Below are 65,084 nucleotides of genomic sequence, written 5' to 3' on the forward strand. Positions count from 1 at the left end.
TTTTGGATTAGGATAAGATTCCGGGGAACACAAGTTTTAAAACATCCATCCATAAGCAAGTTCTATTGATATGTGAAAGATCAAACTATTGAGATGTGTCAACAAATTGACACATCAGGAACATATCATTCCAGAAAAAAACTATCAAAGCCATAAAAGATATTTCAGCTTGATATGTTTAACTCATCTGTACTTCGAGACTCTTGGTATCAAGCACGCAGAGACCCAGCTCGTGCTTGTTTTTGCTGTGCTTAAGTACATTATAAGTGTTACAACTCCCAAGGCCCAAGGTTTACAAATCGAAAATCGGAAATGACCTGATAGCCAATTGGTAGGTTTAGGACCCGGTTTGAATCCCGATTGAAAGAGAGTTCAATTGGGGGTTTAAAGTTGTATACATCTGTATTGAGTTGTAATGTTTCAACTATATCTGTCGTAATAGCAAATATAATTCAAAATACTTTTTGATAACTAAGTAGTCTATTGCCAACATTATAAAACTGGACTAGGTAAACTAGATTATTAAATTAATGTATTTTAGATGGTTACTCGTGGTACATAGACAAAATAATTACAATAAAAAGTTAAATCAGTTAAATAAAAGTTCCCTTGGTACATTGATCAACGTAAGTTCTTCTGGTACTCATCTTGTGTAGCTTTCCTGCATTTGACAAACATCGCAATATACTCGTTTTTAAAAGTGGTTTACAAAATCGCACGCCAAAGATAAAAAGCTCCATAACGTGGACAATTTCAACGAATTTGTTGTATATCGCTCGGTCGAAAATTAAAGAGTGGTAATTTAATAAGAATATTGTCCATATAAATCTGAAATTTCACATTCAACACTATACACGAGTACCACCTTGCATACAAATTTGGTCTTAATTGGATCACATGTTTTGGAACTACGAGTTTTCAAAATTGAAATTGGTTGAAAAGAAGCCGGTACCTTTTTTTCTTATCATCATAAAACTGGAAGTTAGGTTCATGTTTTTGAAACATATGCTTTATGTGGCTAAACGCAAAGATGACCAAGCTAAACTTTAATATGGCTTCCGTTATTGTAGCTCTGCTAGTTAATTTGTAGTTGTATGTTTCAAAGTATCTAAACACTTTAACCCAAGAATAATACGAGAACAGGTACTAAGAAATAGCGAAATATTTTATTTTTTACTATCAAAAATTAATATTTATACAAACAAATTTGTTCGTTGACCCACATAAAGAAACTGTTACGAATTCAGAAATAACACCTGCACTATTACTATGCGATATATTATTATTATTTGAAAATCTTTTTAACGATCTTTTCTGACTATAAAGATGTATTTTTGTAGGTGGATAAACAACCGTTTGTGCAAAGTTGTTTTTTACCTTTTTCCTTTTCACATGCCTTTTATTGACGCAATCAGGTACACTATTCTTTTGAAACTGAAAAGAAAGTACTGAAAAGTTACAGCAATTCCAAATCAAGAAACAATTTAATAATAAAAATAATAATAAATTCAGCACACTAGGTAAGTGTGTAAGTCATTTTAGTTTTATCCTGAAATTGCAAAGTACATAGAGTTCAGAACGTATATTTGATTATACTGGCCTTAGTGGGGTTACAGACATTTGTAGCAGAAATACTTAGGTATGTTTTATCTCTTATCTTCTGTACTCGTAAACGTACAAACATAAGACTTTATACAGTGACATAGGGCTTGAAATAGAACGTTTTAATGCAATCAGCAGCTCTTCATCGCCTCAGGGGAATGGCCCGTAAGGATAGGTTTAATGAAGGAAACAGGATTTTTCCGGACATTTGCCATCGTTCAGTGAAACAACAAATCAGTAACACTACGTTTCGAGATCTGCAATCTGATCTCTTCTTCAGGTAAAGAACTAACCTAATACATAATTACAAACTAGGTTAAAATAAACAAATCTTACCAAAGCGTTGTGGCATGCCTAGGTCAGGAATCACAACCGCCATGTTGTTAGTCAACTTCACTAACTAACCATGCACTTAATAAAAAACTATACAAAACACTAATAACGTTTCACTGAACTATGGCAAATGTCCGGAAAAATCCTGTTTCCTTCACAATCCTTCCATCGTCAAAAATAACCTTCAAACAAAGAATTGGTTTAATGTAAGCATAGGTCTATGTGTACATCATTTAAAGGGTGCTTACATTATCGACCTACATGTTTTACATCATCGTACAAAGTTTTATGTTTGTTCATTTGCGAGTACAGAAAATATTAGACTGTTTCAAGACTTTTCATCATCACTTTATATTAACCGGACCAGTTTCCAACAATACTGTAGATAAGAAAGATAAAATAATGATAAGACACTTGCCTGTCGTGTTTACTTACAAATACTGATAACGAAATTAGTAATTATGTTATATTAATATTATACACAAAACCTTTTGCTTTTTGGCAATACCATTGCACTCAGTAAGTAATGGTGTATTAGCAGTAAGTAGTACAGTAGTTTGTAGAGTAATAATTGTAATGTAAGAAATTACGTTATTGGCTACTGATACTAAACGGCTTGGCCGATTTCAATTTTTTTTACCAAAATACAGAATTTTTTATGAGCTTCAATTTGAGGTGTCACAAGGTATTAGTTGTCATTTAAAAATTTTGGTTTTGGGTACGGGGTGGCATGGGGGTGAGCACCCCCATTTTGAAAATATTTTTTTTGTTCCCCAAATTAGTACTATACACTACCGTTTACAGAATTTGGATACTTGGGCTATAAGTCTGTTAATACGAGTTTGAAGTTTTCAAATGAACACTCTGAATAGTAAACTGTATTTGTATATTGTCCTCCTTACGATTCACCTGAGGCGTATAAGATGTATGTATGTAGTATGTAGAGCTATTAGTATACATTGCGAGGTAATAAATTATAATAACATTAAAACAGTTTGTCATGATTTATACCAAAGCAGCTCCATGTTTGCCATTCAGTTCGTTTATGTTAATCTAAAACTAGACACTAGTGTGGGTAGGTAACAAAAATAGTGACACAACAGGTTTAGATGATTATGTTTTCTATTATATTATGTTATGTGACAATATATTAAATGAACGGAAATTGCCATTGACTAAATTACAATTTGTCTTACATGTTTAGTTGCAGTTTCAAAAAAGTTACTATATTTTTATATGTACATAAGATTTGTATTAAAAATTTTGTTGGTTATCACTCTTCGGTTGCATTTTTTAAAATTTTGATTATGTATTTAACAGTACTTGCGTTAGATATGATATAATCAATATACCAAAACGCATTGTTTTGTTTACGTAAAAGAACATGTAATAATATAGAACCTTCAATGAGCTCGTCCACTAATGTGTAATGTGTCCGTAAGCGAAACACCTGGAACATGTGAAAGACAAGATTAATAACTTAACTTGCCCAGACTGTAAACGACGTTATAAGACGTTTTATAGAACTACTGATCGTAAAACTAAAACTTGTGGCTTTATATAATTAGCTCTTATCGAAGATTTTCGTTCATTATAACTGGCCCGAACTAGAACTTATTTTTGTGCTGGAGTAAACTTATGGGATAAATATAATGGATAAATATAAATATATATGGGATGAATATAAATACAATTCTACCAAACTGAAGTAAAACTTCAAGTTATAAACCTGGAGGTTGATAAAAGTCCCCACCCTAACCCAGTTGACAATTGAACTAGAGGAAAAGCCCCTAGAGAAAAAATGTGTTACCAATTTTGTTACCTACATTAAACTTTCCAGAAATATTTATTATTATACCTCAGATCTTAAGTGTTTAAAACATTGTTTAGTAATACTATAAATTTCGATTTACTTAGAAGTATAATTATAACAGTAAAATACATTGTGTACAATGAAAATTAAAAGTTTGCAGTATATCACATGCACGCTTTTATTTATAAACATAATAAATTGGGTTCAATATTTAAAAAATAGTGAATAAAAAATGTTTTACAAACAATGATAGAGAATTTATATCTCTTTTATGAGAAGTTAAATTACATATTTCAATAAAATTATGTTTAAAGTTTGTTATTGGCGGTGGAAGGTTTGAAAGTATAACAGGATTTCGGACATTTGCCGTCGTTATATGTTACAAAATGTACAACACAACGTTTCGAGGATTGAAATCTATCCCTCTTCGTCAGGTGAGGAGACAATTAGTACATAGGAGTTAGCTTTCGGGCATTTTTTAATTTTCTTTTTGGTTTTATAGTGGCAGTCCATCACTGCAAGTTCAAACTTTTTTATCCTTTCAAATAAAATATGTTATCATTATCTCCTCGGCAACCAACACCTGGATAACTTCAACATGGGAACCAACCACACATCAAATATTTCTGGCTTGACAACGATGTGATTTAAGTGTAAATGAATTTTCATCAATTGTATCTAGTTGTTTCTGTGTGTCTAATAGCTTCAGATCGGTAACCATACCGATTCCTTTATAAAGCTGAACCTAAGTGTAAAGAACTGAATTTCCTTACTGCCATAATGTTTTGGATTTTGTTATACAACCAAAATATGTACAAATTAATAGTCAGCTGTACTGACGGTCATCTTTGTATAGCTCCACCTGAACAACGTTCATCCTCTAACACTTTTACATTATTTTAGTTGTACAATAAAGTTATGAGAGATGATTCATTGTAAAAGTATAATTAACACGCATCAAAGCGCGTATGTGTTTTTAGATAATTTTATTCTTTATTCATAAAATCTTAAACATTTATACTTTATTGTTCATTAATTTCAATATGCGTTTTATAATATAGTATAAAATTGTTTCGATGCTTACTAATCATAAAAGGGCACTCAGACCTTCCATAACCTACGACCAAAATAAGGGCGACCAGTTTTTTTAAGTTAAACATTGTTGTATGGGATAAAGCACTGGATCGTTTCGTTAAAGCCGGCACTTGCCACAATTTTAAATTTGTACCAGGTACCCCAAAATATTCACACACACCCCTCCGCCCCATTTTATTTTTGAACAGAAATATGTCAAAGAATATCCATGGGGGTCCTTATAAGGCTAAAAATTATGGTACCGTATTTTTATATATTACACGTTAACTCCATTAATCTGCGGAAATTGAGGGGGCAAGTCAGAATGGTTAAATGTAAAGCCCAATTTCATTTTTAATGATTTGTAAAAGAAGAGCAATGCCGCAATCCAGAGGGTTCTATCTCAGTCCAATACAAAATTGAGGCATGTTAATTTTCTAATTAAAAATACACCGAACATCAATATTATTGTTAACAACTGTGAGATTTATTTGGCAATGTCACATAGCATTAAAAAATGAACTAAATAACATTAAAATCTTGCGTTAACCTTTTGTAAATTCAAAAACAAAAGTATTTAACGTATATTTTAATCCAAATAAATATAATTTTTTTAGTATAAAAATATCTGCATTATAAAACACTGCTAGTCCATGGTAGGAAAGCCTTCTACTATGGCGCCTACCAATTCTAAATGCAACAAATCGCAAATAAAATCGACTTTTGTCGCTAAGTTTCTAGGAGTGACATAATCATAGACAACAACGTGATGAAATTAATTAGTAAATAATTGTAAACACATAGACGTTACTTATTTTACCTTCATTCTAATCTGAATCAAACCACATACTCGCGTACCACCCTGTAGGGCTACGATTTTAGTCTGCCTCTACTACTAAACTGATAAATACTTTATTTATACATTGTAAGTTTCCACCCACCCACTATTCGGCAGACTGACGTTTTTCACGCGCGAAAGCACTTTAAGGTCAGATTCCGTTATATGCCCCCAACGCTTGAACTTTTTTCAATGAACTTAGAAAATTATAAAACGATTTAGTTGAGTAACATAACTAACATTATGCCCCCAACGCTAATTTTTCATTTACGGATGATTATAATGAATTACCATTGGTTACTAGCTAAGAAACAAAGGGTACTTACGTATTATATCGACCACACCCCTACATTTCTCCAAACACAAAATTCATCAAAAACAAACATTACCAAACAAAAACTAAACTATTTATTGAAAAAAAAACACACAAAACTTGTTTTTATTCTTGATCACACTCCGCCACCCAAAATGCGAGTGCCTCCGGCCATCAGCTGGCGAGGCCCACGCTGATGTCAACGAAAGAAAAACATCCCTCGAGATAGTACCTATCAGTAAAATATCAAATTCTAGAGGGGCTGATCAGAAATATAAACTGAATTGTAATGGAAAGGTAATTATGTACCGCGCAGAAAACTTAAATAATCATGTGATGCCGCGCGGCCTGCCGTAATCGGGATTTTTGAGAAAGATAAGATAACAGCGACAACAATACCGATCGCAATACCTGGAAATGCTTGTTGATTGATGCAATGTTAGTTCTGTTACTCAACTACATCGTTTTATAACGTTCTAAATTCAATGAAAAAAGTTTAAGCGTTGGGGGCATATAACGGAATCTGACCCACTTTAATATAAAAGTATGCAGGGGTTTGTTGTGAGCAATATTTCAAATTACTGCGACACCGGTAATGAAGTAGTCACCAGATGGTCTGAATTGTCACTAGAGTAATATAAAATTTAGGAATCCACAAAAAATATTATTGATTATGAATGTTTATGTTTGTCTGACTTACTACCAATATTACGATACACAAATATTATTGAAAGTCTGAATTCATTATTAATACACAAGGATCTTTGTTCTAAGGATTTGACTTAATAAATCCCTTTAGTTTGATTTGCAATTAAATCTTTGTAATACAAATTTTAAACTAGGCAACAGCTGCTAAAATTATTTGCCAGAATTTTCAGAGTCAGTTCAACTGTATATCAATTCATCAATAGAACGAAATGTAATTGTCTACAGTATTACGAGTCTCGTAAAACTAAACGTTAAAGGTGGAGGGTCGCTAAGATTTACTTAATGCTTTAAACCTTTGCTTAAATTTATCTTTGCTTAAACATTAGGCCTACAATGTGATAAAAAATTAACACATTACTGGGTATTACGTATTTATAATAGTATTTAAATATATAAATGAAAACCTTAGTTACATCGTAAAACTTAAAGAATCAGTATGTGAACTTGAAAATATGGAGCATTTTTTATCATTTAAAACTGTTGAATTGTCATTACTTAATTTTTATTCATATGTATGGGTATCTATCTATATGTACATGTGTATGCTGTATGTGTGAGTGAGTTTACGTGTATATTCGTGTGTATGTGTGTAATTAATGTGTAAGTTGCTTTGTATGCTATCAAATAAAATATTTATTTTGAACGTGTTAAATTTAGTACATTTATATATTATCATCCATTTTTTAAGCTGTGGTTCGGAACCGTTTATCATATTACTCAGGATTGAGGTTACCGTACTGACATTTACCTTGAACCGAAATTCATATTTGAATCCCAAGACTTGATTCCGATTCGGGGAAATGCTCATTTGAGTCTAGTTATCAGCAATCAAAGCTAATACCCAAGTCTCTTGGATTGAAGTTATGGTAATCCAACACTCGGTTTACCAGTTGCCGACAGAGGAAGCTGTCAAGGAAATGGCGCCCAAGTGAACGCGAGCGCTTACAGTCCAGGTAATTACTCAAGATGGTGAACCAGCCAGGGGCGAGATAGTAAGCAGACGTGTTCGCAGTTGACAGCTGCTTTCTTTCTGGGATTGCGACATAAAATTTGGACCGAGAATTGTAAATTCCGTGGAACAAAGTGTGGGATGAATGGCATGGAAGGTAAAAGGAAACAATGATGGCCGGTGGAGAAGGTGGGGTGATCGGGGAGGGGAGGGACATCTGAAGCGGGGACATCTGCGCAAGTGTCACATAAAGTTCGGTTTCCTTTATACAGGCGACTGCGCCACACCAGTCACCTAGGAGACCTGGCGGTCATTTATAATGCAACAATGTTTGTGCAGGATTACACTTGCACGTACACACGGCTTATCTGCTTCGGAATCGTTTGCTTCAATTTCAAGTCATTTTTAACATTTACATCTAAGACGTTTTGACTTTGTATAAATGATTGTATAGCCAGTATACATTATTATACGTATTACTTGCACTATAACACTCGTTAAAATATAAATACATACGATTTATCATGTAACGTTATAAGTGGGATCTCATATTAAAATAATCGCTATCAAATTACCTACCTATATTTATTTTACTGTGAAACAGGTCCATCAATAGTTTTACTATGTGTGCTTTTAAAGTCAATGTAATTTACAAAATTTACATGAATTTGAAATTCGGAATCCTAGATTTGTGCGTAAGTGGAAAAGCAGAAATCAAATAAGTAGCTTCTTATTTTGATTGAAGACGAGATTTTTAGTGTCAAAATAACCGAAATTCCGCTAGCTATGTTCGATATCCGGAAATATGAACACAATTATCAGACAACTGTATACAGAATTTTTCCGAACATTAAGTGATCGTTAAGTGATCCTGTCTCCTTCACATCCTTCCATCGTCAAAAAACTTTAAACAAAGAACTGTATACAATTTGACATACGCATTGGTTTAAATGCATGACATGCTATAAAACAATTCAAAAATGAAAACATTTTTACTTTATTTACCCTTGTACACAATAAAATATCGGATCATAAAAATTCGGAATGTAGTTTATACTTGAAGCCCAATAATTGAGGGCAAAACATTTGTATTAGTAATTTTATGCGAATGTTGAGTTTAGCTCCGTTTAATCCCCCTCTTAGTGCAGCGTCCGAAATCTGACACTGTCACAGATTTGACTCCTGGAATCCTGGACTACACTTCCGTCTGAAGAGATCCAAAAACAGTCAAGGATGGAGACGTTCAGACTGAACCGTTAGCATCGTGCCGACATCAGAGACACCTAGACTACAAAAGAGATCTGTCTGATTTACCCAACACCCAGAGCTTCCTACCACAATTAGGCTATGTGTAGAGAGAGGACTCGGTCGGTTGTGAAATAATGAAAACACATCTTTATCTGGATTACACTATATCAACATTCCATTGAACCAACCTTACCCACCATAGCTACGATATGTGTAGGGAAAATTTATTATTTACAATAAAGTCTCAGTAAATATTGCTATATTGTCTCGTCGTTACAACAAGGCCACAAATAAACATGTATGTGCTTGGCGGTTAGTGTTAGGTTCAGTGTATCAAGGAACGCAAAATATAGTCTGGGAGAAAATATCGTTTCATGCTTTAATACTCTCCCATTTCGATCACCGAAAAAGCTAGCATGGCTGACGGTCAATTTCTTTCTTAGAGGAAACTCGCTATTGGTATCAAGTTCAATAAAGGTTATCCAAATCGATGAAACAGTTATACCATATTGATCGAAAAGATAATATTTAAGAATCAATTGCTTGAGGTTTTGGGATTTAAATAAAGAAAATACAAGTAGGGCTAATAAAAAAGTCGGTAACTTGGGCGTTTTTGAGATGACGTGGGTTTGCAAAGATATTTTCACCGATGGTCAAATGTTTTGTTCCTAATCAAAATGATACTGCTCAATAATGTACAAAGATTACTAAAAAGGCTTTCACCTAATATTTGGTACTACCCTAAGTCTGGTACGCCAAAAATGACGTATATTAGTTATATATGTGAAGAAACGTTTGCCAAAAATGTCTTACATTTGGATAAAAATGACTTTGCTCAAATAAACACTAAAACAAAACAAAAATATTATTGAATCTGTTGTTAAAATAGTCTTCCCGTTTCGTTCGGAAGAAGTAGGTACTATATATATATATATATATATATATATATATATATATATATATATATATATATATATAGATGATTTGTATCTATATATGAATTCACATGTAGATCAATATATCGTTCTAAATTTAAAACATTTTTGGATTTTAAACATTTATAAAATTATATTATTGTCCAGAAGTCGAGAGCCAATATGCACTGTATAAGCATACAACCTGAATTTTCTTGAACTCCATAAAGTAATTTCATCTAAGAATGCAACCGATCATCTGTCGCGCTAGTTTAGGTGGAAGTCGAATAGAAGGATGTCAAAAGCGTAAACGTATGAAACTTAATTCATTTCTCAGATCGTAAATTTCTTAGCCTTCACACTTAAATCCAACTGTCAGATAAGTTAACAATAACTCTTAAACCAGCATCAGCTAACCATAAACAGACTCAAAGTGCAGACTTACAGTTTATTTATCTACTTAACTAACAATGGTATAACTATTATTTATGTCTGTCGGTCTGTTTTAGATGAGTCTGGATAGGAAAATTATTAAAATATAAAATATATGGTGTCATATTTTTTACCCATTCGATATCGTCTCATTACTAACTTGTTTGGGCTTTTTGAGCCATTGTGGCAGTTATAACTTGCACAAACCACGTTATATAACTGGTTTTGGGCTTTGGGAGTCATGTTCGGTGAAGTTATGTGGACATTTTCTTTATCCTCGAATGTTGCCACGAGGATAATTTGCAATAGGCTGATGTTTTAACATAACCTACTTGAAATGGCTAAAATTCTAAGTTTTGAACCATTACCAACTTTAGTGGGCCAACAGTTGGGCCACGCGATTTACGCACGCGGGCCTGCCACCTTATGGGTGGGAGAGGGAGAGGGGCTTCTTTTCCAAAAACGTAGGTCCTTCCTTTAGAGTTCATCCTTCGGCATTTCTCGTGACCCAAGAGTCGAGAACTGGAATATTTACTGATATATTCAGTTATCTGGAGGTTATATTCAAATGAAAGGTGTTCCGATAATGCAGTTCTTTTAAATCAATGGCTGAGAGCGCGTTGGTGAGGTCAATGTTTCGTGGATGGCTAGTACAACCTCTGCCGCGCGCTCAGATAGATCTCTTGGCCCATCTGTATCATTGTGAACTCCTTTGGAATTAGGTCCATAGTTTTAAAAGTTGCAAGCCTTGCAACACTCGAAGAAATGGGTGAAAACAAACAATACATGTCTTCTTGTACATTAAAGATTTACATAACAAATATCGGAAGTTTGGAACAATGTCTCTTTGATGTCAACTTTGCATTTAGCGCCAGTTTACATATCACTGTAATATAGGATTGGTCATATACACATTTCTGACATAAGAATTACAGATTTAGATTAAGAACGTTATAGATCTTACCGTCAGTCTAAAACGTAGAAATAATAATGTTTTCAGTCTGTTCTGTTGAGTTCAGCCTAGGTCGGAAAACTCGTGATACGCACGATTGCAAACAAACTGTCAACATGTTTATTTTTGCCAATAAAAGTCTTAATTGAATAATAATTGAGTGTATTAAACTAGCTAGCACAATTACAGCTGATCAACCATTTACATGGAATGTGTCTATTTATCATCTTGACCCTGTCCATTTTCAGTTACGTGCCATACTCATTATTTACTGCCATGTATAGAGTCTGAACACTTTGCTATGGCCTTCTTTATATTCTGCAACCATTGGTTGAGGTTTATCATTATTTTCATAATTCTGCATAAAAACTTTTTATCTTACAAAAAGAGCCATTAGTAAAGTACGAAGTATAACATTGTAAACCATGGTTTGTAGACTCTATTTTTGTCTTTGCCCTCCTTATATGTTTTTAAACTTCCATATTTACATAAAAAAAACAAAATAAAGGCTGGTAAATCACCCTTTTTGATGTTCATGATCACAATAATAACGGCAAAATGTGTTATTGTGTCAAATTTTAGGTACATAATTTGTCCATGTCTATTATGTGGATTATGTATATGTTCTGTATATATATAAACATTGAATCACAAAAAGTACTTGTTCCGCCGGGACTCGAACCCGGATCTCTCACTTGCCGGGTGAATGTGCTACCATTACACCACAGAGCCCTTACTTTTTACGATTCAATTATTTTGTATTTGACCGTATCTGTCACATAACTTATGTGTTTAAATAACCAAACTAACATATGATCGATAGACCAAATACCTTTCAAACTATCTTAGTTTACATTAATCAAATTTGTATAAATGCCAATAGCCTAATTGAGTTAAATATTTTATTTTATAATATAAATTATATCATTTATATTATAATAACATTATACAATAATAGTATATAATTTATAATATACATATGAATTTTGTGTGTGTGTGTGTGTGTGTGTGTGTGTGTGTGTGTGTGTGTGTGTGTGTGTGTGTGTGTGTGTGTGTGTGTGTGTGTGTGTGTGTGTGTGTGTGTGTGTGTGTGTGTGTGTGTGTGTGTGTGTGTGTGTGTGTGTGTGTGTGTGTGTGTGTGTGTGTGTGTGTGTGTGTGTGTGTGTGTGTGTGTGTGTGTGTGTGTGTGTGTGTGTGTGTGTGTGTGTGTGACAAAACTTAATTTTAATTCTATGCCAACATATATAAGTTGAATACATTCTTTATTCTAAGATGCGTTGAAAGGAAATCAAATACACCGTTAGAATATTTATATCACAGAAATATCAACTGATAATTTTCTATCATGGACATTATAGTACACGTGCAGTATATGGAGGCGACGTAAATGGGAAGTGATAATAAGACGATAAGAGTAATCCGTGTATTTTTGTTTCTAAATAATAGAGATCACAGCTGTCTTGATTCCTGGAATAAGTTGATATTGTTGCGCGTTGTTCATTGTTGTTCTAGTTCTTACAAATCACCGATATTTGTATGTATCACATCAAATAGTAATATTTCAGGAAACGAGAACCAATTACATTACATAAACCCACAACTTGAGGTTTCTTGGAAACGATAGAGAAGTTCACCCTGAGAGATTTGATCGTCAGGCGTGCTGGTTTCAGTGGAGGTTAAAAATGGGTGGGTATACTTCTGATATCCTTGGTTATAAATATGGAAACGAAATTGTTCCCTCAGGTCATATTTTAGTTTGGTACACTTAAAAACAACTGTAATACACTTAAATAAATGTTATATCAGTGTCAACCAATCATTTTCAGACCCTTAAATAAAGTGACTTTCAGTATCATCATCTATTTTCCTGATAGTATTTACGTTATTACGAAACTATTATTTACGTGTCAGACTGTTTAAGTAACTTATATCGATTTATTTTTTAATAAAAAAATCTCTATCGATTTTAAGAAACCTCTCGCTGAGTATAATTTTTATAAATAAAAGTTAAATAAATTAGTTTTTCATATAAATGAGTCTAAACGTTGATACAAACTCTAAGTGCTCATAACTTTAAAATTAGTATTTAATACAGAGCAACAGACTCTGAAATTTAACTTTTCACCCCACTTTTTTCCGTGTAAGAATTATTGATATTTTTGTTAAAAGTCATGAACGAATAATATTGGTTTATATAAGTTGCTAACAAAATGTGTTTGCTATAAGGCACAAGCTGTAGCTTATATGATAGAATGTTGTATATTGTATAGTTTACTAAAAAATTATTTTTTATTAATTTTATTTCACATATCATATTTACACGTTTATTGTTGAACACTTCAATGTTGCTAGTACACCTTTTCTTCATACCCGTCACAATATTTCATTGTTTACTTACAACATTCAAAATACTGCTATCCAAAATACTGCTTACAAATACATTCTATTTGTAGCCTCTATTATTGAATATTGATTTTATATAATTAATAAGTGTATACAGTATAGGTTAGTGGAAAAATTAAATACAATAAAACAGTCTCTATTCTCTAGCCACCATAACCTAGTTGCTTCGTCTGCCAGTAGAGGCAGCACTATGCAAGTAGATGATTGTTTAGTTGTGTGTTTGTCTACTAGGTGCCGCAACAATATTTACAAATGACATTTGAAATCGTCAAAGTAAAAACTACTATAATATGTATACGTTTTGACTCGGTAACGAAGAAAAGGATTTAATCTCTTTTAATCAGGCTGGTTTAAATTTTATTCTCTATGTTTGAATAAGGATTCGAAAGAGAAAATGTGGTGCAAAATTTGGCAATGAAAACTTACTTTGTTATTTTTCAAGTGAAATACTTCGAAGTTCAATGTAAAAATACAGAAATATCTGAGGAAAAATCCGATTTTATACTTTTTTTATAGCTGTACTTAATATCGGCTTTGCGTTCGGAGGGTTACAATGAGTATTGTAGACAAATTTAACATGGTTTTGTAGTAAGTATATTAGAAAATCATTGTTTGTTAGAAGAAGACAATTATTTTTAAACTGGAGAATTTCATTATTGTTCAAAGTATACTTTGTCACACTATTTCTAGAATAGCTGTTTTGTAAGTACAAATCGATGTTAACAAAACCAAAACTGTGCAGCAGGCTAAACGTGCTGCTGAATGAAGAAAATACAAAATTGAAGTGTATAAACTTAAAAATGAATGAATAACTATACTGAAGCAAATTTAAATAGATTACATTGAGCAAGCTCATCTATTCATTCTTAAATCAGATTCAGAGTTATTCAGAGGTCTTAATTCTACACGCGCACACACGCACGCACATTATATCTTTTAAATTTCGTTCCAAACATGTATATGTTTGAGTTCCGTTAATTTTTTCCGCGATGTCCCTCTTTTTTGTAGGGAATTGCGTGCGAATCCGTAATTGCTAGTTACCAATAAAAAAAGGAGAATATAGAAGCTAATGATTTTTTTCTTTCTTAATTTCAAATGAGTGAAATATATAAGTTTTGTAAGTATAAAACACTATTTATAGAACCATAAATTCACAGCAGGTAGTGCGTACTGAAAGTGTAGCAATATTATTCAAAATATTTATATCAATTATATAATTATATAAATATAAGAGAAAATTGTTTTCACACGAATATATTGCCATCTCGTGATCAGAGTGTGCTTTAATATATAATTGATGACGTCACTTTCTAGTGTTAGATGTTCACTTGCGAAATTCTCATTAACCATACACTTTTAGAACTTGAGATTTTTCCTGATTATAGATTTCTATTTGTTCAAATTTAAGATCATGATTGTTATATTTGAACATTTTTTCCACTGCGAAAGTTTTAGCAAATATTGTTTCGACATAAGAGGCAATGTTAAACAATTTGAAAGTTGATTGCCATCCAAATTTTAACCGACAGATACATTCAGTTTAAGGCAACTTTCATAAAGACATCCGCACCCAGATACGTGGATACGACAATTATTTGTAAAAGTAAGTTATTCTCAATATAATACCATTATTCTACTCATACATACCAACATGAATTGAAGTAGGATAAAATAACACGTAAAACACGTTCATGTCATGTAACATGTCATTTTTACAGGGGGTTTAAATAAGGCATTTTTTATTTTTTTGAGAGGAGAATATGTTTTTTAGGTTAATGACATGTTATGATTTTTATTTCTTCCCCCCTACAATCATTCTCCAGTAGCCCAACATGAACGTAGGAGACGTCAGCTGGCGGGTCCGGCTCGACCGGGTAAAGCGGAGTTTCAGGATACATCCGCCGGAGTTCGCTTCAAGGGCTGAAGCGCCTTACAGCGGACGACTCCAGTACTACAGTACGTAAGTACGCTGTGCCTGGCTTCCTCGCTCTCTCGGGTCGCTGGCTCTCGGTCGCTGTCTCTCGGTCGCTGTCTTTCGGTCGGTGTCTAGCAGTCGGAGTCGTCGAGTCGGAGTCGCCGCCCCCAACACACGCCACGATAAGGTGCAAGTAAGTAAGGTACTTATTTTACCTGTCAAAACACGCTTTTACCTGAACTTGCCTAGTCACTAACGATAGGATAAGTACATGACATTACGTACTTAAGCTGCTAACAGAATATAATTATAGATATAAAGTGTAGCAAGAAAATAGAACAGTACGAATAGGATTAGATTCTATTACTAGTAAAGAAGAGTTTGAATTAAGTTTTACTTAATTTATCGTTTCTTTTCAAGGCCGCTGGTCGCTTGACGTACGTAACGTTGGCACCAGCGTTCCTGAATTTTGGACTAGGATTGAACGTAGTTTAGTGTTTATATTTAATTTAATTTAGTTTTATCGTTTCTTTTCGAGGCCGCTGGGTCGCTTGACGTACGTTGGCACCAGCGTTCCTGAGCTTCGGGCTAGGCGTAATTTAATTTTAGTTTTTACTTAGTTTATCGTTTCTTTTCGAGGCCGCTGGGTCGCTTGACGTACGTTGGCACCAGCGTTCCTGAGCTTCGGGCTAGGCGTAAATTTAATTTAATTTTACTTAGTTTTATCGTTTCTTTTCGAGGCCGCTGGGTTGCTTGACGAACGTTGGCACCAGTGTTTCCTGAACTTCGGGCTAGGCGTAATTTAATTTAGTTTTTACTTAGTTTATCGTTTCTTTTTCGAGGCCACTGGGTTGCTTGACGTACGTTGGCACCAGCGTTCCTGAGCTTCGGGCTAGGTTAAATTTAGTTTAATTTTATTTAGTTTATCGTTTTCTTTTCGAGGCCGCTGGGTCGCTTGACGTACGTTGGCACCAGCGTTCCTGAGCTTCGGGCTAGGCGTAATTTAATTTAGTTTTACTTAGTGTATCGTTTCTTTTCGAGGCCGCTGGGTCGCTTGACGTACGTTGGCACCGGCGTTTCCTTAGCTTCGAGCTCTAGGTGAGCTAGGCGCGATTCCGAGCGAGCTCGTGTTTACATTTAGTTTTTATTTAGTTTATCGTATCTTTTCGAGGCCGCTGGGTCGCTTGACGTACGTTGGCAACCGGCGTTCCTTAGCATCGGGCAGGACGTAATTTAGTTAAGCTTTGATTTAGTTGAGCTTTTATTTAGTTTATCGTACCTTTTCGAGGCCGCTGGTCGCTTGACGTACGTTGGCACCAGCGTTCCTTAGTTTCGAGCTCTAGGCGAGCTAGGCGCGATTTCGAGCGAGCTAGTGTTTACATTTAGCTTTTATTTAGTTTATCGTTTCTCTGGTCGAGGCCGCTGGGTCGCTTGACGTACGTTGGCACCAGCGTTCCTTAGTTTCGAGCTCTAGGCGAGCTAGGCGCGATTTCGAGCGAGCTAGTGTTTACATTTTAGTTTTTTATTTAGTTTATCGTTTCTTTTTCGAGGCCGCTGGGTCGCTTGACGTACGTTGGCACCAGCGTTCCTTAGCTTCGAGCTCGAGTCGAGCTAGGCGCGAATTTGAGTGAAACTAGTGTTCGCATTTAGATTTATTTAGTTTATCATTTCTTTTTTTGGCCGCTGGGGTCGCTTGTCGTAAGTCGGCTCCAGCGTTCCTCGTATTCGAGCTTCAGTTGAACTAACAACTGTCGTTATTAGGAGACGTTTAGGTAGTGGAACAGTCATCCTAAAGCAAATGCTGACGCCTTCCCTTTATTTCCCTTTCGTTTCCGAGTCTGCGATGATGAAAGCATGTTGATCCGTTGATCATCGGTGCTGTATTTGCTTCGGCTTTTGGTTTCACATTAATTCGGTTCTGAGCTGAACTTGGAAACTACCTCTCCCTTTCGAACCCTGGATTTTACCCCTCACGACTGTTCTATCCGGTGTCTTAGGGTTATATATTTTTATAAACTATCCCTGACCCGAATTAAACGTTATAAATTTGGCGCCCGAACAATTGGACGAAATTAAACGATAGTTTTCTGAAAATTTAATTTAGTTTTCTGATTATTTAAGGAAATTAGTTTAAAATGTTTGAAAACGTTATATTTTTGCAAGTTCTTTGCAGTTTTACGCTGGCTGTTGGGAGTATTTTATATCTTGCCAACCTCAAACAAAAGGGTCGATTTAGATAAGGCTAACGATACTAAGGGTGATAAAGATACCCCTGTACCATTTTCAACAGAAACTCGACCTTCGGCCACACTTAATGTCCCCACTAGGCAACCGGAAACAATAAAAGATAAATCCCCAACGGAAAATGACCCATATGTTGGATGGGTCTATCGCTTAGTCAAAACCCAACTACGTAACGAATTATTAAAATACAATCTTGATAGTGAGGGAAAGTCGACGAATTAAGGAAAACGATACGTAGCATATTTACGGTCGGATAAATTAACGACTTCAGAGCGTGAGGTCGAGAACGAAAATAATAGGATGGACTATGGCGGGCGTATTAGGAGGCAATTCCGTATCTCACACCCACAGGATACTGAGCAGCAACGAGCAAAAACGAAAGCATGGCTCTTCGTGAAATTCTTGGACTCCCTCCTAACGCTGACAGCAAAACTCTAAGAGAAATGATTTTATCGTTAAAAACCCACTAGAGAATCCCAGCCTTCAGCTAATGGCACGATGGGAACTCCGCACACAAACGTAGTACATAGCCACCAATCGATGTTACCGGACTATTCACTTCCGACGTACACACAAACGAATCCGGTCGGACTACAAAAACGACCAGGTTGTTTCGATCTGCAGAATGACTCGCCTAACTTATGCAACCTAGTAAGGAAATGGAATCTTCGTTTTGATGGAGTGAAAAGACCGATCTCGTTCCTAGAGAGATTGGATGAGCTACTCGACGCGTACGGCATTGAACGAAACGAGATCCTTACAGCCTTGCCAGAGATTTTCCAAAACTCAGCACTCCTGTGGTATAGAAACAACAAGGACTTATGGAACAATTATGTGGATTTTCGGAGGGACTTTGAAACACAGTTTCCTTCCTCCATGGATACAAACAAAATCTTGATGACGAGATCCGGAAGCGTACACAAGGTCAAGAGGAGCAATTTAAAGACTTTGTCGTGGCTTTAATGACATTAATGCGCAGAAGAGGTTCGTTAACACTAGACGAAAAACTCAATATTTTATATTCAAACATGCGTCCCGAGTATAAACTTACGATGAAAACGACAAGAATGTAGGACCATATCGGATATGATTCACCAGGCTGAGCAGTATGAAGAATATTGAGGGGCCCGAAACACTTACCGGCCTCCTCCACTGCCATCACTCGCCCTAGTGCCAGAGACGGCATATACTATGCAAAGAAGAAGTGTGATAAATCTCACGAAGCGTCTGCGGTTAGCAAGAACGGAGCGTTACAAAGACAAAACCCGCTCAAGTAGAAAATGAAATGAGTTGCACCATTCATGGCGAGGCGAACCACACGCAAAGACGGACGACAAGAAACCAAAATTGTCAAACCTAACGTTCAAAAAGATAAACGTGAGCTTAACGTGAGGTTCCAAACCCCAGTTAACACGGTGAGGCGTATACGCGACGACACCATATGTTGGAAACTGCGAAAAAAGGGGGCATTTTTTTCGAGAATGCCAGAGGCCCAAGACCTTGAGGTGTTTTTATTGTAAAGCGACAAGGTATAGCAACTACCGCTTGCAATTGCCAGACGGGAAACGGTTCCGGTGGACTCAGCCGAGAAGGGGTCACCTGAGTCCCAACCGAAGAAATTTAAGAACGACCCCAGAAGACTGGCAGAGTTGGCTTCGCACAATAGCGAATTTTTCTGGATCAGTACAGAGTAGCAGAAACAATGGACAGCAGACCACACATCGAAATAGAAATCTACGGTAGCATATTTTCTGCTCTAATAGATACTGGAGCAACCGATTTCAATGTGGGAAAGAGACTAGCTGAGCATTTGAGAAGAAACGGAAATGTACCATTTAAACGCCCGATGAAAATCCGGATGGCTGATGGCTCACAGACATCGTTAGAAAGAATATTATAACGTTCGAAGGCTTGATCTCCTATAGAGATACGACGCATACGTTCGAAGCACTTTTGCGTGCCGTCACTTACTTCGGACCTGATAGTTGGTGTCGATTCGATTGAATCGTTGGGGTTGCTGACATATGATTTCCCTCCCCAGACACGACACAAACGTAATATATTCTTACAGAAGAGTGATGTAGGGGATGTTAGCGGATTGAAATCAGCTATCAGAAGATGAACAAGAGGTCTTAGGAAGATTTCTGACAGAGGAGTTGCCTAAATTCGATGATGTTACGGATAAAACAACACTTGTTGAACACAAGATTCGCCTGATCGATAATACACCTATTAAACAAAGGTACTATACGAGTAATCCTGCAATGCAGGCTGTACTAGAAAAAGAGTTAGAGCGTATGATCGAAGCTGAAGTGATCGAACCGTCTTTCGAGCCCGTGGAGCTCACCGATTTGTACTTACCAAAAAACCATCAGGTGCATACAGAGTATGTATCGATTTTCGGGGCGTCTAAATGCAGTCACGGTGAAGGATGATGCTTACCCCTTGCCACAAATCAACCACATATCTAGAAAAAAACTCAAGGAAGCCCGCTATATTTCGACCATCGACCTCAAAGATGGATATTGGCAGGTCCCTTTATCAGAGGAAAGTCGGCCGCTGACAGCATTCACTGTACCTGGAAAAGGATTGTTCCAATTTCGCGTCATGCCATTTGGTTTTGCCATTCGGCTGGGGCTACCTTCCAGCGCCTCTTGGACACCGTTATAGGACCAGAATTGGAACCTAAAGTGTGTTTGCCCTATCTGGATGACTTGGTTATCGTGAGCCCTAACTTCGAGGCTCATCTAGAGCTTCTTCAAGAGGTTTTTCAACGACTAAGAAGAGCAGGTCTGAAACTTAACCCTGCCAAATGTCACTTCTGCAAAACTGAACTGAAGTAATTTGGGTCACGTTGTGAACGACAGGGGCATTAAGAACAGATCCAGAGAAAGTTCGAGCCATTGTAGAATTTCCTAGGCCGTCCAATTTGAAAACTCTAAGAGGCTTTCCTTGGTATGGCCTCGTGGTATCGGAGGTTCGTCCCCAACTTCGCATCTCTGACCACCCCCCCTCACGAGACTGTTGAAGAAAGATACTAGATGGCAATGGACGGAAGAACGGGAGAGTTCATTCAAGACTCTTAAGGAAAAATTAACGACTACGCCTATCCTAGCCTGTCCTGATTTTGGACAAACGTTTGTTTTAAGAGTGTGACGCCCTCGGGCGATGGCCTTGGAGCATCGTTAACACAAACACAGAACGGAAAAGAAGTTGTGATTGCGTACGGTAGCAGATTGTTGACGGGAAATGAACGCAAAATTCTCAGTCACAGAAAAAGAATGTTTAGCGCTAGTCCTGGGCCGTAAAAAAATTTCGCCCATACCTAGAGGATATCACTTTATCGCAGAATCGGACCATCAGGCTTTGAGATGGTTACAAAAGTTAGAGACTCCTTCTGGTCGGCTGGCCCGCTGGGTGTTGGAACTCCAGCAACACGATATGGGAGATACGATACCGAAAAGGAGCCCTAAACAAAGTGGCTGACGCTCTGTCTCGGAACCCGGTCCATGAGCAACCAATTTGAACATATAGGATCCTTTACGGCTGAAAATTGTTCAGCTCAGAAAAGAAGGCAGGTAAACAGAAGACCACGTCAGGAAGAAATTAACGGATGAATCCAATGATGTAGGGATAGTTGATAGGAACCTATGGTATAAAAGGCTATACAAGATGGCCACAAAGGGTGACTCAAATCTAATTATAAAAAGATGGGAACCTCTATCGTCGAATAGTTAGTAAAAGGAAATAACGGACGCAGACAAGGCCACTGGAAAATGTGTGTTCGCGAAGAAGACCGCCCGAAAGTACTGCAAGAAAATCACGATTAAAGAAACTGCAGGTCATTTGGGTGTTAGAAAAACCGCCTTAAAACTCTCCCAGTGTTATTACTGGCCAGGTTGGTTTCGTGACGTAAAGGCTTACGTAAAAAAATGTCTGATATGTCAACGATATAAAATTGAACAAACGAAGCCCGCCGGGAAGATGTATTTTCGTAAGCCACAAGGTCCGTGGTACACGGTTACCGCAGATATAGTGGGCCCCTTGCCACGATCGAAGAGTGGAAATCGGTTTATACTAGTATGTCAAGATTACTACAGCAAGTGGTTAGAACTTAGTCCACTTAGATCGGCCACGGCGAATAATGTGGTAAAAAATTTCAAAGAAATGATTTTGTTCAGATACGGTGCACCCAGCGTTTTAATAACCGATAATGGGTCACAATTTGTTTTCGAAAATTTTTCGGGATCTTTGTAGGGACTGGAACGTCGACTGTCAACTGACGGCCCCTTATAGTCCTCAGAGCAATCCAGTAGAACGTCTCTAACCGCGTCATCAAAACCTTGATATCGCAATTCGTTGGTGAAGACCACCGATCGTGGGATGCTAAACTAAGTGAGTTTAGATATGCATTAAACACGGCGAACCACGAATCAACAAACTTCGCGCCAGCCATGCTTAACTTTGGACGCGAGCTGAGACTACCTAGAGCAATAATGTGGACCTGCGTTTGAGTACTCCGGCGACCAGGAAAACGACTACACGAGAAGAACGACACGAACAACGAATGGAAGAATTTAAAAGGATTTATCCAAAGCTGTCATCGCAATTTAGCCCGTGCCTTCCAGAGGCAGTCACGATATTTATGACCTCAGGCGACGAGATCATAATCTCCGTGTTGGACAATTTTGGTCTGGAAAAGACACCATACCCCTGTCTTCAGCTCCTGACGCGTACGCATCGAAGCTGGCGCCTCGTTTTGTAGGCCCTTTCGAAGTAATTAGGTTTAAAAGGCCCAAATATCGTCGAGTTGAAAGACCGTTCAACAAAACAAAACTCAAACGGCCCACGTAAAAGACGTGAAAACGTATACAGGATCCAACTGATAGAAATCGAAAGTTTAACTTTTTTCTCATTTTGTTTCCCCCGAAGTGGGTGGGGGATGTAACATGTCCATTTTTACAGGGGGTTTAAATAAGGCATTTTTATTTTTTTGAGAGGAGAATATGTATTTAGTTAATGACATGTTATGATTTTTATTTCTTCCCCCTACAATCATTCTCCAGTAGCCCAACATGAACGTAGGAGAACGTCAGCTGGCGGGGTCCGGCTCGACCGGGTAAAGCGGAGTTTCAGGATACATCCGCCGGAGTTCGCTTCAAGGGCTGAAGCGCCTTACAGCGGACGACTCCAGTACTACAGTACGTAAGTACGCTGTGCCTGGCTTCCTCGCTCTCACTCGGTCGCTGGCTCTCGGTCGCTGTCTCTCGGTCGCTGTCTTTCGGTCGGTGTCTAGCAGTCGGAGTCGTCGAGTCGGAGTCGCCGCCCCCCACACACGCCACGATAAGGTGCAAGTAAGTAGGTACTTATTTACCTGTCAAAACACGCTTTTACCTGAACTTGCCTAGTCACTAACGATAGGATAAGTACATGACATTACGTACTTAAGCTGCTAACAGAATATAATTATAGATATAAAGTTAGCAAGAAAATAGAACAGTACGAATAGGATTAGATTCTATTACTAGTAAAAGAAGAGTTTGAATTAAGTTTTACTTAATTTATCGTTTCTTTTCAAGGCCGCTGGGTCGCTTGACGTACGTACGTTGGCACCAGCGTTCCTGAATTTTTGGACTAGGATTGAACGTAGTTTAGTGTTTTATATTTTAATTTAATTTAGTTTATCGTTTCTTTTTCGAGGCCGCTGGGTCGCTTGACGTACGTTGGCACCAGCGTTCCTGAGCTTCGGGCTAGGCGTAATTTAATTTAGTTTTACTTAGTTTATCGTTTCTTTTCGAGGCCGCTGGTCGCTTGACGTACGTTGGCACCAGCGTTCCTGAGCTTCGGGCTAGGCGTAATTTAATTTAATTTTACTTAGTTTATCGTTTCTTTTCGAGGCCCGCTGGGTTGCTTGACGAACGTTGGCACCAGTGTTCCCTGAACTTCGGGCTAGGCGTAATTTAATTTAGTTTTTACTTAGTTTATCGTTTCTTTTCGAGGCCACTGGGTTGCTTGACGTACGTTGGCACCAGCGTTCCTGAGCTTCGGGCTAGGTTAAATTTAGTTTAATTTTATTTAGTTTAATCGATTCTTTTCGAGGCCGCTGGGTCGCTTGACGTACGTTGGCCACCAGCGTTTCCTGAGCTTCGGCTAGGCGTAATTTAATTTAGTTTTACTTAGTGTAATCGTTTCTTTTCGAGGCCGCTGGGTCGCTTGACGTACGTTGGCACCGGCGTTCCTTAGCTTCGAGCTCTAGGTGAGCTAGGCGCGATTCCGAGCGAGCTCGTGTTTACATTTAGTTTTTATTTAGTTTATCGTATCTTTTCGAGGCCGCTGGGTTCGCTTGACGTACGTTGGCACCGGCGTTCCTTAGCATCGGGCAGGACGTAATTTAGTTAAGCTTTGATTTAGTTGAGCTTTTATTTAGTTTATCGTAACCTTTTCGAGGCCGCTGGTCGCTTGACGTACGTTGGCACCAGCGTTCCTTAGTTTTCGAGCTCTAGGCGAGCTAGGCGCGATTTCGAGCGAGCTAGTGTTTTACATTTAGCTTTTATTTAGTTTATCGTTTCTGGTCGAGGCCGCTGGTCGCTTGAACGTACGTTGGCACCAGCGTTCCTTAGTTTCGAGCTCTAGGCGAGCTAGGCGCGATTTCGAGCGAGCTAGTGTTTTACATTTAGTTTTTATTTAGTTTATCGTTTCTTTTCGAGGCCGCTGGGTCGCTTGACGTACGTTTGGCACCAGCGTTTCCTTAGCTTCGAGCTCGAGTCGAGCTAGGCGCGAATTTGAGTGAACTAGTGTTCGCATTTAGATTTATTTAGTTATCATTTCTTTTTTTTGGCCGCTGGGTCCGCTTGTCGTAAGTCGGCTCCAGCGTTCCTCGTTTTCGAGCTTCAGTTGAACTAACAACTGTCGTATTAGGAGACGTTTAGGTAGTGGAACAGTCATCCTAAAGCAAATGCTGACGCCTTCCCTTTATTCCCTTTCGTTTCCGAGTCTGCGATGATGAAAGCATGTTGATCCGTTGATCATCGGTGCTGTATTTGCTTCGGCTTTTGGTTTCACATTAAATTCGGTTCTGAGCTGAACTTGGAAACTACCTCTCCCTTTCGAACCCTGGATTTTACCCCTCTCGACTGTTCTATCCGGTGTCTTAGGGTTATATATTTTTATAAACTATCCCTCTGACCCGATTAAACGTTATAGTCAATTTCTTATTAGAAAAAATGCATTGAAAACTAACATATTAGCATCCTAATAATGGAAACTTTATATAAAATGTGTTAGGGATTTATATTATGTATTCGTTCTAACAGTGTCCACCAATTATTTGTATTTACCTCCAAATTGAATAGATACAGTACTGTTGGGAATGTTGCCGTTTATTTTTTAGATCATATAAGAGACTTGAACTTTTGAAAAGATTTTAATATTCATCAAAAAGCAATAAACCAATTGTGTTATATTTTTAACAGAAAAAACGTTTAGTCGTATTATTGCTATCTTTCACCATATTAGGCATACCATTGTGTTGTGAATGTCTATTTGACTTTAAAAACATTATCCTCGCTACTATCCAAGTTTTTTCTCCTTTCCTCGGCGAATGAATTCCTGGTATTGAGTTGAGAATGATTTACAACAGTCAAACTGCAGGAAAGAAAGATCTCTTAGGGCAAGAAATTATGCCCCACAATCCATCACAAGTTATACTACTTAATTAATTAAAAATGAACTGTGATATCAGTGTGTCTTCAACATCATAAGTGCGTTCAAATCTAAGTACTGCCTTCACAAGTGATAGATTCGGTGTTTTCAACAGAGTCACATGAACTATTCTTCAATTGTTATGCATGATCTTGAATTTATCTCTGTTTCATTTAGCTTTATCACTTGATTGACACAATAAGATTAGAAGGGATAAGATAAGTCGTGAAAGGAATTATCGAAAATGGAACTACCAGCTCAAAGAAGTGAAAGAAATGCATTTGTGTTATAAACAAAGCTATAGCTCCTGAAAACGCAGATACAAAATTTTACCACAGTGTAAGAAGGAAAATAATACTCACTTTTCTTATTAGTGATCATGGTGGTAAATGTTAGACACGTTACACTACCAAAAAAATTTTAAGAAATTAACAACTCAAAGGCTTTATTGAGTTAATAAATAAGAATGGCATTAAAAAGATTTATAGGTGAAGGTTGTATGATATTATTACCAAAACAGCCGCAGTATATTTCTTTTACTAGCCGATTGTTCTCATTTTTTTCGAAATTACAACTTTTTTGTGAGAACTCCAAATAAACAGCATTATACCAAAAAGTGTCTTTTTCGTAAAGTAAATATAAAGATTTAGCTTTTTGTTAAAATAAGGAACATTTTTTTATTTGATGAATTCTTTGTCTTTTTACATTTTAATTTTTATAAGGCTATTAGCACAAACTGCAGAGTTAAACTTGTATTCTTTTATTTATTTGCCCGTTGTTAGTAATACAACGCACATATTTCTTGAACATTTCGATGTTGAAAACCCGGGTTTTTCATTGTACTATATAACCTTTCACAAAAAATATACCAGGAAAATAATTAAAATATTTCTGAAATTGTGTGGAAAAATATGTGACTGGGATAATACATTTTTGTTTTGAATAGTAATTAGTTATAGTATATCATAACGTCCTAATACATCATGAAAAGTTTGAGTGAAAAAAACAAGGTTTGTTGCATTTTTTCCGAGGTCTTGCTGTCGACTGTCGGCCGAGACGAAATAAAAGTCTCGCTTGATTTCGTTTCCTTGTGCTTGTGTTAGGATTAGGTAGTGGAATTCCATGTTGTAACTCATTGAATGTTGTGTTACACGTATCTGTAAATTTCTGTAATTATTTAAACAAATTTCATTTTACCTATAAAAAGACAAGATAATGGCAGCTGTTGTTGACGAAGTAGGAAAATCATCGGAGAAACTGGTGGATGATGTATTAAATGAAGAAATTGATATTGATGGAGAAGATGGTGCTTCGGAAGCTTCAAAGAAAAAGAAACGCAAGAAGAAAAAGAAGAAGGCCGGTCAGTAAATATATATTATTAAGATTATCTTGCCACTCATTCTAATAAATAATGTTACATAAGAACAATTTAAAATAAGGGTCTGTAGGTCCCTTTTGAGGTCTCAAAAAACTCCATTTATTTTTTTTAGATGTAGTTCCTTTTTACTGGGCTACAAAAATATAAAATTTTAAACAGATAAAAAAATAAGTACAATAAGTAAACATATTGTCATGTTAACCCACAAGTTTTCCCTGATAATGTTACAATTGACCTATAGACTGTTGGACTTATGGTCCCAAATTGGATGATGTCTTGCTTAGGGAAACAAGTGAGTGCTCTCAGGAAATGCTTCCATCATCCATAATCAACTGTCCACCCTAAATAGCCATTCCTTGCTTGAGTCATGTAAGGTAGCCTAACAGAAAAACTTACAAGTAATGGATGCTCACAGGGGTACGACTAGAACTGTTGAGTAGCAGGATTAGCCTACGTTGTTTGATAAAAAGTGAGGGCTGCAGTATAATGAGCAGCCAACAACACAATCGGATGATGATTATCGAATGATTCGATTCATCGATATTCATGACCAAACAACTGAAAGCAAAATGTCGGGCCAAATAACGTAATGGATATTTCAAACAACAAAACCATATATAGTTTTTCTAGTTTTCAATCTTAGAAATTAACGTATAAATATTAATATAATTTACAAATTTAGATGTAATACATAATAACAATAACATTTAAGACTAACCTTATGTATTTTTAAGGATAAAAGTGATTGCTTGTGAAACAAAGAAGATACATACACCACTGTTCTTGCCGCCTTTAGTCAATAACAAAATACATCATTTTAATTTTAAATGTATTTCCAAACACGATTTTATTTTGAATTAAGTTGAGCGATAATGTCAAACTTAATTAAGTTGTATATGCTTTTAAGTCGAAATATGGTAAAGCTATACTTTTTCATCTAGTAAAATAAATGTATTTGTTCCAAATAACATAAAATGACTAAACTAGGTCAAACGACGTTTGAGCAGCATAGTACTTACGATTACTTTAGCCAGTCTGAAATAGTATTTCTGCAGGTAGGCCTATTGATGCCATCATAAGTACATTCATTAATTAAAAAGTCATAGTTTGTTTGATTTCAACATACATTTTTCATTATATTCACAATACCTACAATACTAAATTTAGAATGTTCAAAAAAGTTTTCTCAAGATCGTTTTTAAATACTGTCATGTTTGTTTTCACTTTTCTTGTGATTTTCATCTTGTCAATACAAACTGGACAATTTGGATTTAAAGGACAGAGCAAGGTTAAGGCATTATATAAAGAAATAACAACAGCTGCTAATGACGTCACTAGTCTAAATAAAGAAAGCTGGCAATGATTAATGATAAATATCTATAGGTTAAATTTTGTATTTGATAATATCGATAATCATAATCCGATTATGTTGGTGGCTGCTTATTATACTGTATCCACTGAGCTGAGCTCACTGTGTTAATTATAAACTATGTAATGTGTATTTATTAAAATTTTAGCTGCAGTGTAGCAAGTGGCCACCGTCACAATCGAATCAGGGAAATTAGTTACCAATTTGGTATACCTAAATTATCAAATACGAAAACTTTAAAGTTAATTATTGCCAGCTCTTTTTAATGTATTGAGTATACTAATATTGTCCAAAATTAAAACAAAGCAAAACCGTCTGTATGATATTAGAGTGATGGCCACAACTAAAATGGTGATGAACATACGCTATTAGTGTCATAAAATTATTACTTTGTTCTAGATATAAAACAAATGAACTATACTATAATTTGAAATGCTTATAATAGTTGATTATATAACGTTATAACATTAATCTGTTCAGCATTTTGGTTTCGCTAGTTTAGGTAATTTATGATGACTAACACACCAGTGTGAATACATTGAATACTTTACATACCAGCTTGAATTATACATTGTAAAGACAGTGTGACCTGACCGTTTATTATAATGCAGTCAAGTTCTTGCACATAATCAATGATTGGGACATTAAGGGATCTAACAAGTATTATTTTCGGTACTTTGGGATTATACCGACCACACTAGTATGAAGAACACAAAAATAGAAATTTATAGAAACAAACATGATAGAACGAAAAAACAACTCTTCAATTACAAAATTACAAACTTACAAGCATTTCCAGGTATTGTGATCGCTGTTATCTTATCTTTCTCGAGAATCCTGATTACGGCAGGCCGCGCGGCATCACGTGATTTGCACGGTACATAATTGCCTTTCCATTACAATTCAATTTATATTTCTGATTAGCCCCTCTAGAATTTGATATTTTACTGATAGGTACTATCTCGAGGGATGTTTTTCTTTCGTCGACATCAGCGCGGGGCAGCACCAAAGGTGCTGTCAATGCCCGCGCTGATGGCCGGAGGCACTCGCATTTTGGGTGGCGGAATGTGATCAAGAATAAAAACAAGTTTTTTAGTGTTTTTTTAATAAAGAGTTTAGTTTGGTAAATGATTGTTTTTGTTGAATTTTTGTGTTTGGAGAAATGTAGAGGTAAAACACGGAAGTACAACAAAGCGATGCACCAGCTGAACGGGCGGCGAGACTGCAATCACGTTATCTACTAGACGCTCGACTTTGACCTCTGTCTGAGGATGGGGAGGGGTTTGCGATAAGACAATTCCTGTTTTATATTGACGAAATATTGTTCTACGCTAATCTAGTAATCAGTAGAAACGAAATGTGAAATAACGCTTCATGTCTGGGTGTGGTCGGTATAATCCCAAAGTACCTTATTTTCTTTGTGGATTCTACTTACAATTAAATCCTGAAATGTTACTGGATCTCAGAATATTACTTATTTAAAGCTAACTTATTTGAGTGATTGTTTTATCATTGACATCATGCTGGATTCCCTTTTTAAATCGTGATTATATTGTTTTCACTTTCTGCTGTGGTTTAAAAGAGCTACTTGAGTAATTGTCTCCTTAAAGTTTATCATGCTGCTTTAAGGTACTTCCCTTTTAAGCTGTGTCCAGAGTTCATCAGGATTCCAGAGTTCTGTTTTTCACCTTCATTATTGAGCCAACATGTCATGTTCCAACCTTACTTTATGTGAATGATGTCAAACCAAGATCGAACTTCTGTTTATGGCACATTGTCATAATCACATACCTTAATATGATGTTTCTAGGTGATTCAGGATCAGGGCAACTTAATTATGGGCTTTACACATGCGTAATGCCGTGGCATATGATACTTAATATCATTGACTCACTGTTGCGTCTATATGCTCAGCTGCGCAGGCGCTATCCCTTGAATTTTTGTTTTGTTGTGTAGGCTATTATCATGTTATAGTGGTAATTTATTATATGTCCATTAGTACAGCTTACTAGTAATGTAATGAATCAATACCAGCATTTTTCACAAACATTTTTCATATCTGTTCTAATATTTTTTATTGGAATAAATTCTAATTTTAAGGGACAATTCTGGCAGTAATTAAATTAATTTTATGCCACATACAAAATTATTGTCTCAAATAATACTTTTATCCATCAATATACACTTTAATAGTATGAATTCCTTTCATTTTTTTATTTATATGTGAAACAAAATCCAATTTTATTGTATTTTCTTTTAATTTGCTTTATATTATGCTCAGATACTGTACTAATTTATAATAGGTCAACTCATTTTAAACCACCCTGTCAGTATTTCTCAACGTTTTTATTTTCTTGATTCCTTCATCATAGATTCCCTTAAGGGTAGATATTCACAAAAATTCATTTAAAAAAAACTCTGTAAGCTATAATTTCTATTTGGTAGCCATTTTAAATTTTGAATAAAAACACTACCTTTTATACAATTGTGCATGCAATGCTAAACTAGCAACTAAAGGCTTAAATTACAAGGCTTAATTTACAAATATAAATGATGCTTAAATCATAAATTATTAATCATTTATTCAATGTCCTCTTTTTTTACTCCACAAATGTGCTCCTTATAGAAATTAGCATCTGGTCACCTTGTTCAGGATGGATCTCCCAACACCTCAAAAGTTACTGTTGTATCATGCCATCATTCATCCTGTAACTTTTGGCTTCAAGATGGGGTTGGGTCATTGTTAAACCTGATTTAATGAACCCTTTGAGTGCTAGAGCCTTTTTCAGTCTCCACTGAACAAAAATATGAGAGAAGACTAATGAACATTAACAACCAGCTTGTCTTACAATAGTAACTGATAACAGTTCACACTATTTATTTATTACATTTATTTAAGGGAACTTGGTACTTTTAATTAATTCTTACATATTATGGTTTGATAGTTTTTTATTTATTTCTACTCATAAATCCTACTTATACTGAAAAAACATTAAATGTGTTTTTATAGGAGCTGGTGAGGCATCGGCTGATGTGCCTGGGGGAGGAGGTGAAAAAATTGAAGAACTCTCCAATGGGGTCAAAGATGTAGAATTAAATGGTAATGATGAAGAAGCAGATCCTGGAGAGGATGGAGCAGTTACTGATGTGAAGAAAAAACGTAGGAAACGTAAAGGAAAAGGGAGTGGATTGAAACAGACTAATCCTCCATCTGTACCAATTTCTCAATTATTCCCTGATGGTAAACAATTTTAACATTAATTATCTTTTCCTATGTATTATAAAAATTTGATTTAATTTTTTGTATGTTATTCAAGTTTTATGTGCAAAATGAAAAGATTAATCAGTAAATTTGGAAGAGAACTGGGAGTTTAGTTAACCCTTTTACTGCCGGCCATTTTTTTTATCGTACCAGTCAAAATTGCCAAGGGGGAAAATCGCTGTTGTGCATTCATTTACAAAAAATGCTGTATCTTTTTTATTTTTCATTAGATTTGCATTAATTTTTACTTTATTTACTCGTATTTAAATGCTGTTTTTCAAGTAATAAAAAGAAATTTTAATTTGAAACAAACTCATTATTTAATTTTAAAAATTATGTAAATAAAAAAATAAATAAAAAAATAAAAATTGTGTTTTGGCATCTGATAATTTATTTTTAAAATTATACTAAAATTTTGAGCATGATATCATTATAAACTAGAGCAATTGCTTAGAACATATACCAAATTTGAAGGTGCTACCTTGAAACATAGCTGCACTATGAGGATTTTCCCAAAACTGGTAGGCCTACCAGTGGAAGTTGAAGGTAAACTTATCTGTGCCACATCCCCCTCACTATCTAATAACTCCTCATTATCTGATGGTAAGATAAAGTCAGGATCGTCATCAGTGTCATCCACATCACTTTGATTGTCATCAATAGCCCTAACACTAATATCAGAATCGTTCTCGGCATCTGAATCTGACAAATTCTGAAGGAAATTGTCACTCAGTTCGTCTTGCACTTGTACACCACCATCGATTAGACTGTTAATTATTGTTCCCTCACTCACAGGAGAGTTAGATGTAACTCTTTTACTCATTTTATCCTTGATCAACAAAAGTAACACTTCAAAAAACTTTCGATAACATTGTAAACAACAACAATGAACGAAGATTTTCAGTAATCTAACCCGATCATCTGGTTTTGACAGCTGTCTAGGTAGTTCGTCAATTCTAGTCAAAGACGACGAAAATAGAAATCCAAAGTTCTTCAAATGGCTTCTTTCATTATCCTTTCCTCCTAAACAACCAAAATACCGAATATTTTCGGCATTTGAACATAACAGTAGCCAGTAACAATAAAAAAAACAGACGTCCGACATATCGGACGTTGGCGTTTTCGGCAAAAATGCCGACGTCCGATATGTCGGACGTCGGCAGTAAAAGGGTTAATTAATTTTAGAGGTATGTGGATCTTTTATGGAGACTAGGGTACGGTTAGAAAACCACTACACTGTGGCTAGACGTTGAGGGAGTGGGCCAATCAGCTTTGATAATAAATCCTCTGTCCACTCTTTTGGAATCGGAACTTCACCCTACAGAATCTGGAAGGCAAGAGAGCTAGCTAAAGATACGATAAATCTGTAACTAAGAACCAGAGGAAGGCTTGGTTCAGCTATCAGCCTATAAAATAAAAGTGGCAGTCATCTTTCCTAACATGAAAATCTGTCAACTGCTTTTGCTTTCCATGTTAAAGCACATCTTTATCTGTGATTTAAGTTTCTTCACCAACATGTTGCAAAACGATTCATTGTCTTGTTTCTCGAGATAGTGAATAAGTCCATCAATGCCATCAGTGTGCATGACAGAGAGCTAATGGCTTTGCTCCTGATCATCCTCTTCCTTCACCTCAACTTGTCTCAATACAGCTATAATCCTGGATGACTAACAATACCCTAACAATGTGCTCTATAAATAACCTCATCGCACTGCCAGCCAAGTCTAGGTTATCTTTAGAAAAAGAGTGTAAGTGTATACAATACTAGACTTTAGTATCAGCATTAAAAAAAAAACATATTAATTGTTTTAATATTTTAGAGGATGTAAAATCTTTTTTTGTATTTTTTTATATAAACATTTCTACTGTGGATAGTCTGCAAAATGAATAATTGAAAGTTTACGCACCAGCAACTAGTAATGGTTCATCATTAACTCGACTCAATGGTGATTAATGTCATGCTAGATAGTATTGTATATGTTCTCTTCAACAGAGATCCAGAACTAAGAATTTTATAAATAAAATACAGAACACATAAATAGAAATAAATAATTTGAAACACTAAAATATACTATAACATTGAAAAATTCGACTTCCAACCGTATCAATCTGATATGCAACAATCAGTTATATAAGTCAATATTTCTAACTCTTAATGATTGCCTTAAGAGGGCTGTTCCACTTTTGGTAAATTTTATATCTGATGGAATCAATCATCAATCAATCAATCAGTAGGCTTTATTCCTGAATATCAAGTACAGAATAAGGGTCAACAATCGATAAAACAAATCAAAAAAATTAAATATAAGTAATACATAAGGTTATGTCTCTCCTTGGGATGTTCTACAGCATGTCACAAATTCTTCCATGCTGTAGATTGATTCTCTCAGCAACCAGGTCTTCAGTCTTCGCTTTAGAATTTCAGGATTGTCTTCTTTCAGCTTAGGTGGGAGTAGATTATAGAGTTTCGCTCCTGCATATGATGGTTTTTTGGAAAATAGAGATGTCCTGTGTATTGCCAGGCTGAAGTCTTGAGCACGTCTTGTTTGCAGGCCATGAAGATCAATGACTTCAATTATATAAATAGCCACAACTGTCAATATTCTTAGTGTTTTAAATACCTCTCTACAACTATCTTGATGTTGGAGGGAAGCCATGATTCTTACTGCTCGCTTTTGAATGAGTAGGATCCGCTGAAGGTTCTTTGAGGACGAGCTGCCCCATAGAATCACTCCATATCTAACATTATACTCAAAGAGCGAGTGATAGACTGTCTTTGTAGTCAATTCTGTACTCACTGCCGTGGTTCTTCTCAGTACATACAAAGCGGTGTTGAGTTTTAAGCAAAGAGAATCAATGTGGCTGTCCCATGAAAGTTTGTCGTCAAGAATCATTCCAAGGTGCTTCGTTTGTTCAACAGTTGCAATCTTGGGTGTTCCAGAGACTTTGTTCTTGTGCTTACCCAAAATCATCAGAATCCATGATCAAATTGTCAATTTTACATTTTTAGATTAAGTATGTTTCAGGAATTGGTTTGTAATTAAATTTTATGTAGGAGCGTATGGTATTAAAACTTAAAACATGGGCAAGTGAATAACAGTACTTTAATATAAACAAAAGTTTATTTTGACAATACAATTTGAATTTGTTCAAATAAATGTTAAACACAAATGATATTTTATACATCATAAAAATGAATAATAATCAGACAGAGGATGTTTTAAAATGGTATTTACATATTTAAAATAGCATTCTTTAAAGATATTATACAGGTATAGAGATACAACAACTAATAAAAAATCAAAATGCAATAAGTTAGTTGTGTAAAAAAGGGGTATGTAGAAATACAGTAAAATCCCGTTAATCCGACCTAATTGGGACCGAGCCCTATTCGGATTATGTGATTGTTCGTATTAGCCAGAATTACAGAAAATACGGTTTTAAACTTGAGAATGGGTAGGGTAGAAAATAATAACCTATATTTTGTTATAGAATTATCAACATTGTTTATTAAAACATGTTTTCTGACTGTTGCATTGTATTTCTTGACAAATAAACATGTTTGCGAATACTAAGCACATTTACCGTATTTAGTGTGAGAGTTCTATTGTTAAGCAATGTGAGCGTACTGGATATTGTACGGGTCCATGCGTTCAATAGTTGTACGAAACTACACGTCATCCAATAGACTCTCTTTAATGCGACAGAAAACAATAACTGAATTTATGTCTTTTAACAATTAATATTGTACTCAATAATAATATCAGTACTGTACGTCCAATTTTCATTTGATTTCATTTCTTAATACAGTAATTTAACTCATACTTAACCTATAAGTTTCAATTTGGTACTGTATTTAACTTCATTATTTATGTACTGTACCGTACACAATTTGTCTTAATAAAATACTGTATGTCTATTTAATTAAAGTTTTCTTTGTTTATGTACGAAATGATGCACCCATTTTCATTTTTTATATAATTAGTTCCTATAACTGTTCATTATCGTTATAAATAATTCCTCCTGGACCTGTTCAGATTAACCGACGTTCGGATTACACGTGTTCGGATTAGCGGGACTCCACTGTAGACATAATGATATGCCTGACCAAGAGTGTTAATAGTTTTAAAGAAATTTACTAGATAGTAGAATAATGCAAGAAAATGACAACAAAGCCAACTATGTCTTGATGTGTAAACGGTCAACACATTACAAACCAATTTTGGCCGCTTACTCAGATACTAAGTGGGTTAAGCGTGTATATAACTTAACTGTTTGTGTGGAGAAACGCTGGTGTGAATTGCTGAGATTTAAAGTCGTACAAAATGATGAAGATACATAATAGAGAACTAAGCAAAATAAAACAATCATGGTGTAGAAAATACTTAGCTTATTTTCACTTGTTGACTCACATAATGAATTTCAGTTAGTAGTTGCTTCTGTAGTGTTTGTTCATAAAGTATTGTTTGGTAATAGGAAACTATCCAGTTGGCCAAGAAATGGACTACAGAACTGCGAAAGATCGTTTCACCTCTGAAGAGGCTCGCACTTTGGATCGTCTTCATAATGACATATACGCTGAAGCTAGGCAAGCAGCTGAGGCTCATAGACAGGTTATAATTTGTGAATTATTTTGTAAATATAAATTTCCTTTTAATATTTACAAACCAGTTCCATATGCAATAATTCTCAATGAACTCTCAAACCAAGAATGTTTTTGTTTCCAACTTACTGTACCATTTTGACTTTGGTATGAAGGGAAGGTATTTCAACAATTTTAATACTAAGCAATTTTTCGTGTTTTGTGTTGAAATGTGCAAGGGTTAGTGACCCTTGCACCAAAAGTCTTATTACCTTATCACCTTATTTCAAAAGTCTCAGCAACGAGTGGAAATTTTTTAGAGTTATAATTAAAAAGTCATAACTAAAATCAAATAATATTAAGATACTGGCTTAATCTTAATTTTATTTTATTGGCAATAGTTTAATAACAAAAGGTAATAATTTACTTAATATAAAAAAAGGTATTAACTTGTTGAAAACATATAAGTATATGTACGTATATAAAAGTCAAAACTTTATGGCAGGGATTTAAAAAATAAATCCAACATCAAAATTTATTAGATTAGTAAGTTGAACATATTTTAGAAGTACTGGTTATAAATATCCATTAAATTGTAATTGTAAAATATTTATTTTGTAACTACGTCATGAATATGTAAGATTTTATTATAACAATCATACAAAGCCGAATTACAAAATACTTGTTTCCTTTTTGTTTAATTGTTTTGTAACTACAAATTTCATCTATATAATAAAACAAATTTTCATAAAAAATAATTATAAAGGGGTAATATTTATTAGATACACTTAATAAACATTTAAAATTAATTTTACAGATGAAGAATATTTAAGATTAAACTTTGTAATTCTGAAATTTATTGTAGAACATGTTATTAACACATGTAAAACATTAAAAATCCTTCGTAAAATTTAAATAGTATTTTACATTTTCCTATTATGTCCACTAAAGAGGTTTAGTGTGGACGTAAATAATATCAATTTAACATAATAAAAAATAATATAGATACATCACTTACAACTTAAAAAACTCTTAGCTTGAGATTCTCACCATACCACCTTTGTCTTTCTTGGTGGAGGTTAATGAAAAATACAGAGAGAACTAATGCTTTCTGTGTTTTAAATAAACAAGTATTAAGACAAGTTTTTTGGATGAATGTTTGAAAGTATTCTGACTTTAAATGTCTGCAATGTTTAGACAAGAAAGTATATGCAGAGCTGGATAAAACCTGGAATGACAATGATAGAGATTTGCGAAGAGCTTGAGAAAACAGCACGGGCACTAATCGGAGAGAATGGATTGAAGGCTGGGCTAGCATTTCCTACTGGCTGCTCCAGGAACCATTGTGCTGCCCACTACACCCCCAATCACGGGGATAACACTGTACTGCTCTACGATGATGTCACCAAGTTTGACTTTGGCACTCATATCAATGGTAAATACCTCAATAAACAATCTATACTGTAAAATTTATGACAGAATTTACGTTATTTGCTACATTTTGATACATTGCTACAACTTTTTATTGATAAAGAAACAACAATGCTGTTTTATGGATGTTAAAATGTAAAGTAATTTAGATCTATTATAATAGGTTATGCTCATTAAGAACAATCAAGAATGTTTCTGGTAGAGAGTCGTGTTTATCAATTTTGAAAGAATTTAAAATAATGACTTCCAAACCTGTATATTTATTGCTGCTTGATTGATGTTAAGGAATCTTTAAATCAAACAAACTCATGATTATTTTACTAGGAAAAACCATCTTCTTAACTTAGCATTAGTAACATTAAAAACATATATTGTAACATGAAGTTGTCATATATTTATGAGGATTAAATTATTTAATAAACTATCGAAGAATGCATGGGATGTGCCCTTGAAACAGTTAACAAAAGTAATAGATAGATGGTTGAAGGATAGTATTTTGTACTTCGCTGACAAATTTTTGGCCTGTGATATTAGTACATTAAGTTTTTAACTGTGTTGTAATTATGTGATTATCTCATTTAATTAGCTATTGTATGTCTATGTTATTGTAAATTTTATTTTAGTATTAGTATTTTAATCTAAAATTACATTGATGTCTTTCTAAATGTATTATCTGTAGATCAAAGTTTATAATTTATTTTAATTAGGCCATTTTTATATTTTAATCTCATTTTATTGTTAATTTGTGTTTATATTGTCTGTAAAACAATATACAATTGTAATTGTAGTAAATATGAACAAATTATAAGCCTATGACTATGTCGATTACACTGTTTGTGTTTAAAGACAAAAAATTCTTGATTCTTGAAGATAAGGAAACCCCTCATTCCATATGAGGAAGCATGTGAAAACAAACATTACTGTAGTCTAATTGTATCATGTTTTACTGTGGACTTAACATAACTTTTCTGTGACATAATTCTTTAGACAGCATCATACATAATAATTAACATATATCGTGAAGTTCATATTTATTGCTACAACAAAATACATTCCAGTGCATCAGAAAAATATTGCTAGCAAATATGTTATACAGTGTTTTAACTTTAACAAAATGATGTATTGATTTTTGAACTGCAGTAGTCGTTTGATTTGCAGCTGAATCCCTTTTTTGTTCAATAATAAGCTGGGTTGTACCATCACTTTGCTTCTCGAGCCGTGACATCATAGTCTTTGCTGCTGCAAATACTTCAGAATGTGTATGCCTACTTCTTGAATGTCACTTTGATTCTCTTCCCCATCCGATTCTACTATTTTGACATCACTTTAAAATGACATGGTAGCCGCTATCACTGCCCCTTCCGCTATTACCCAACACACATTTAGTGCATAACTCTCATCATTATGAATACAGTACACGGATATATCTGCAACCGTCCGTGAGTTTTAGAATCATTTAATACTTTTCTGAATGGTAAAAACTCTGCCCTACGCGTCTTGTTTATTTAACAGAGATACACTAAAGGGAAGACCAGATTTTACACATTAGTTCCTGTTTAAATTTGTACTAATGTTTTTTGACACTTAACTGTTTTTTATGTTATTAGGTCGCATCATAGATTGTGCCTGGACCTGTGCATTTAATCCAAAGTATGATAAACTCATAGAAGCAGTCAGGGATGCCACCAATACTGGGATCAAGGTATGTCTAGAATCCCACATTTCCAGATTTATAATCTATATTAAGACAGAACAATTTAATGAGATTCCACAGCCATTATGTATGAAAAATACAAAGTAAAACACAATTTAAATACCTCTAATACAAATTAACATAATTTTATTTTTTGCTACAATCAGCATCAGCTTATTCAGTAAAATTCTTTCCTCTGATAAAAAATATCTAATTTATCTAATGTAGTTAAAATAAAATCAATAACACAGTAATTTTTTAGTGTTTTACTATGAAATTGCAGTATGAAATAATCAACGTTAATAATAACATAAAATATTTAATTAGTAGAACCTATTTTTGGAACCATTGGTATTTAAGTCGTAACATTGAGTTTGCAATAATAAATGTAGTTGTGGGTTGGGCTTAAAATAAAGTGGGGACAGCTAAGATCCAACCTCTTGGTGCAGTGGTTCTTAAACTGACTGTTCTATTTCCATGTTCTATGGAAAAATGTTTTTTATGAGAAGAATTTGGTACTAACTTATTTGTGCCATCAACCTGTTCAGATCAACATATTCTGTAACTTTTGGGTTTTACAGGCAGCCGGTATAGATGTCCAGCTGTGTGAGATTGGTGCTGCTATTCAAGAAGTGATGGAATCTTATGAGGTTGAGATTGATGGTAAAACTTACCAAGTGAAGTCCATAAGAAACTTGAATGGGCACTCAATTGCCCCTTATCGTAAGTAAAAAATCTGATTATTTAGAAAAAAAAAATCAATACTTATAACAAAATACCTGTTAGTAAGTTTAAGAATGTTATTATATTAAAAAGTTTAACATAATATTTCAGAAATAGTTATGAATTTGGTGTTTTTAACTGTTTGTTAGAACTGCTAATATTTTTATATATTATTATTACTTCTACATATACAGGGTGTTCACAAAAGGGTGTCACAACTTCTGTGGCTGATAGTACTCATTTAGAACAAAAAATGTCATTTCAAACATTGGGTCCGAGAAATGTCTCGTTTAGCTGCTAGCCGCCATTATGTATTTTTCATCAAAAAATTGTTATGTCTAAAACTAGTTAAGCTATAGAAACAAATTTGACACATAGGTTAAAATAGATAGAGAAAATTTTTTTTAACAATATTGCGTTATTTTCTTTAATACTAATAAAATGGCATCTGTTGAAAATTTTTGGTCAAATCACAAAACAAACCAGTATAGTTATAAATATTTACTATAGGCAAACTATTTAAAAAAAAGTTCATTACAATTACAACGGTATTTTTGATTCGAACAATCCGTCAGTGCATAAGAGAGCACAACCACATTAAAGGTATGCTTGCACAAGCCGGGAAACAGCAAACATCTTGTCTTTTAATAGGCATCAACTGTTTCACATAGGTTATACAAATTTTAAAAGATGCTAACTATTTTTTTTATAATTCCAACGGTACTTTTTTTCAACAATATCCGTTTCAATGCATAAGCGTGCACGACCACTTTAAAGATACGCTTGCACAAGCAGGAGCAACAATCAACTGATAACTTTAACTGTGACGTGTTTGGCAAAATTGTTGATATTTTTTGTTTTAAACTATGAATACTATCACCTACAGAAATTTGTGACACCCTTTTGTGAACACGTGTATTTTAGCAAACTATCAGTTTCGCTTGTAAAATAATCTCATTATAACAATGTATTTTTTAGCTATTGATATAACTCACTTAAGTATTTCATACTGATAAGACTTAATCAGAGAAAAGAAACTACACAAAATTTTCAGTTTCAATTGTGTGAACTGGCTTCAATATTATTGTTTTCTTCTCACCAATTTTTGTTACTTTCTAGTGTTATTTTACTTTTTGTTGTTTGTTCCTTTTTCTTTAATGCTTTAACTCAATGGTTTTGAGTTTTTTGCACGGTATTTGTGCTCAAAAAAGTGAGTTTTTTTGTCATATTGGTTTGTTAAATCAGATATGCTATATCTAATTTTGAAAGGAAAAATTACTTTTATTCAATTAAAATTATCTTTGAATCTTTATACACAAATTAAAAATATTACTCAGTGACAATATAAAAGACAAATCTATAACTGGCATTATTTTTTAATTGCTATACATATTAAGTTGTTTTAACCCTTTGAGTGCCACAGCGTCGCTAAATTTTGACGGTACGAAAAGTGCATAAAAGTGCCAGCGTCGCCAATTTTTACGTTTCGTATTTTCGATAATATTTTATATAGTACAAAGATTATTTTGGCCAAATAATCAGACGGCTGTATTCAATAGGTTCCAAACTATCAATAAATACGAGTTTTATGTTGTTTCTTAACTATTTTATCTGTGAAAACTTATGTTGTGTTTGGGGTACCTTATCAAGAAGCCACTATTTTTGGACGAGTTTTTCCTTATCGGGGACAAAATAAATTACATTGTTAAAAACAACTGACTTTATTTAACTCTATTTTGGAATGTACAAGTTATTACGACAATCAATTAAATAAAAAACTATAAGAACAACATTTCATTATTCGGAAATGTCAGGTCATTCGTGTGTCTATTTGGAGCCGATTTGGAGATAAGAAGTATGACTCATTGAGTATTTTTTCGATTCATTATGGAAGAAGGAAGGTATATTGAAGTTTATTTTGATCTCTGATAAGGAAAACTCGTCCAAAAATAGTGGGCTGTGATAAGTACTGTATGATGATTCTGTCTTTACAATCACGCGACGTAGCAGACGAGTACCGTGTTGCGTAACGGCCTTTCTTGTTGTTTATGTGCCGATAACCAAGCATTTGAGTAAATAGAAAATAAAATAGTAACTTATATAATATTTTACTGTATTTCTTTACAAAAGTAATGTATGATTTGAGTTGTGTTCAAGTGAAAAAACGTGAATTTTCAGTGTAAATATTATTAGGGTTATTATTTAATAAATGTAAACTTTTATGTAAATATGTTAGCAAGTATTTGTTTCTAAATTTACTAATCATAAATTATTTTGTGTTGCATTAATGTTTTATTAGATTTATTGGGAAAACTACATCATTACTAAGTAATTTCTAAACTCTGACAAATGAAGTACAGTTTATAAAATGTCGGTACCGGGCAGCATTTTGTTAATACATATAATGCCATGTTTTTAAAATTCTAGAATAAGATATTACACATGATTTCTATTTTATAATCATGTGGCCTTTTATCATGGTATAAAGAAAAAAAAAAATCTTTAAAAATACCGTATACACACAAATTAGGTCGAAACTTAACTTTTTATACAAAAGTAAAAAACTTTTTTTCTTTAACAGAAATTTTTATCTTTTTATAAATCAAATTTTATTTGTAACGATATGTATCATATTCTGCATTTAATAAGAAAAAAAACAACAACAAAATGATGGAAATCTGTTTGGTAGTTATTTTACAGCAGCTTTTTTCCCAAAAGCTTACAAATATGCGAAAAAACAGCGTGGCACTTTATGCATATGCCTTCGGAAAGTACCCGTGGCACTCAAAGGGTTAATGGATGAAATTAAACAAACAATGCAAGATGCCATTGTTGCTTTGTAAAACAATCTGACGTAATATAGTGTGCGCGTTCTACTGGAGAACTGTGTTACTGACAACATAATAGACATCAAGTTACGTAATATGGGATTACAACATTAGTGATAGCTTAGTAATACACAAAAATTAAAAACTTTACTTCTCTAAATTGAGGTGATCCATATTCTTCAGGAGTTTTGGCATTTCATAAAGTTACAGTATTCACACTAATTCATATAAATTTTATCGCAATAATATTTGTACTGTATTGCTTATTTTTATGCCAATATACCTTTTTCATTGAATATGTTTGTTAACAGGTATACACGCAGGCAAAACTGTCCCAATAGTGAAAGGAGGAGACGCCACTGTAATGGAAGAAAATGAGTTTTACGCCATAGAAACATTTGGTTCAACTGGTCGTGGCCAAGTACACGATGACATGGATGTGTCTCACTACATGAAGAATTTTGATGCTGGTTATATTCCTCTGAGGTAATATCGAATATTGGCTCTGTATCTTGATAAACTGACTATAAATACATGTGTTAATAAACATATAATGTTATATTTGTACTTATTGTTTAGAAAAATGTAAATATTTGTTAATTTGTGAAGTTGACTATGGAATCTTTAATTTTGAAAGGCCTTGCAAAATTAAATTAATTATTGGAATATGTGTTGTAATTCACTAGCGGTATTAAACAAAATTTTAAATTTAATTGTAAATAAATAAAATTTAAATAATTTAATATTTTTTAATGTCAAGTTTAGCTTTTTAAATTAAGTCACAACAGTTCATGTTTTCCCATTGTTTGCTGAATTAATTTAACTTTGCCAGAAACAAACTAAAGGAGAGAAATGGAACAATGAGCAATAGTGTTATGTAGTAAAAGTTGCCTTTATTTGTTACCTTTACTGGATCTTGTTTTTTAGCCAGATCTGATCTTAAATACAAATAAATTACTCTCAGTTTCTGCCATCTCTTTTAGTCTTAGAAATGCACGTTTGACTGTCAATGCTAAAAATCTGATCTTTATTAATCTTAATTCTCAGATTACAATCATCGAAGCAATTACTCAATACGGTCAACACCAACTTCGGGACTCTAGCATTCTGCAAGCGCTGGCTGGATAGAACTGGGGCTACCAAGTACCAAATGGCCTTGAAGGATCTTTGTGATAAAGGTAAAAAGTTATAGTATTAAATTGTATTATTTCATGCTGATAATCCACAGACAAAAGAAAGAAACTGAGAGTGCTGGCACAAACGAGGAGTGGGGAGAAACAACACAAGTCATCCATCACTTAAGCGTCCTGTGTCAAGATAGCAGGATACCCTGTCGTGTAGTTTTTTTAATTGTTTTTAATTAATTAACTATAAAAAAGTTTTAAAGGCAGAAATTATTAAAATTTCATTATATACTTTTCAAAAATGGTAGTTCACTTGAAAAATAATGGTAACAACTTTTTCTGTACCTTATTTAAATATGTAAAATGTATACATTTATCTATTTTCATTAACTACTGATTACACAGTAAAGATATCTCAAAACAGACTGCATGTGACTGATCAAAATGATGTACCAAATGACCTTAATATTATTTTTTAAATTTTACTCATATCCAAAATGGCGGCTTTCTTGATAGTAGTTTTTGTTGCCATGGTTTTTAAAAGTTGTGTTCCCCCCTTACATAGATCCCACACCAGACGCGATTGTGATTCCTTTCACGATTTGACTTTAATAGTGGTTCATCCAGACTTTTGCCTTAGCCTGCTGGTTAGAATTGTAGATCGTCTACAAAAATAAAGATATCTTAAAATAGATTTTGCGTGTATATTCCTGAGAATGAGACAGTTCAACAGGACTCCCTTCCTACTTGAAAAATATTACACAAATCCAAGATGGTGGATTTTAGAATAGCCAATATCAAAATAGTTTCTAAACTTCCATGGACAGACACCCCGTTTCCTTGTATCGTTAAACTTTTATGGATTATTCAGACTCAAGTCTCACTCTGTACATTTTTAAAAATCAAACATTATCATTGTAGGCTAATATTATTTCTACTTCAACAGGTTTGCTAAGGTACCAGAATTTCATTAAAAATAATCCATTACAACTACTACAGTTATCCAATTAGCATTTACAGTGTGTGTTCAATTTAATTGGCAAATTTAAGAGGAAATGGATTCATTGCAGAAGAATTAATCGTGGGATAGTTTGTAAACAGATACATGAATCTTGAATCCACTGAATCTTTAACAAAGATTCAGATCGGAGAATCAATATACAGAATTCAATTATTGAATCTGCGGAGATCAGTCTCATCATTGGGGGTTTACATTTTTTGTGCAGTTAGTATTTTCTATATATATATATATATTTTACTTGCAATTTGAACTTTTTGTGTTTATGTTTGTGCAATGTCGTGCATCCACTGTGTGTGCATGCGGACGTCAGCTGCGTGACGAGAGACAAAACAGAAAGTCATTTACTTTTGTTTACTTCTCACTTTTTGTAGTTGTATAAATATATGTATATCATCTATAAAGTATATTATGTTTATATTTTTATCATGATTAGAGGTGGTTTGAAGCATTGTAAGTTTAAAATACATTTTATAAGTGATACAAATATATGCTCATATTTTCTGAAGATTTTGGAAATCCATATTATAATCCATCAAATTAAAGTAGAACATACGGGATATGACAGTGTCCTTAAAATAAAGCTAATTTTTTAAACCTTTTCTCAAATCCCTTTAAAATATGGTGGTATTCTTGGATTACGTTTTATATTGTCAAAGGTTTAAGAATGTCAAAACTGGTTTGTGGTGATTTCATTTTAAAAATAGTAGTCTAAAAGTGTTATTAGGATTCGAAATTTGAGAGTTAATTTTTTAATATTCTGAATTAGATTTGAAAATTTTAGATTCGCCCATTGATGAAGCAGTCTTTATTGGGAAAGAGGAAAGTTTCTGAGGAAAATTTATTTTCTTACAGAGGTTTAACCAAAAAGAGATCCGTACAAAGCCACTATGAAAAAATACTCAACAATTTGCTTCGATTTGAAGATAGTTATTAGTGGAAGTGACTTCTTTTTAAGGGTGAATTAGAAAAGCTATATGATGAAGGCACTTTGATAAAAGTTTTTAACAAACAAAGAGCTGGGGATTGTTCAAATAAAAAGAGGTGACAGTGGCGGTAACCAGAAAGGTATTTATTGGAAGGGGTTGAGGGAGGTTGGAGAGGAGATTTACACATGGTTGGTATCTTGGATGAAAAATGGCAGCTGTTCCAATAAGGGTTGGAGTTTTTTGTCCACAAAGGCAGAAACTCTCAGTTACAGAGATTGGGTCACGATGAGCCTACAAAAAAAGGGATGGTTCCCAGTTTCACGTTAAATACTGTCATACTATAGTTGGCATCAGCTACTTTGTAATTGCTACATTTGAACAGGAGTATGACCTACCATAATTACGTTTAAAACACACAAACCAATGCTTCAAACTTTTATTTTTGTGAGGCTTTTCGTCACGAAAATAAAAGTTTTAAGTATTGGTTTGTGTGTTTTAAATGTAATTAAGTCAATAGTAGCCAATACAAGCTCCATCTTCAACATAACCTACCTTGTTCTTAACTTCCCACTCTCTCACATTCTCTGAGGAAACCATTAATAATAATGCTTATTGTGACCAGTTTGTTGCTCCATTCAGGTGTTCAAGGTAATTAATCAAGCAGGGAATCCATGCAATATTTACGTAAAAAGTGTTTGATCTACAAATAGTGCTCAAACGTTCCCTGTGTTTTGTCCAGGTATTGTGGAAGCTTACCCTCCACTGTGTGATATCAAAGGGTGCTACACAGCTCAGTTCGAGCACACGATCGTGCTGCGACCGACCTGCAAGGAAGTGATCAGTCGCGGAGACGACTACTGAGCCGCTGAGCTGTTGCTTTTGTTTTGCCATTTATGGAAATGTTAGAGAACGTGTAGTTAGGAATGAAATTGATTTTTCTATAAATTCATTTACTATTTTGAATGTAGTATGTATTTTATTTTTTAGTTATTTTTGTAATACTTTAAAATATACAGGGTCTTAAAAGTTTCCATACGTGTAGCTGTGTAGAATTACAACATTCATCCTCTATAGGCTACGCCATAAATAAAAGTGACTATTCACTATTATTTTTTAAAATCATTTTACTTTTTTTGTGTGGAGACTTTTGTGACATTTTATATCATATACATGAATTATTGGTTTATGTTACAATATTAGTAAGTCGATTTTTTACAATTGTAACAGCCAAACACATTAATAATGTAAAATTTAGTAATAATTAATTGATCTACAGACTCCTGAAGAAAGAACAGGTCTAGACAGAAGTTGCTCTACGATGCAGGACAAATGAAGGAAGTAGCTAATAGACAGCACCATGAACTTCTATTCAGTTATTTAAAACATAATTTAATTGGAGGGATTCAGATTGTCAAAAATGAAATAACAAATTGCTTGATTCTTATATTTTCTCTTAATTCAGTAAATTTACTTCTTACAATCAAGTATTGAAAATTATTATAAAACTCTACTGACTTACTTTAAGGGTATATAAGAATAATCTGAACATACTTATTATAGCAACGTTGATTTTAGTCCAAATGTGAATTAATGCATAATGAGAGGGAACAAGAATGACGGAACCAGCCTAACTCGAGTACTAACGACTCTCATGGGAGGTTACTGAAAAGGTGTCAATCATACAATAACCCTTCTGGCCCAGAACTCTTCTAAAACTGGTCACAGTTAAGACATAATATTTTGCTTACTGAATTTTAAAAATACAGTACATAATAGCTCAGGTGGAAGTCCGTCTGAAGAAAGATTGTGATTGTTGAACAATAAATGTACTGTAGCTTAAGTTGGTTCAGCATGTCCGAACCTCTAGCTACTAATGTACATCAAACGTTAGTTACTCAGATTTTAAACTGTAAAAATTGTTAAGAGTTTAACAATTTTTAACTAATTTTACAGTATTTTTATATGATTTTCTTTGTTAATTATTTACATAATATGAAGTAATAATATTACAGGAATATTGAAATATTTAGTTTTAAAATAATTTTGTGTTTGTATTGTATATACTATTCTTGAGTTTCAGTTTAACCCCATAAAGGAATTGCAAAGTTTGTTACGATGACTAGTTTTATGTCGTCTTAGTGTGTCGTTAGTCTTTACATATGAAATTGTATGTATATATGTGATTGTAAAGATTTAATAACACATTTGTTGTTTTCCTATTTGTTTCCATAATTATACCCAAATAAAAAAAAAACTTTTTGTGGGAAGATTTTATGTTCCTCCTGTTAGTCTTATGAACCAAACCAATGGAACATCCTTGTATAAAAATAAGAAGAAAAAAAAGGTTTCCAGCAAACACAGATATTATCTTGATTTTTTTCTACATTAGTTTTTACCGGAAAAATTCAAAACACATGAACTTTTTCAGTTGCACAATTATTTCTTTATATATTTATTTGTCTTAACAAATTTGAGGACTAGATCTAAGAATTTAGTTTAAATCTAAAAGTAACAGAAATAGTTATTTCATCATACAGTGCCAAAGTGGGTATTTTCTATATTAGGTATGTGCCAAATGTGGCTTTTTCCCTGTCTACATCGGGGAAATCAGCTCCATATTTTTTCTGTTCTGCTAGTATTTACGCATTCCAACACAGTTGAGCTAATAGTCTGTTTCTCAAATCAGTAATACTTGAAATAATTTATTTTTGGGTAGCTTTATAAACACACAATCAATCTACAGCATTGTTGTTGTTTTATAACAAATATTACAGTGCAATTAACATTAGGTCCATAAATTATACTTGTTTTAATATTATTTACGGTTTGATGAGAAATATATTTATACTTATAGTATTTTTCCGGTTCTTGACAAAATTTCTGTGCCCAGGTTTAAAACACGATTGTGTATAAAAACATTGATTTTTAAATTGTGTTAGTTTTGGTGAAAGTAAAATGACAATTTTTCCTAGCTTTGAAGTGTGTCAGTCTACGAAACATGATCTGAGAAAAACTACTTCATATTTATAACCCTTTTATTACCCTCATATTTTGATCCGTAATAACCACCAAAACTAGTGCAGCTGGTGATAAAAAGTAAAGTTGTGAATTTATACAATGCAAATGACTATCAGAATCATCTGTGGCCTTTGCCTTGCTTCATTAAACAATAATTGTTCAAACGGATGGAAAATAACAGAAAAAATGTGTTTATTACTATTGTGCAATTCACAATTATTCAAAAGCAGATCACGATCATTTACCTTGCAACATAACAAAATGTTTGTCACCAATTTTAACAACAAAAACGATCAGCGGAAATCTGCAGTTGTAGGTTCAAAAAAGTTTAATGTAGAATGGCTAGTCTACCTCCTAAACCATGTGATGCCACGTTTAGCAACCTCTACCTCTGGTGGTATTCATTCTAAGATCGGATCCATGAAGAGAAACTAAAGTACTAAGGGTCATATACAACAAATATCTCTAATTGTAATCAATAGTTTATTGAAAATATTTACATAAAAACAAGAACAACTTATCTACTACATTCTGAGTGTTGAAGTTTTCTTAACCTGAAAATAAGAACACATTAGTGAGTTTCTTGAAAGCATATTTCTAAAAAACTTTAATTAAATTTTTATAAGGAAATTATATTCTCACACATTTGTTTTTTTTTCTTAACTCTACACATGTATAAAAAATTGTTATTTTTGAAAATCTACATCTCATATATATTACACTTTTATACAGAGTTTACCTGAAATGTCTTAATTCCGAAAATTAGTTCTTTATACCACATTAAAGATAAAAAAGGTTAATAATATGTATCCAAACATTTTCTGTGAAACACAAAACTATATCTGCTATGAATACTTTATACATATATAGCAATGTCTACAAGCAGACTGCAGTCTGCCCAATCATTACATCACAGAGCTGCGCTTTGTATATTTTACAGAGCATGAGGTTTTTTTCCAGAACATTAATGCTGTAATCTCTATGATTCAGAAAGTTTTTGGTGTTAAATAAGTATAGGAGCTAGCAAGGTTTTCGAGAGAATTTCAGGTCAGCTGAAATTTTGATATGCTGTCTTTCTTGCTCTTTCTGTTGGGAGTCTGGGCTATCTGGCTGGCGGTAGTGGTTGCGTTTATTAATGCGCATCTTACCTGCACAGGTAAAAATCCTGGAGCGCTTCGGCAAATGGACAACATGGCGTCAGTCTAAAGTCACATGTTTGTTTTGTGTTTGTGTTATTTGGGATGTTTATTTATTAATTTCGCTACCATCACCAGTGGTAAAATGAAATGTGTTTCTGTAAAGGACATAAAGATAAAATCATTCTTTTCGTGGTTGATAAACTGAAGAAGTGCCAGGAAGTTTTGAATATACGTTTAAAATATAAATTAAAGTACCGTGACATTGAACTGCCTACTGAAATAAATGAGACAGGTGATTGGAGAGAGACAGTTTGAAGTGCTTTTTTTTAATTACACAAAACAAACATGTGACTTTAGACTGACGCCATGTTGTCCATTTGCCGAAGCGCTCCAGGATTTTTACCTGTGCAGGTAAGATGCGCATTAATAAACGCAACCACTACCGCCAGCCAGATAGCCCGGACTCCAACCGAAAGAGCAAGAAAGACAGCATATCAAAATTTCAGCTGACCTGAAATTCTTGTTTTAGAAACGTTGCTAGCTCCCGTACTATTATATATGATACTCAGACAGGGTTTGAACCTTCACTATTTCTAGTATGGATCCAAAATCCAACGCCTAAGACTGCTCAGCACATCCCTCCCACAATTTCCTATATTATTGTTAATCTTACCTTTGTTGTCCTATGCAGCATTTGCGTTTGCTGCAATTCGCTTAGCTCGTACCATTAACCGACGTTCTCTCTCATAATCCTTCATACGATCTATGTACCTGAAACAATAAACTTGAATGAAACTACTATAAAGATAACATGTCATTAAATACTTCAAGAAAGTCAAATATTAAAAAAAATTTTATCAAATGTACATTTGATTAGTTGATTTAACTGTCTGATATTTACCATTTATTGTTGTTTTGTCTGTCTCAATATCCTTACATTTTCTGTTCGTTTGAATTATATTATATTGTAAATATAATACTGTAAATAAAACAATGAGATGTATTCAAGTCAATTTTTACTTATAATACTTTATTGCACATGCAATGTGATGTGAAATAACGGTTCCAGAGGCTAAAGTTCCAGATCACAATTCAAATAATTACATAGTATACATAAACTTACAGAAAACTTTGAATACAAATTTCAACTTTGAAACGGGTGACCAATCACATTACAATTCAAAATTTTGCAAGCATACACAATGATGGTGGGAGATAAATGGGACACTTGTGGGATTCATCATCTGTAGAACAAATCTGAGATGATGGGTGAGAAAATTGAGACTTTTTTATTGAACTGATACAGTATGACCCTCATGCTGAACAAATAAGTTCAGAACATTGAAAATAAACATAACTTCTCCCAGTAATTTAATGTATCCAAATTTGGTCCTTTACTCATGAAAGGCAATTCTTGTGACCTTGTACTCTATACATTCGTCAATATTATACCCTGTCCGCATGCAATCGGAAATAACAGAACTGAAATTCCAGACCTAAATAAACATATAAAATGTCAACTTTGTAAGTCAGTAAATTACAATATAAAAACGTGATGTATGAATGATCTGCTAATAAACAGACAATCCTTTAGTCATGAAACCAGATTATCGTGCAATGAGATTTTATGTCATAAGAGCAGTTGACTGGTTGATACAAGCTTTTGGGTAAGTTTAGGTACTCTTTTATAATCAAAAGTTTTTTTACGACTTCAAATTTGGAACTTTATCTTTGATGAGTGTAGTGAGACAAATCAAAAAAACTGCTGTTGATGGTGAAAATATTGCTGCATGAACATCTTCAAGAGACAGTGTTTGTGTCACAATGGGTGCACATTTGCTGACTAAGCCCTAAAAAAGACTAGTATAAAATGATATAAAATATTTTACAGTTAGTATTTTTAGGACACTGGAACATTGATCTATCAGTTTGATCCTAAAAAGTAACTGTAATTCATGAGTTCAGCTCTTTCCTTACAATGTTGTAGCAATTGAAGAGAAATTAACTCCACAAAGTGTTGGAAATAAAATGATGGTAACTATTTTTAAAGTAGACATGTTACTTAACTCACTGTACATGTTACATTTCACTGTTTACTAAACGAACCAGCCACGTTTGTGTCACTGCTCAACTTAAGATATGAAGCAATTGATTTTTGGGCAATGCAACAAGGACTAAATGAAAACACAAGCAATGATAATAAGTAACACGAGAATGATAACCAATATTGAAACTGCACCGAAACTTAAACTTAACAGTTGTGAACTAAATTACCAAAACAAACTGAAAAATCTCGGATTTACTATGAACAAAAATCTCAAATGGACTGACATCAAGTTACGATAACGTGCAGAACAGTCTTTGCTGACATCCACAGTTTGAAGCAGCTTGCTTTGTACCTGCCATTAAATGTTAAGGTGACACATTAAGACAATTACATACCACACTTTGACTACTGTGTCGTTGCTATGAGTAACAGAACTGTTGAGCAATCAGACAGACTCCAGCTTGCTCAGAACCATTGTAATAGATTAATTTTTGTTATCAGACGTCATGAGAACATTACATAATATTTTCAGCAATTGTCACTCATGAAACTTCATCAACTATGTAAATTCCACATTCTTTCTATTCTATGTTTAATTTAAAACCAAATATCCTGTTTACCTGTCCGAGTATTTCAATTTTATCTCTGATATTAGTGACTGACCTACAAGAAAGTGAGCCACATTATTATTATCAATTCAAATTCACCAATAAACCATTTTTAATAGGTCCTCCTTTAAAAAAAGGAGAGTGTTCAGGCTTGTCGCTTTTGGAACACTCTCTGATACTAGATCTATTGAGAACCGTGAACGCTTCAGGACGGGGCTCAGAGACTTGCTGGTGGGGGTGATTTGTGGTGCTGCTTGTTATGTACATGTAGTCAACTGGTGTGTTAAAGTGGTTGAATGTGTCTTTGCTTATCGTTTTCTTTTGTATTTAAAATTTTCTTGAATTCATTTCAATGTATAGAATATTACTTTAAGTTAATTTAATTTTGTATAAGTTAAGCAATTTTGTTATTCTTAATTTAAAGTTAATAATTTACCGTACCATATTAAACTATTGTTATTTTACTGTATATGATATGAGAGATAGAAGGGGTTTGATTACCCAAACTCCACCTCTTTAATAAAGGCATTTTTCACTTCATTTTCATGTTGCAAGTTCTCAACACTTACATACTGTTGAGGTACTATAAAATGGTAAATCAGTTGGTAATAATAAATAACATGTGTCACAAGCTCTATTAAGAGGTTGTACCATTTGGTAAAGTTTGAAGGCAGTGGAAGAATTAAAGTGGAGCCACTTCTAGGAGGGTATCTGAAGGAAGAACCACCAAGTGGAATTTAAGGAAGTGTTTAGAAACTACGTTTTAACCAGTGAAGAAAACTTATAGCCTACTGCATAAACATACTGTATAACAAAATCATCACATCTTTCAATCTGATATAAAACATAACTTACTCTCCATATTCACAGTTGTGGTAAGCATGCTTCTCATGATGACATTTCGCCACAAATGGAAAATTTTCCTTCCTACATTTTAGAAAGTCAATGTACATGTGAGCACAGTAGTCTCTTAATGGCAAAGGGACCTTGGCACTATACATTTCATCTTCTGTAGCAACCATAACTGGAACATAATGAGCAATTTTAAACATTAACTTAGATTGTACTACCCACAACAGTAACCTATAATGTAACAAATCATTTTCAATATTTGATCATATATTTTCAACACAGGAAGTAACAAAAATATCAGGTGGTTTTTGAATAGCTTCAATATTTATAAACACTTCTGCAGGTTTATTACTTCTTACAAAGTACATCATCTGCCAACTAATTAAAAAACACAAAGAGAATGATTTATGATTTTAAGATGACATCAATGAAATAAAGTTTATTTTGTTACCATTCTTTAAGTTCCTCATTGAAACTGTCCAACACTTTTCATAAAATCTCAGCCTTGGTATTGAAACAATTGCTAGCTGTTGGAGATTATTTGTGTACACTTTTGATATCACAAAAGAAAATTAAGATAAAAATAAACAACACCACTCATTGCAAAATTATATTTTTCTGGCAATTTGCCCTGTTGAATTGCAATTTTAAAAATATGTCTCAACAATGAATCACTATGTACACTGGACCCCTGCTCCTTTGCTACAAAACTAGCATAAAGTATGCTTCTGAATAACCCATCTTTCCCCTTCACATGACCACACAGACTTTATAAATGAAGTTAACATTTTTGTTGTAATGTTTAATGTTTACTTTGTATTTATTAAATCTTCTATGAATTTTTAGACTGAAATAAAATGAAATGGGCACATTTACCACCAATACCACGATTTAATGTGCATATCTCCTCTTGAGATGTCCTATTTTTTTAAATGCTGTAAATAGTATAATAAGAAGTTAGGACGACAATCGAATTAACGATCAATTATAAATATTTAAACTATCCAGTATATATAAACCTTTGTTATTCATAATTAATAATTGGTCACCTTTTTATTTTACAGATAAACAATATTGTTTATTACTACATACTTAAAAGCCCATAGCGTAATTTGGTTCGACATTACCATTCCAAATATTCAATCAAAGTAAAATCATGAGTATGGTATTAGAGTAATGGCTGGCAGCCGCAAGTGCAATGTCGATTTACATGTGTTATTTGTGTCACAGGATTATCCGTCAAAATAGTAAAGAGTAACTAAATGTTAACACTTGTTATTTTACATTTTATAAATATACATATCCTAGATAGTTTTGTATTCATTACTAAAGTGTTACTTATATAATATTTATTATTATATAAGTAACAATTATTATGTTTATTATATTATATGATATTTCCAATATCAATATTTAGAATAATCATTTTGCCAGTTTCATATGGAAGTGCAGCAGAAGATTTATTTTTAACATGGCTTTTTTTAATAAAAAATGCAGTTAATTTCAAACTAATGTTTAAACAACCTTAGAGCAAAAAAACTCTCATATAAACAAACATTATAGTATGGAAATACTTATTTACATTTAAGTATGGTAGGTAAAACAAAAACAAATTATGAATTTGTAATTTTAATTTATTTATATTATATGTGCAAAATATATCATACTATTATGTAAAACAAATTCTCTAGGATTACAATATTTCTACAATTTTCACTCATCACAAAAATTACGAATTTGAAGACACTGGAACACTGTAAAATACATTATTCTACAAAAACTAAAAGATTCATAACACAAACACAAGTAGAAAGTGGACCCAGTTTTTTATATCAAAATTATCTAACTATATTTAGTTACTATACCCACCAATATATTCAACCAATTAATTTAATACAACAATTAATTAACAGTAATTAATTTGAACAATAACTAAATCATCTGCACCAACTGTACATACACACAATTCATATTCTAAACACAATTGGATCTAAAAGTAACTTCTTTTATATAAAAAGATAGTTAAATTTAGAAACCTATACAAAATAAGGGTAGGGTATGATAAGCGGACCCGGTTTTTTATATCGATATTGACAAATGATATTACTCAATTATAACTTTCGATATAACTAACCAACACTGATTTTGAACAATAACTTGTATAACTATAAACACTTTTTCTTATAATAAACATATTTTCTTTTATAGATAATAACAGACAGTCAAAAGCTTGTGGAGGGCCGTGAAACGAAGTTTAAAAAGTGGCATAACAGCTGACCTACTTGCAGATCATCTCTGTGAGTATATGTGCAGAAGAGAAGTACGGTTTTCTAGAGAAGATGCTTCAACAACTTCTCGAAAATGGTTAATCATTGCTGTACAGGAGAAACATATAAATAATTACGCATCTTACGATTTTTCCTATTTCCTGTTATAAACGTTTTTTATGTTGTTATCATTTCATTATTTTTTTTCCTATATTCAGTTCTAATATTTTGTTTGACCGTTAGAGCTCTTTTATTATTTATAAGATTATCACTATGTGCGTTATTTTAATGATTTTAATTATAGCTATAGATATGTTGATTTATAAACGCATTTGATAAATGAATATTAAGTATTGATGATTGTAGTACTAATCTATATAAAAAACCGGGTTCGCTTATCGTACTCTACCTGAAAATAATACTAAAAGATTAATTACTGTTTTTTTTCTTGATTTCAAGATTGTTTGTCTTGTTTGATACTTTCTCTCTATTATTTAAATAACATTTTTCTTGTCACCTATCTTAATTTTGTTGTTTGATTAATGGTTTCTATTAATTTGAAACGTGTGACTTTAATTTAGTATTTTATGTACATTGATAGTTCTGTTATTCAATATATAAAATATCAATCATTGTTATAAGCGATATAATAACCAGGTCCGCTTACTGTACTCTACCCCACAAACACTCAAAATTATCGCTTTCAACAATGCACAAAAGCAAGGGTAGGCCTTACTGTGTTCATAATACACCAGCTATCCATAGCAAAAAATGTTTTCGCAGCTAGGATAGTTGAGAAATAACTAATGATTAACAATAAATGTGTACTGTATTTTATACACTCTTGCAGGGTATAAGTTGTCATTTATAAAAAGATATCTACTTATGTTAAAATATTTTAAAATTAAAAATTTTACATATTTGCTTTGGTAGGCTAACAACTATTTGTCATTGCTAGTACATAGACCTTTTGAAACAAATCACAATAATTTCATGGTTATTAGTATTGGTAAATCTTAAGCTCAGCGACTACCGCTCCGATCGCCGTAATTTTTTGCATTCTAACACAGGTTAACGTAATTTCACCGAAAAAAATAGTCCCGGTTATCGCCGTAGCCGTTTACTCCCCCCCCAAAAAAATTTTTTGGAAAACATAAAATTAAAAAAACCTGACTGACAGTGCATTTATTCGTTTTTTTGGTGTTATTAGTTCGTAGGGCACGTCATTTCACCGAAAAAAGTAGTCCCGATTATTGCCGTAGCCGTTTACTCCCCCCCCCAAAAAAATTTTGGAAAAAATAAAATTTGAAAAACCTGACTGACAATGCATTTATTCGTTTTTTTGGTGTTATTAGTTCGTAGGGTAGTAGTCCATGTACTAATTCTAGTATAAACTCGTCTTATCTTATCAGTAATAAACACGCGCCGCTTATCTTTTGCCTGTAATGAAACCTGCGTTAGTTCTGTCTGAGTGTTGTGTGTGTAAGCAGTCATGCGTGATATGGCTTAATTTCATGGGGAGGAACATCTGAAACCAATCTCAACAAAATCCTGATACTCCAAAAAAAAGCTGTAAGGGCACTCTATAGCCTCAGCCCTAGGGAAAGCTGCAGAGAAGCTTTCAAATCCCTGCAGCTTCTTACTGTCATAGCACTGTACATCCATGCAGTCGTCATCTACACCAGCCAGATGGACCTTCCTAGAAATGAAAATGCTCACTCATACCACACCAGACGAGCAACGGACTACATTCTCCCTGTACACCACACATCGCAATTCAGCAAAAAACCTTCTTACATTGGACGCAAAATCATTAATGCACTACCACCAAATCTCAAGAACATGAAAGGGAACGAACTGAAAAGACATTTTCGAGACTGGCTGATGGAACGACCTGTATATTCATTGAAGGAGTTCTTCGATCTTCTATAAATACCACATCAATATTTGTAAAGCAAGAAATATTAATCTAAGTTTTTGTTATTATCTACTATTGACGCAATTGTATTTCTTAAAGAAACAACAAATAAAGAATATTGTCTATTGTCTATTGTCTATTGATCTGGGCTTGGACTTTGCAAGCTCGAGTTAATTTTTTTTCTAAAAGAGCAAGCAGCGCGAAGCGCTGCGCAGCGGGCAAGCATCGCGTGATCTGAATTTTGAATAGGCAAGCTAGGGTCTTTTTAGCGTGTGACAAGAACCATCGCAAGCCATGTCAATAACTTCACTAATTATTCCTTGTCCATGTGGGTTTGTTTGTGTACGTCTGGCGGTCAATCGAAGCCGTCCTATAGGTCACGTGACCCGTCCGGCCAATCGGAAACCTTCCTGTTTGTCACGTGGCTACTGTCAATTCATCAAAACGTCCATGGTCGGCCATTGTTTTTAGTTCGATAGTCGAAAATCTTGTTATTTATGTGTTTTGTATTGCCAACATTGCACTGCCGTAAAACTGGTTTTTATATGTTAGCGATAATCGGGACTATTTTTTTCGGTGAAATTACGTTAACCTGTGTTAGTACGAAAAACCTTACGGTGATCGGAGCGGTAGTCGCTGATCTTAATATTTACCTTAGTATTATTATTAAATATTTGTTGCATGTCAGTTATAGGGCAACATACATAATGCAGTAACTGTAACTGAAATCATTAATATAGCCTAAACAATGTTTGCTTGAACTTCTAAAATAAAGGCAATAATGTATTGTTTAAATGCGATTATTAAAAACATTGCTGTTTGTGTTGTATTTTTATATTAGTACAATTACTATAAATTCAATATAAAGAAGTGCGAGGGGTTTAAGTATTTTAAACCTAGTCCTACCTTTTTCTTGTCTACCCTCAGGAAACCCATATAGTGGGTCAGATTTAGGTATAGTATCTGGTTCAGGATAAAGATCTGGATACATGTATCTATTGTATCCCAGAGTCAAAATTGCACCCATTCTGAAAGGGTCTAAAAACCAAAATTCTTCAAATTTAACGAGATATGACCCACAAACACAAAATTAACCTTTCCCCTTCCGTAGTACTTGAGAGGAAAAACTAGTGTCTAAACTCTTAAAACAGCTGTCACGAATCGCGATTGATTTTTTTCCTCATTCGCAACATGTCATGTCTTCAAAGCTTTTTATGCAGTTTCGAAGTACACTTGCGATATTATTTTATATATAGGGTTTTAGCATGTTTACTCCTGTACACACTCTGTGTTTACCCCTACTTGAGTGCCTGTGGTTCCCTATACAATAAATAGTTACTATTATTTATCATTTTAACATAGATATTACATACGATAATGCAAAACAATGTGACAGTTTTTGCTCAGGTTACTGGTTACCATTTTTATTCTTAGTCTTAATTTATCAAAATATTGAAAAACTCTGTGTGTGTGTGTGTGGGGGGGGGGAGGGGGCGCGCGCATTCTGTTTAATATTTGATGGATTAAGATGGAGGTTCCATACCTCATGACACCTTTTGAGAAAATAAAAGTGAACCTTTAAACCACGTCTTCAACATTGCCCATTTCCCCAAAATGGGATTATAGGAGGCGGCTCAAACTTTTTAAATGGAAAGACCCATTAAGTGATACTTCATTTGAAATGTTTAATAACAGAAGATTAAGAGTGGAAACTAGAGCTTTCTATCTCAACACAGTACAAAGTGGCAGCTCATTGAAGTTAATTGAGTCAAAACATGAACATCCACATTCAGAAGTTAAAAAACTTCAATAGACAACCACTTTCCTTACAAACTCAAACCTGGTTTGAGTTATTACCTGTTGCAAAAAGGCCTCTCTTATCTTATCACTTTTGAGGAAGTCCAGTATTGTGTTCAGCTTCTGGTTGGAATTAACAAAGACGAATTTTTGTGATACTTTACTCTGAAATGGAGTGTTTAAGTGAAAGAGCATATTATGATTCTGATGATGTGAAGCTACGGGGACTGAGTGATATCTTATGATGAAGTAAGGAATTCATTTAATGACACATCCCAATCGAAACCCTGTACCCAAATCAGAAGTTCAAAAATCCAACGTTTACAGGAAACAGTCAGCGTTAAAGACTGCTCCGAACCTGGACGGCCAAAATTGGCTACAAATGAAGCATTATCACTTGACGTGTTACAGTCTGTTGTAGAAGATCCTCATGTCTCAACAAGAAATGTTTCTTAAATATTAGGTATATCTCAAACATAGGTTTGTACAGTTGTACATGATAATGATTATAAAGCGTACAAAATTCGTCTAGCTCATGAGGCCATTTTGATTGTCGAGTATAATTTTGTGAAATAATGATGCTAAACATTAATAATCATACAATTAAATTAAACAACATTTCTTTCTCGGTGAAGCCACTTTCATATTAAACGTAACGTAAACACTATCAAAAGACATAATGTTCGTTATTGGGCTGATGGTAACACTCATTGGATGAGAGAGAAACATACCCAGCACCCTAAACAATTAAACGTTTGGCTTGGTACTGTGAGGGATTAGTTTGTTGGGCCCTTTTATTGATGAAAACTTTAATGCTAAGGTGTACCAGAAAATGTTACAAAATCAGGTCTATCCGGCTATCCAATTAGCAACCAACAACTATAATTAAGTTTGATTCCAGCAGGATGGGACACTTCCACACTATGACCTGCATGCCAGCGAGTATTTTAACCACATTTTTCTGGATAGGTAGAAAAGAAAGTATCGAGTGGCCACCAAGATCGCCAGATCTATCTCCACTTGACTACTTAGTGTGGGGTCACACTAAAAACAACGTATATAAAACGAAAACCCAGTGCATTAATGACCTTAGGAACAGAATAGTAGCGGAAATTTAAAAAACTTCCTTGTGAATCCATATAGCGTGCAGTTTCAAGTTTCTACAACATACTTAGACATTTTAAAACTGACCTGGGACAGCAGTTTGAACATCTGATATAAAAACAAAGGTTTAGTAAGTCTTAGCCGTTTTATTGCTTAACGTAATTGTAATTATTAGTGCTACTTTAACTTTAAAATGTTAAACTGCCTCCCAAAAAGCCCATTTTTGGGAAATGGTTCGCTCTAGTTTCCACGGTCTATATTCTTTTATCAAGAATACACACATATACATATAACACACACGCTATTTTATTTCCATTTAAATAAATAAATGAATTTAGAAAATTACATCCAACAAATACAATATGTCAATAAAAATTGTTTATGGTAAGTTCTTCTCTCAGAATTCTCATTCGGTGAGTTACTCTGCCTAGTCTGTCACAGGCCTTGTGCATTGACAATGTTATAACTAACATCATAGAAAATTGTATCTCCTTGAAATACTGCCTTGTTAGATTACAAGACCTAACACGCAGGGTAAAATGTCATCTGTGTCCTGTCTCTGGAATTGCATGTACCTCTAATATTTTTCTCGCTTCAGGCTCTACTTTTGATTTGAGGTTAGAGGTGTTATTGCAGACCTAAATGCTAGTTCCGCTTCTGATATATTTGACATCTCCCCATCAGTCATCAGGATGCTGATCCGTTCTTTTATCTTTTAGCATTACTTTTCGATAACTCATTCTCTCGAGGTAAATGTCTCTCAAATATGTAAAATGTACCAACGTTGTCCCAGTCGTTGAGAAAAGTGATAGATTTGTTAAACAATATAAGCCTATTTCAACAATTATTCTTATGCTGAGCAAAATATTTGAACAATTAATTGACAATAGACACTGAATTCTTCCAGGAAACCCTTTCACTATTAACTACAGTACCCAATTTGGGGTTTTTTTAAACCAGTTCAACCATTCACGTAATTGATGAATTGCTTAGGACTCTCATCTCTTAATGTAAGCAAAAGCATTGCTGGCATTTTTGTGATCTCACCCGTGCTTTTGATACCGTCAATCATCAACATCTTTTAGAGAAGATGGAGCTTCAGAGTAGTTTCGTTCTTATCTGACAGGTCTGAATATGTTGAAATTGCCAATAAAAAGGCAAGGGTACATCTAGCCGTTTGCCTGTCTGGTAGGTGATTTCCAAGGTTCTATATTTGTCCTCTTTCATTAATTGTGCATAACTACTAACTTACTTAGGGTATACAAATTCAAGCCCTCTTTCTGGTATACTAGAAACTTGAATTTGTCAAAATTTTAGCTTAGTCTAAGTAACCACTACAAACTCCTGAAAAATGGCAATTTATTCACTTATATTAATCTAAAAAATTCACAATAGTTGACCGCGGCTGTCTTTTCTTGCAAGCTATGGCTTTTTATTTTTCACCCTGTATACCATAACATAACATGTAGAATAGCTTTCAAACTGAACACCAATCATAATTGATTACTTTAAAAAATTATATAAAATAAATATTATTTGATAAAAAAACCTTGCATATGCCCTTCTTACGGAGATGGCTGTCCACCATGTTTTTATACACCCTTCTTCCATCATAAGCTCTTTTCCCAGATACTTGGCTCAATGTGAAACATAGTTCTATCATTATATTAGTTTTGTTAAATTAATGTTATTTTATACATTATTTAAAGAATCAAAATGCTTGTAATTTGGTAAGATATATTTATAAAGAAAAAACACTTTAAGCCAAAACATTATTTATTTTACAATAGCTCTGGCATTTATTTGTTGAATTATAAAAATGTAAATAGTTTTACCACCAAGTAAATACAATACTAAGTAAGTGTCCAATACTAACACCATAGTCCAACATACTGCATTTACACAGCTAGTGGGTCATCTGCGACCAGCATCTTCTTGTCTTTGTGTATCAGCTGTGTGGATCGTGTATCGCTCGCACAGTTTTGTTTTTGTTGTGAGGTTAGCCGCGCAGTGGCCTGTGGCAGTGGCCAGTAGAGATGTGTCGTTGGATCTTTACTCGTTCAATTCAAACGGGTCAGTCATGTGAACGGGTGATCTGGACCAGAGTGTTTCAAAAGACCCATTCCCCTCGAATTTTTCTGCTTGAATTTTAGTAAATTATTTAAAATATGTGTAAGGTTATAAACTCACTTATGCTAAATCAAAGGTATATCAATCAACCAAGTCCATTATTCATAAGTATTAAAATTTAAAATACTTACTAATGTATCTGATAACTTACAACTACATTTATTGTGGTAAGTTTAGATATATTTTCATTCACTAGATTCCTGAAACAATACATTTATTGTTTTATATATATATATATATATATATATATATATATATATATATATATACACTGGGCGATATGCTGTTTCTTCCTCTATACGTTCACTTTTTTGCAAGCGGATCCTTTCGTTCATTTTGTTCGGTCAAGACGATGACTGATATAACACGCACTAGCGGGAACACTTAGTAACTGCACTGACAGATCCAACTGAACGGATCGTAGCAGTGAACGAGACCAACTGAGCCGGATTAGTCAGACGATCCGATAGAGCGAGCACCGCGCAGTGGTGGGGAGATTGGGCCATCACATCGGCGGAGGGTATTTCCTTCACTGCGCGAATTCAAATCACCCAGTGTGTTTTTGCAAGCGGTTTACCTGTAGAAACCCTACTTGATGTCACAAAAAAAAAACACGTTGGAAAAACATTACTGGAAATGATTTGAAAATTATAACACTTATTTTTGCACTGTAATGCATAAAACACACACACACATATAAAATTATTCCTTTTCCAAACATTGATTGGCTGCCATATTGAAACCTTAAAAGACGTCTAAAAAGTGAAAGAATACAAGTGGTTTAGAATTACATAATACATGTAAAATATGTATCTGCTTTGGTCTGTATTATGAATTATTTGAGTTAAAGCGTTTTCTCGAATGTGAATGGCCACCATCTTGAAACTTTTTAATGGTTAAAGTTGACTAACGAAGTCATCCAAGCTATGTGCGAATACTGCCTTTGTACCAAGTTAGGTTTGGATAGTTTAAAAATTATAGGATTTATTGTGTTTACAAGTTTGTGTTATATTGCATAAGGCTATACACACATACTTATAAACAATTTTCAATAAACATTGAAATACAAAAAGTACTTGCTCTGCCAGGACTCAAACCCCGGGTCTCTTGGGTCTCTTACTTGCCAGGCGAGCATGTTACCACTACACCATAGAGTCTTTACTTTTTAACCCTTTAACAGTCTCCGGTTGAAAAAATCAACCACCTAATATGCCTTTGTATGGGCAAGGAAATTTTAATATTACTTTTGCGGGAACAGTCTCTCCGGTTAAAAATTCAACCATTTACAATATGGTTCATAATTCGGTGACAGAGCATGCAGTTGTCGGTCTTGTTGTTTTCCAGTAGCTTGGTAGGTTGTATGGAAGCTTACTAATTTTGTTCAGCTTTCCTGTTGCTTCCTGTTGTCAGTTTTAATCTGAAGAGTGGCAAATGGTTGATTTATCAACCAGAGACCTTTCCAGCTCGTGAACCAAGCAGCAGTTGGTGTGATAGCGAGTTAATATAAAATTTATCTCCTGACAGGTAAATATGAAGTTCTTTGTAATAACTTAATTTTATTTACAATGTTTTAGGCATTTGATTTATCAGTCATTTATCGTTGTCACCGTCACTTGAAATTATTTAACTACAATTTTTGTCTTTGCTTCTACACTTAACCTAAAAATCATGACATTGGAAAATATTTATAAAAAAATATATATAGTCCTCAGAGTTTTACATACATTAGTAATAAACACTTTAAATTATGACAAAAGATAAATTAGGGCGTTTTAAGATATAAATAATCAGTGCAGGCAAGATATTAGGCCAAAAGTACAATAATATGGTATTTACATGATAGCAAAATTTTACAAACTGTTATAATTTTCCACCATTACATAATTTTTCTGTTTGGAAACGTATTTTATGCTAATAGCTACCAAAACAAAATAGACCTATAAAATAGTAGATATTTCTGTAACAAATAAAAATTATTTTGTCTAAAAAAATTAATAATTTATAGAATACTTCACTGTTGGCTAACTTAATAAAAATGAAGAAATAAAAGGGGTGAAAAAGTTTAAAGTTAAATGCCCTCGAGCTGTGGTCGATTATAATCTGTACATGGGTGGTGTTGATCATTTTGATCATTTACTGTCCAGCTATAGTATTGCCCAAAAGTCTAGGAAATGGTGGATTAAAAATATTCTACTTTCTGTTGGATTCTGTTATGGTAAATTCGTTTATTTTGTACAGATATATAGCTAAACAAAACAAACAAAAAGTGATGAAACATCTGATGTTCCGAAAGAAAACTTGGTGCAGAGTTAATTTGGAAATTTTACCAGCCGGAAAACAACAAACTCGCCAGCGGTTTGTAAGAGAGGAAAGAAAGTTGGTGAAAGAATAGGAAAAAACCGTCAACATTAGAAATGTGGGGTGAACA

At 34.0% G+C, this 65,084-nt stretch overlaps 2 protein-coding genes across 2 annotated transcripts; one reads left to right on the top strand and one right to left on the bottom strand.

Moving 5' to 3' along the window:
* Nucleotides 1-26,502: 26,502 nt before the first annotated feature.
* LOC124357084 (methionine aminopeptidase 2) lies at nt 26,503-48,045 on the top strand. Its single transcript, XM_046808510.1, has 9 exons — nt 26,503-26,799; nt 31,197-31,427; nt 35,925-36,061; nt 37,228-37,465; nt 39,069-39,163; nt 39,736-39,877; nt 43,017-43,191; nt 43,753-43,883; nt 46,516-48,045. The coding sequence occupies exons 1-9, from the start codon at nt 26,655-26,657 to the stop codon at nt 46,635-46,637; spliced, it is 1,416 nt and encodes a 471-aa protein (XP_046664466.1). The 5' UTR covers nt 26,503-26,654; the 3' UTR covers nt 46,638-48,045.
* Nucleotides 48,046-49,258: 1,213 nt separating this feature from the next.
* Nucleotides 49,259-58,766, bottom strand: LOC124357091 (NADH dehydrogenase [ubiquinone] 1 beta subcomplex subunit 7). Its single transcript, XM_046808523.1, has 4 exons — nt 58,532-58,766; nt 53,444-53,612; nt 50,607-50,704; nt 49,259-49,348 (listed from the first exon to the last, which is right to left on the bottom strand). Exons 1-3 carry the CDS (start codon nt 58,650-58,652, stop codon nt 50,617-50,619), a joined length of 378 nt encoding a protein of 125 aa, XP_046664479.1. The 5' UTR covers nt 58,653-58,766; the 3' UTR covers nt 49,259-49,348; nt 50,607-50,616.
* Nucleotides 58,767-65,084: the final 6,318 nt, after the last annotated feature.

This window comes from Homalodisca vitripennis, chromosome 1, assembly GCF_021130785.1.
Source record: "Homalodisca vitripennis isolate AUS2020 chromosome 1, UT_GWSS_2.1, whole genome shotgun sequence".
Taxonomy (NCBI): Eukaryota; Metazoa; Arthropoda; class Insecta; order Hemiptera; family Cicadellidae; genus Homalodisca; species Homalodisca vitripennis.

Bases quoted from the DNA above. Each gene is read 5' to 3' on its own strand.
- LOC124357084 (XM_046808510.1), top strand. From the start codon at position 26,655: ATGGCAGCTGTTGTTGACGAAGTAGGAAAATCATCGGAGAAACTGGTG. The intron at 36,062-37,227 runs GTTATAATTTGT...TGCAATGTTTAG, and splicing joins CAGCTGAGGCTCATAGACAG to ACAAGAAAGTATATGCAGAG. The intron at 43,192-43,752 runs GTAATATCGAAT...CTTAATTCTCAG, and splicing joins GCTGGTTATATTCCTCTGAG to ATTACAATCATCGAAGCAAT.
- LOC124357091 (XM_046808523.1), bottom strand. From the start codon at position 58,652: ATGGGTGCAATTTTGACTCTGGGATACAATAGATACATGTATCCAGAT. The intron at 53,613-58,531 runs GTAGGACTAGGT...ATTATGTTCCAG, and splicing joins TGAGGGTAGACAAGAAAAAG to TTATGGTTGCTACAGAAGAT. The intron at 50,705-53,443 runs GTAAGTTATGTT...TTATTGTTTCAG, and splicing joins CACAACTGTGAATATGGAGA to GTACATAGATCGTATGAAGG.